Source organism: Papaver somniferum, unplaced genomic scaffold, assembly GCF_003573695.1.
Source record: "Papaver somniferum cultivar HN1 unplaced genomic scaffold, ASM357369v1 unplaced-scaffold_150, whole genome shotgun sequence".
Taxonomy (NCBI): Eukaryota; Viridiplantae; Streptophyta; class Magnoliopsida; order Ranunculales; family Papaveraceae; genus Papaver; species Papaver somniferum.
This window is the reverse complement of record NW_020624377.1, coordinates 1507031-1579119: the sequence shown is the minus strand read 5'-3', so window position 1 is coordinate 1579119 and position 72089 is coordinate 1507031. Positions and strand designations below refer to the sequence as shown.

Below are 72089 nucleotides of genomic sequence, written 5' to 3'. Positions count from 1 at the left end.
ATCATCTACATAGACTTCCAATGTTGTATGTATCCACTCCGCAAACACTTTTTCTACCATTCTCTGCTACGTTGCACCAGCATTTTTCAATCCAAATGGCATTTTCGTATAACAGTATAATCCCCTTGGTGCGAAAAAGGAAGTATGTTCTTGGTCTTCTTCAGCCAAAGGAATTTGATTATAACCTTTATATCCATCCAACAACGAGAGTCTTTTATTTCCTGATGCTGACTCTACCATCTTCGGGATGTATGGCAAAGGAAAACTGTCTTTCGAGCATGCTTTATTTAAGTCACTGAAGTCTATACAAATCCAGATCCCCTTATTTTTCTTTGGCACCACGACCATGTTTGCTATCCATTCTGGATATTTTGCTGGTCTTATAATCCCTGCCTCTAACATTTTTTGTAACTCTGCTTCTATTTGAGGATGATATGTTGTTGCGACCTCCTTATTCTTTGCTTAAATGGCTTTGCATTTTTTTTAATATTCAATTTATGGCTTTCAACAGACGATCTATTCCTGACATCTCCTCCATACTCCATGCGAAGATGTCACTATACTCTCGCAAGATATTTATTGTTCTTTCTTCTTCTTCTTTATCCATTTTGGTTCCTATTTTTAGTATTTTTGGTTCTTCTTCTGTGCCAACATTTATTTCTTTTGTTGGTTCTGTTGTAGTGAAATTCACTCTTTGTTCTCCCATTGGTGTTGACTCCTTAATCTATTGAATTGGTTCACCTTCCTTCTCTGGTACCTCGCTTGGTATTCCTTTTCCTTCCTTCGCTCTAACCATGTATATCTGAAATTCTTCTTTCTTCTTTAATTCCTTCGCTTTTCTCCAGCGATCCTTTCGCTTCTTTGCATGTCCTTCATAATTTCTTACATCTACTTGGTTGCAGATCTTCGCACTCGTAACATCTCCTTTAATTTCGCCTATTCCACTTGGAATTAGGAATCTAATGCATTGATGTAGTGTTGATGCTACAGCCCTTATCGCGTTCACCCATGGTCTCCCCAATAACATGTTGTATGGTGATTCTATATCAACCACAGATAGTGTTATCTTCGTTTCTATTTCTCCCAACAGTATTCACATCGTTACCTCTCCTTTTGGTTTTTTACTGTTTTATTAAATCCATGTATATTGTAAGTTGGACATGTTATATCGGCATCTTTGTATCCCATGGCTTTGAACGCACGATAAAATAAGATATCAACAACACTTCATGTATCCACCAACGTTCTATTAATCGCCCATTCATCTGATTTCTTCGCCCTTTCACCATTTTTGCTTCGCTCAGCTGTTATTGTAATTACCAACGATTTGTCCGTTTTAAGTTTTCTTCCGGAATTTCATCTGCTGCAAATGTTATCTCCGTTTTCTCCCATTCTTTTAATGGAGATTCTTTTTCCACCGTCTCCACTTTCTTTCCTTTGTAATCTCGTTTGTGTATTCTTCCTGTTATTCCTGCTTGAAAATCCGCATCGGAGATTGATGCTTTAGTTATAGAATTACATTGTATATCTCTACCTCTCCCTCGTATCGTCAGGATTTTTACCTTTTCTATAGATTCTTCGCTTTTCATCTTTTTCTTCTCCCAAATTTCCAGATCTAATTTTCCAAGATTCTATAAACTCACCAACAGGATTTATCACCCCAAGCTGTTTCTAGCGCCAAAATGTAGTAGCAGGAAATCCTACAACCACATTCATTCAAGAATCTAAACAATATTCTAAGAACTCATGGTGAAAATCATTCTTTTTATTCATTAAGATCTCAAGTCGGATACAAGATAATACAAAGACTTAACTTGCTCTCCAAATAAACTTTCTCTCTCCTAGTTTCTTGTCTAACACTCTTTTAAAGATCTCTCCCATTACATGGTTACTCTCTTCTTTATGTAGGTGTTTACATAGTGGATGACAGCTAATAGATCCCTTATTTTCGGAATCATTGTGCGTTACAGTCGCTCGTGTATATTCGCTCAACTTCGCACACTTTACACTTCGCATAGATCTTCACACTTTACCCGTGACTGGGCTGACATCATTAAGTACGTCATCTCAATTTAGCCATGAGGGATTGTCTTCGCTTATATTAGATGACCCTTACTTCGCATACATAATGAATGTGCGATATTTCACTCCTACACGTCTCAAATCAAAAAAACCTGGTCTTATTTGCAAAGTTGATCTCAGAAAAGCTTTCGATAGGGTGAGCTGGTTTTTTTTAGAAGTTGTTCTTTGCGAAATGGGTTTTCAACCAAAGTGGATGAGTTGGCTAAGATTTTGCTATCGCTCCCCCACCTTTTCAATCCTCATCAATAGCTCACCATTTGGAAATTTCACCACTACTCGGGGATTCCGACAAGGGGATCCACTGTCGCCCTTTTGTTTGTGCTAGCCATGGAAGGACTATCCAAGATAATAAATAATGCTGAACACAATGACTTATTTGAAGGATTCTCGACTCAACAGGGTGAAACAATTGTTTCCCGCTTACACTACGCTGATGACTCAGTATTTTTTCTTAATAGGAAACTTGGAAATATGCCCCAAAATTCGGTGCCATCTAGGAAATATGCCTCGAGATTCCAGTTGTCGGTAATATGCCCCCGTCCAACTTTTCCATCCACGAGAGTTAAAAGTCAAGTTATCAAACGTGTGGGATCGTACATGTGAAGAGAAACACAAACAGGCCCTTCCACCACCGCTGCATCATTTAACCCCACAACCAACTCATCTTGAACTTAAAGTTAACATTTAGATCCACACCAATATTACCAAGTTTTGTTGCCTGAAAAGTGAAAACTGATGGCTATTTTCGCGTGGTTAGGAGAGATTTTCTAAGAGAAGAAGGAAAAGGAAACAGAAACAGTTCTACGGGTTGATGCCTTTGGGTTTGGTTTGATTGCGAAAAAATGGGGAAGAAATTTGGTTGTTGCGATTGATCCATAAGCAATGAAAATTGAAGATTAAGAGATGATTTAGAGTTTGAGATGGTTTAGAAAAGTTGGGTTGTTTCCTAATTCGATTTTATAGGAACTAATGCTACGAATATAGAGATTTTGAAATCAAATCAGCCAAGATGTGAATATGTTTTCGTTGATTTTAACTGGTCGATGGAGGAAATGGAAAGTGTTTAAGGGTCTGATAATGACCAGAAATCGAAGTTAAGAAGGTATAGGAAAATGGGTGCACATAAGTTAAGATTTTGGGTGAGATTTGGTCAAGTAAAATCAATGGAATTGCTTCTGCTGATTAGCCATGGATGGATGTAGAAGAAGAGGGCGAAATTGTCATTTTGCGGATTTTCATAACACATGTCATATGCTAAAATCAGTTTGACTGGTCAATTGTGGTATTTTGACTTTTTAACTCCGATGGATGGAAAAGTTGGTTATCGGGCATATTACCAAAAACTGGAATCTTGGAACATATTCCCAAGATGACACATTGGTTTTGGGGCATGTTCCCAAGTTTTCCTTTCTTAATCCTCTTGGGAGGAGCTTTGCAATCTTATGAGACTACTAAAGTGTATTGAGGCAGTTTCAGGGCTTCGAGTAAATCAACCTAAGACAAAGTTTATCAAGGTGGGGATGTTTCAGAGATCAACCAATGGGCCACGAATCTAGGATGCCTCACCGAAGATCTCCCTTTCTCATATCTAGGAATGCCCCTTGGGGCAAAAGCCAACTCAATATCTCTATGGGATCCTGTTGTAGAAGCGTTTGAACGCAAACTAAGTGCTTGGTAGAAGAGTCTACTCACCGGGACGGTCGACTGGTACTAGTTAAAGTAGTCCTCTCTGGTATCGTAATCTATTACTTTTCCATATATCAAGCGCCGGTAGCAGTCATTAAGGTACGCAAACTAAGTGCTTGGTAGAAGAATCTACTCACCAGGGCCAGTCGACTGGTACTAGTTAAAGTAGTCCTCTCTGGTATCGTAATCTATTATTTTTCCATATATCAAGCGCCGGTAGAAGTCGTTAAGGTACTTGAAAGGTTGATGCGTAGATTTATTTGGGATGGTGGTGGGAAGAAAATTCACCTAGTCAAAGGGAACCGTTGTTCTTACCTATTAAAGAAGGGGGTTTGGATATAAAAAATCTCAGGCTCATGAATCAAGCTTTACTCGCGAAGTGGGGTTGGAGATTTGGGACAGAATCTGAGTCGTTATGGCATTCGATCATCACTTAAAATTATGGAACTGACCGGTCATTATGGGCACCTAATATTCCGTCCTCCTTATGGATGTTCTGTTTGGAAGCACATAGCTATGCAATCCCAGTTGGTAATATATCTTTATACCCTTCACATTGGCAACGGAGAAACTATCTGTTTCTGGTTAAACGCATGGATAGGGGAGTCGAGCTTCCAATTAAGATTTCCTACTTTATTTCGGGTCGCAAATTTCAAACAAGGTTCCCTGAAGAATCATTTCTTATTTTTGGTAATGTTTTAAATTCACTAATTTAAATAGGGGAATTATTATTGCTAGTTGTCACGTGAGGTAGAAATAGAAACAAATATTATTACTTTCAATCTTTGAATTAATGTCTCTTTATTACTACTGGTTGTCGCTTGATTAGTTTGTAAATTTAAAGAAAGACAAATTATTTTCCTTAGTTATCGCATTTAGTAATTAATGGAATTTTGCATGAGAAAAAACGTATTTGGAGGCAGAAAAGTTAGTAAAGGAAACTTCATAAATATTTCGCATAGAAAAATATGTGTTTGGAGGAAGAAAATTCATCAAAGGAAACTTAATAAATATTTTGATAAATCATGCATGAAACATGTTAGACTATATCTATTGTTTATATTAAATGAATTTATGATAGAATAAAATCTTCTTTAAATACTTTGGTATCTGCATACATAAGGATAATAAGAAAAATGTTGACACTTGGCTAGTGGAGAAAGACTAGAAAATGATCGAAATGGTACAAAAAATGTTTAGTTTTAGTTTCATTAGGTATATATATATATATTAAATTCTTCGCAGGCTTTAAGCCTACTCTTTATCCAGCATGGAGATTACAAACTGGAAATGAAAGAACCACTTTTTAGGGACCATGATTTTTTTCGGGAACTATGATCTTATTAGCCAACCTCTCTATACTTATAAGGGGTATCCTAAAATTAGGTAAATACACATTTATCCTTTACTCTAATTTTAAATTAAAACTAACTTAATAACTATATAAATTTAATCATATACATCTAATCTAAATGAATTTATAACCAAAATCAAAATCAAAATCAAAATCAAAAATGGGAGGGGAAATCGAAATCTTTTAGTTTTGAAAAAAATAATATATATTCTCTTCTTCTTCTCTCTTTCCTTGACGTTCCTCGTTCGATTGAAAAACCCAACAATCTTTTTAATTGGTTCTTTGATTGGAAAAATTGAGTAGAAATCATCAAAATATGGTTTAAATGGAAGTTAAAGTGGCATGTTCGGTTAGGAATAGTTTTAAAAAAACTAGTTTTGTAACCGAACATTCTGAAACCAAGAACACGAAGAACACTTCGGTTATCACAAATTTAATTTTTCGTAACCGAACTCTGAGTTCGGTTAGTTCGCAAAAAATAGTTTTAACCGAACTCCTCATTGAATATCAATATATCGTGTTCGGTTGGTCCCTTCTAAAACTAATTAGTAACCGAACTCTACCTACAATACAAAAAAAAAATTGTAACCGACCTGTTTTATTTTTCCCACTATGTTGAGTTATGATTTCACCGAACTTTTCCTACTCTGTTCGGTTGGTTCGCAAAAAATTCTAAAACTATCTAGTAACCGAACTGTGCTATTTTTCCTACTATGTTGAGTTTCAATTTAACCGAACTTGTCCCACTATGTTCGGTTTGTTCGCAAAAAATCTTAACAAACTGAACTCTTCACTAATTGCATACATTTGAGTTCGGTTAGATATGTTGTTGGGTTAAAGTTTGCGAACCAACCGAACATTACTCTGTAAATCCTATAAACAAATTTCGGTAACATGTCTGTTAACCGAACGACTAAAAACCTCCATCAAAGAGAGAGTTCGGTAACCTGCGTGTTTGGAAAAAGTAATCGAACTACACTTTCAGATGAGTTCGGTAACCTGTTCTTCACATAAGGTAACCGAACAAGCCCAAATCTACTCTAAAAATTTAAAGTTTTTTGAAAATTTGGAGCAATTCAACCAACATTATCTAAGTTTAAAGCATACCTGGGTACCCAAATACTCTTCCTCCGGTTGTGGTTGGTAAAATCGATCGTTTTTCATGTTTCCTTCTTCATCTTCTCTAACTTTACTCTCTCAATAATTCTACTTCTTTTAAAAAAAATCATCTGATTTTTTTAATCTCACTAATTATCTTTAACTTAATCATTTTACTAATCATGACAGTAACTATTATTAACACTATCTAATCATTACCCAAAATTAATCAGGAGGGTAATTTAGGTATTAATATAATGTTTAGGGGTGACCTAGATTTACTTCTAATGTTTTCCCAAAATAAAATCATGGTCCCCCACAAAAAATACATGGTCCCCAGAAAACGTTTCAAATGAAAATATGTTGTAGGGCCTACGGGCCATAGATGTGCGACCCAACTAGAAACCTAGAGTTCCCCTTTATATGTATATAAAGGATATTATAGATATCTAAAGGAATGATTTTTCAGGGACCATGGTTTTTTTGGGGGCCCATGGTCTTATTAGGCCACCTTCCTTATAATTATAAGGGGTGTCATAGAACATTGAAATGACTAACCTACCCTTAACCTAATTTAATTTAAAACCAACACAATAACCACCTTTCTCTCTCTATATATATATATATAACCACCACCTCCTCTCACCACCACCTCCCACCACCGCCGATTACCACCACCACCACCAACCACCGATTACCACCCACCACCGCCGATTACCACCACCACCACCTCCAATTATCACCACCAACAACCACCGATACCACCACCACCTCTGATTACCACCACCACCACCACTATATATATAGCTTAATTTAAAACATTAACAAAGATATTCTCACAAACCCATTACTTGTCATTCGTTTTTGGTTGAATAAATGAGAACTAATCATCAAAATGAGTTGAAAATGGAAGTTGCAGAGAGGTTTAATGGAGTTTTTTTTCAGTAAAAAGTTCGGTTATCACAAATTATTTTTTTTTAACCGAACTCAAAGTTCGGTTGATTCGCAAAAAAATACTTTTAACCGAACTCCTTGTATTAGAACAATACAACTCCATAAGTTCGGTTCGTTCGCAGAATTATTAAGTTTTCTTTGTAACCCAACTCTATCTATAAGCCCGGTTCGGTTGATTCGTAAAATATGTTGAAGTTTGCGAACCAACCGAACTTCTAACACTAGGTTACTTTTAACCTGAAGTTCGGTTGGGAACTTGGTTGCGTTGAAGTTTGTGAACTAACCGAACACACAAGATGTACTCAAATAAATTGTCAAGTTCAAAGTTCGGTTACCTACCATTTTATCCTAGGTAACCGAAAATTGCATTGTACGACCAAAACCTCCATTAACGAGCGAGTTTGGTAACCTGCGTGTTTGGAAAACGTACCCGAACTACACTTTCAGGTGTTCGGTTACATGTTCTTGACATATGGTAACCGAACTACACTTTCAAATGTGTTCGGTTACATGTTGTTGAGATATGGTTAACCGAACTGGCCCAAATTTACATAAAAAATTTCATTTTTTTTTGAAAGTTTGGAGCAATTCAACCAACATTATCTAAGTTTGAAGCATACCTGGGTACCCAAATACCCTTCCTCCGGTTGTGGTTGGTAAAATCCATCGTTTTTCATGTTTTCCTTCTTCATCTTCTCTAACTTTACTCTCTCAATAATTCTACTTCTTTAAAAAAAACTCATCTGATTTTTTAATCTCACTAATTATCTTTAACTTAATCATCTAACTATTTATTACACTAACTATTATTAACACTAACTAATCATCATACAAAATTAATCAGGAGGGTAATTTAGGTATTAATATAAATCTCTAGATAAGGGGTGACCTAGATTTATTTCTAATGTCTTTACCCAAAATAAAATCATGGTCCCCCAAAAAAACCATGATCCCCAAAAAATCGTTTATTTGAAGAGACTAATGAATCAATAAGATCATCTGCTCTCCCTCTTATCTCTTTGTCTTCTTTTTTATAATTATACTACAAAACGTTACCAGGCACGAGTTCTACCATGAAGCTAAATTGGAAAACGATGGTTTTTTTTTCTCTTTCCTTTGCGATCAAAAGCGTGTATTCACGGTTGCCCCAAAAGTTTTGTTAAACCGGGAATCTTCGCATCTGTTCGTTATGTACCTCAATCATATAGGATTATCACAAACGACTATGAAGTTTCAGAAATCTTTGTGATCGTCTCACTGGATCTATATTTATATGATCTGTCTATAAAATTGATGCACATACTATGACGACTCAGTACCATGAAATGTGATTTTACCATGAATTTTCATTTTTCTTTTTGTAGCCACAAGAATTTTCATGATTCTGATTAAAAATGAGTATTTGCTTTCTTTCAATATTTTATAACATGTGTGTCTGTTTTTTGTATTCTTTTTTCCTGCTAAATGTGATTGTGACGTTTGATCTGATGTGATCGTAATTGTTTGGTCTCTATCATACTATAGAATGATGATGTCTTTTGTGGACAATAATTTCCCTATATTTTTTATCCTTTCAGTTCCTTTTGATCATGACATATCCAATATAATTGTGATTGCATATATATATATATATGCATATATATATATATATTAGCTATTAAATCTACGAATGATAATTAATTTGATTTAAAATGTGTGTTTGTACTAATTTGTCCTGTATGTATGCATATGTTATCCCATACCCTATCGAGTGAAAAAGTTATATATTTTATGAAATATCCGTATTATAAAATCTGATTATAATTTTCTCCGTGCGTGGGTGATTTTCTCTTTGCGTCGATTGATGATTGTCGTCGGTGTAATTCTCAGAGAAACAAGGAGAAGAAGGAAAGCCAAACCGGCCATGTCCAATCCGGTCCATCTAATTCGGTTTGGTTTAACCCGGTCCATCCAACTCGGTTCAGTTCAACCCGATCCATCCAACTCGGTTCGGCATGTTCAACCTGTCATATTTCTGCCCTGGTCTAGTTAGGTTTGGTTTGGCTTTGGGCTCTAGATCGTGCGCGACTAAGTCCACTCCGGTCCTGTCTATATGCAGCAGGAACCAAAATGGGAGGTATGTAACTAATCCGGGTCTTTACACTGAATATCCGTTGGGCTTATTTATTTATTTTTTAGAACATGCCTAGTTATGTCTTTTTTTTTCCTTAAGATGAGTCCATAAACAGTCAATTTAAATTATGAGCGCTGATCTCGATCATTAAGAATTTTGGTCTTAATGTTATTTTGTTTTCTTGAATATGATATATGTAGTTGAATGGTGTCTTTTGTTCAATTGGTTGTACCAACTCGATTCAAATATATTTATTTGGGGTTTAGAAGTATTTGAACACCATTATTGCGTACTTGATATTTTCTTCCCAAATTTTGAATGTTCCGTGGAATGTAATCCACTTGCTCGACTATTAATGTGTTAGTAGTTTCAAAAGTTATTTTCAAATAAAATCACATGTATTCCAATTTTTTGGAAGAACTCACAAAAGATAATATGAGTCAGAAAATTCAATTTCTCTACTTCATCCATGATACTAATGAACCAGTATATGTTGAAGTATGACAACAAGAGAACTATCTTTAGTAATGTATTCAACCTAAAGTAAGTGGTTGACATGTATAGTGAGATTCTCTTGCCCTGTTGAGATAAAGAAATTTCTCAAATTAAGCTAAATGTGGAAAAAATTGAAAATAGATAGAACCCTGAAATAATGAGGGTTAGACGTACTGACTCATATAAAGCATGTGAAAAAGGACATATATATCATGAGACAAAGATGGGATCAGCTAAAATGTTCTAGCTCCCATCATAAACGAAAGAGTTGGAAATGCACCTGGTCAAAGGTGTTGGTATATACAATGTAATGTGTGTATCATATTAGCAACCAATTTCCACATAAACTTTAATGGCAACAAGAATTTTGCCTGGCCAATTGACTATCTTATTCAGTTCAACTAAATCCAATGTCTACACTTATGAAATGAAAACACGAGACATAAATTCTCTAAAGCACTTGAGATATATTGGGTGAAACGTAATATATATTCACTCTAAAGTAGTTGAGTTGAATCCCACTTTTGTTACATAATAAGGCCGCAACACTTATTAAAACTCTCAAGACCCAAATGTCTAACTGATAGTTGTTTTTATTCCACTAATTTAAGGAATATAAACTAGTTGTTGAACTATTTCTTTATAATGTGACTACGAGGATTGGATCATCGAGCGAAGCACTACTTAAAATTTGTTTTCAAGATAGAATACAGACGTCACAAAATCTCTACATGTACCCAGAGATAATCACACCTTGTTAAATTCTATAGAAACCCATGCAAGTGAATATCATTTGGAAACTCACAGTGATGAGAATGTAATGGAGAAGCATCTTTTATAGTCTCTAATATATTTGGACGGAATTATATTTTAGAAAAACTAATGAGTCAATCTAGTGCAATGTAATTCACTATAATATTTGGATTATTGAATCCTATTGACTCCGACAATGAAATGTTGGGAACTGACTCTGATAGTTTTTCAAATAGTGATTGTAGTTGTAGTGGTAAAAGGGGTTCTTTTCGAACTTGTGAAGAAAACAATTTTTCTAGATTTAAATTAAACACGCAAATAAATAAAATAGTTCAAACCTTTAGAGAAAAACACCAAGACTTGGATTCCACCATTGATCCATTATTTGATAAATTCTAATAATTAATATTCATGCAATTTTTCTTTTAGAGTGATTCTAATATTATGCCTTTTGTAGATTTTTGAAGTAATAAATGTAAACATCAAGCATGAAACATCAAGAGTCTTAAACTAAGCATGCTCCATCAAAATGAATCACAATTATTCAATAAAAATCAATTTTCCAATAAAAATTCCATGCAAATAATCATGTAATAATATTGCAAATAAATAATAAAGTTAGAATTATACCATAAATAAGGACCAATGGCTTCCTCCGTCGCCTTGGCTAAGGGGTTTAGCTCCTCATCTCAAAAACACACTCACAAGATGTATTCATGGCTAAATAAGTGTTTTTATTGATGAAAATAATTGATAATTGAAGTTTGTAACGCTGTTATACTGTTGCAGCGTCACTGTTACAAAGGGGTAGTGATGAAAATAATCGATAGAACACAAGTGTTGTATAACAACGACACAGGGAGCTCGCTGTTTGCACTGTTGAAGAACTACGACCCGCAATGGACAGTCGATGTCACTGTTGATAAACGACGGCCTTGGAGAGTCTGTTCTTCACGTTCTTCCTCCTCGCAGCAGCAGCAGCAACAATCAATGGTATCTTCCTTGTTTCGGCTCTGAACTCTCTCTTATTTCTCTCTAAACTTTTATTTGATGTAAACCAACACTTATATAGCCTTCAGAATCCCTATAAACTCGATCAAATTCGAGAATAAATCTCTTATTCTTCACGTGCAGTTTGAACAATAATTCCATCTGTCGATCTTTGTATGCGTCTGTGAGCTATTATATTGCTCCCAAAATATTCTCTGACTTGAACTCAACTGTTTTGAAGTATATCCCACGCAAGAATCTCTCCCAAATCTTTCAAACCAATTCAAAACCCTAAACAGGGACCGTGTGCACTGTCTTGACTTTGTGTGGATTTTCTGACTTATCCAGCCCAATTAGATGGGTCTAATCGCTTCTAACAGGTCCCTTATGTCTTGTAGAGTCCGTGGGTACCAAATTTGCCCATTGAATCGCCTGATAGGTCGCTCAAATCCTTGATCCAAAACTGTTGACGCTGCTGCCTTTTTTCCCGCCAAAATTTTCTTTTGAATTTGAGAAGTTGACCTCCCCTTATCTGTGGCTGGTCTCCCTTTAGCAGATGCCTGCAAATGGGTCACCTCTTAGTAATTAGGTTACCCCTTATCCAAAATCAAGGGTCCGTATAGCAAGTGTCCTCTGGGGCATTTTCCGCATTTTTTTTCGGGGTTCCTCCGGGGTATTTCTGGGATACTTCCGGTACACTTCTGAGGCGCTTCCGGTACGTTATCAACGGAGGTCCAAATGCCACATTTTTAGCCAAATTCGCCGCAAGAGATTATTTTCCAAAAACACCTACAAATACATAAAATAACCAAATAAGTACAATATCGAGTACTAACAATATATACAAATGAGCTATATTAGACACATAAATGCGTCTATCAAATACCCCCAAACTTATTATTTGCTAGTCCCGAGCAAATCAAAACTACAAAATAAATCCTAACTCACTGTCGCAGGCATCGTCGATTGCATTTAGCGTATGCAATAAGCCTTTAAACCCCTAGGTGGCCCTAGTGGCCGAGTTATAGTCTCGGGAGGGCTTACCAGAGATATACCCACAAAACCTGTACTCCAGACCTTAGCTATCTACGCAGAACCTTGGAAGGCACTAAAGAATCTCCTTGGTTGGCATACTTATTGACTACAGGAAGAAGTACCCATATGCGAAATTCCAATTGTTGTACACGAGTTTGCACTCAAGCATACTAAAATTCATATAAAGTGACAGAACTCTACTCAGATAGTTGCACTATGGATATCATATTCGGAGTCAAACTAATCACATGGAAAGATTAAGAGATGGATATAGAAAAACATAGATGGTTTTGATGTTTACTAAGTGAACGGCGTTTCCCATATCTGTCTGAAGGCCTCCGCCAAAATGAACCTATCCTAATGGATTGAGATACTAGTCTGACTAATATCAACACACTGACATATACAAGGGTACCAGTGGTCGATAACCTAACTCTAGGTCAACACAACTGGCATATACAAGGGTACCAGTGGTCGACTTTATTGAATTTATTCCTTTTGGTCAAATGGTCTGGTCTCAATTTCTTTCTTTTTTTTTTCAACTTTTTTTTTTTCAACTTTTTTTCAACTTTTTTTTTTTTTTTTCTCTTTTTCTTTTTCAACTTTTTTTTTTTTTTTTGGTATCTCAATCACTCTAATTCACCCTAGCATTGGTAACAACTTGAATCGTGGGCCCCACGTATCACTTAGAGAAACATAGTTTAAAAACAAAAAATAAAAAAAAGAAGTGAAAAGGACTCAACGAGATATGGTGAAACTATCATGTTATTTCTAACACCTGAGCTCTGTGCTTTTATGAATAGACTCTTTAGATGTTTCCATCTAATCAGATTGGTTCCTCAAACTCCTACAATCAAAATGCTTCCATCCACTTAGATTAGTTAGTGCAATCCTCAGTAGGCATAAATTTCTAGGCTATGGAGTTTTTTATTGCAAAAAGGTGACAAAAAGTGTCTTCCCCATTTTCCGCATTTTTTTTCGGGGTTCCTCCGGGGTATTTCTGGGATACTTCCGGTACACTTCTGAGGCGCTTCCGGTACGTTATCAACGGAGGTCCAAATGCCACATTTTTAGCCAAATTCGCCGCAAGAGATTATTTTCCAAAAACACCTACAAATACATAAAATAACCAAATAAGTACAATATCGAGTACTAACAATATATACAAATGAGCTATATTAGACACATAAATGCGTCTATCAAATACTCCCAAACTTATTATTTGCTAGTCCCGAGCAAATCAAAACTACAAAATAAATCCTAACTCACTGTCGCAGGCATCGTCGATTGCATTTAGCGTATGCAATAAGCCTTTAAACCCCTAGGTGGCCCTAGTGGCCGAGTTATAGTCTCGGGAGGGCTTACCAGAGATATACCCACAAAACCTGTACTCCAGACCTTAGCTATCTACGCAGAACCTTGGAAGGCACTAAAGAATCTCCTTGGTTGGCATACTTATTGACTACAGGAAGAAGTACCCATATGCGAAATTCCAATTGTTGTACACGAGTTTGCACTCAAGCATACTAAAATTCATATAAAGTGACAGAACTCTACTCAGATAGTTGCACTATGGATATCATATTCGGAGTCAAACTAATCACATGGAAAGATTAAGAGATGGATATAGAAAAACATAGATGGTTTTGATGTTTACTAAGTGAACGACGTTTCCCATATCTGTCTGAAGGCCTCCGCCAAAATGAACCTATCCTAATGGATTGAGATACTAGTCTGACTAATATCAACACACTGACATATACAAGCGTACCAGTGGTCGATAACCTAACTCTAGGTCAACACAACTGGCATATACAAGGGTACCAGTGGTCGACTTTATTGAATTTATTCCTTTTGGTCAAATGGTCTGGTCTCAATTTCTCTTTTTTTTTTTCAACTTTTTTTCAACTTTTTTTTTTTTTTTTCTCTTTTCTTTTCAACTTTTTTTTTTTTTTTGGTATCTCAATCACTCTAATTCACCCTAGCATTGGTAACAACTTGAATCGTGGGCCCCACGTATCACTTAGAGAAACATAGTTTAAAAACAAAATAAAATAAAAATAGAAGTGAAAAGGACTCAACGAGATATGGTGAAACTATCATGTTATTTCTAACACCTGAGCTCTGTGCTTTTATGAATAGACTCTTTAGATGTTTCCATCTAATCAGATTGGTTCCTCAAACTCCTACAATCAAAATGCTTCCATCCACTTAGATTAGTTAGTGCAATCCTCAGTAGGCATAAATTTCTAGGCTATGGAGTTTTTTATTGCAAAAAGGTGACAAAAAGTGTTTCTTCCCCATTTTCCGCATTTTTTTTCGGGGTTCCTCCGGGGTATTTCTGGGATACTTCCGGTACACTTCTGAGGCGCTTCCGGTACGTTATCAACGGAGGTCCAAATGCCACATTTTTAGCCAAATTCGCCGCAAGAGATTATTTTCCAAAAACACCTACAAATACATAAAATAACCAAATAAGTACAATATCGAGTACTAACAATATATACAAATGAGCTATATTAGACACATAAATGCGTCTATCAAATACTCCCAAACTTATTATTTGCTAGTCCCGAGCAAATCAAAACTACAAAATAAATCCTAACTCACTGTCGCAGGCATCGTCGATTGCATTTAGCGTATGCAATAAGCCTTTAAACCCCTAGGTGGCCCTAGTGGCCGAGTTATAGTCTCGGGAGGGCTTACCAGAGATATACCCACAAAACCTGTACTCCAGACCTTAGCTATCTACGCAGAACCTTGGAAGGCACTAAAGAATCTCCTTGGTTGGCATACTTATTGACTACAGGAAGAAGTACCCATATGCGAAATTCCAATTGTTGTACACGAGTTTGCACTCAAGCATACTAAAATTCATATAAAGTGACAGAACTCTACTCAGATAGTTGCACTATGGATATCATATTCGGAGTCAAACTAATCACATGGAAAGATTAAGAGATGGATATAGAAAAACATAGATGGTTTTGATGTTTACTAAGTGAACGACGTTTCCCATATCTGTCTGAAGGCCTCCGCCAAAATGAACCTATCCTAATGGATTGAGATACTAGTCTGACTAATATCAACACACTGACATATACAAGCGTACCAGTGGTCGATAACCTAACTCTAGGTCAACACAACTGGCATATACAAGGGTACCAGTGGTCGACTTTATTGAATTTATTCCTTTTGGTCAAATGGTCTGGTCTCAATTTCTTTCTTTTTTTTTTCAACTTTTTTTCAACTTTTTTTTTTTTTTTTGGTATCTCAATCACTCTAATTCACCCTAGCATTGGTAACAACTTGAATCGTGGGCCCCACGTATCACTTAGAGAAACATAGTTTAAAAACAAAATAAAATAAAAATAGAAGTGAAAAGGACTCAACGAGATATGGTGAAACTATCATGTTATTTCTAACACCTGAGCTCTGTGCTTTTATGAATAGACTCTTTAGATGTTTCCATCTAATCAGATTGGTTCCTCAAACTCCTACAATCAAAATGCTTCCATCCACTTAGATTAGTTAGTGCAATCCTCAGTAGGCATAAATTTCTAGGCTATGGAGTTTATTTATTGCAAAAAGGTGACAAAAAGTGTTTCTTCCCCATTTTCCGCATTTTTTTTCGGGGTTCCTCCGGGGTATTTCTGGGATACTTCCGGTACACTTCTGAGGCGCTTCCGGTACGTTATCAACGGAGGTCCAAATGCCACATTTTTAGCCAAATTCGCCGCAAGAGATTATTTTCCAAAAACACCTACAAATACATAAAATAACCAAATAAGTACAATATCGAGTACTAACAATATATACAAATGAGCTATATTAGACACATAAATGCGTCTATCAGACTCATACAGGCTTTGGGCATAACCATAAAGCAACTTTGGTTGTGACATGATGATTGTCTTGAAAGAACTCATACAAATATCATTTTATTTGAGTGAACGAAAATGGGAAAAAGATTGACATAATGCAAAGTAGCGTCATATCTCTCAATAAGTGTTTTCTAAAATACTAGGTGCACAACTCCCCCTTCCCATTATGCTTTTAAGTACGAGAGTATATCACTCATTTCACAAAGTCTTCAGTAAAACAGGATCGGGACCATCCTAATATTCAAATGGTAAAAAATAAATAAATAAATTACATATTAGAAAGAAAATGAGGTGAAATTTAGAAAAATATTCATGCAGAATGCGGACCAATAAAGTGACTTATGGCTCTGGTGAATGTTTTGACTTTTTGACCTAGTTATAGTTCCCAAGAAGTTTTGCGTTTGGAAAACTACTAGCACATATTATACATATAATGGCTCAACACCCCTTGAAAATGCTAGTTAGTGCACATCAAAAGGACTTAATGGGTATTGGATGTTTAATAGGATCAATGTAGAGCATCCTATAACCCATGGTCTCGCAAAGGCTATCATCAAAGGTTACAGCTGGTTCCTAAGGCATACTTATGCGTACAAACCTACCTTTAACTGCTTAGGGAATGTGCAATATTACACGCATCTTCACTTATTCATTTTAGACCCATAATTGGTCAACCATTTTTTGCGTAACAGTTGGTAACTGGATATAAGCCTGACATTTTTTGTTCTTACGCAATTTTGGTTGCACTATATATGTGCCCTTACGACTCCACATCGTACTATGATGGGTCATCAAAATGATTAAGTGACTATGTTGGACAATAATTTCCAACAATTATCCGTATTTTAAACCTTTTGGAAGGAGATCTCTTACCGCTAGATTTGCGGTTTATCACTTTAATGAGACAGTCTTCCCGTCGTTAGGGGGAGATAAAAAAAAGTATTTTCTAAGGGAACGACAGAAATTATCATGGTGTGTTCCCACTATGTCTCATATTAATTCTTGTACTCCACAAATGTAAATGTGAAGTGACAAAGAAAAATCGATTTTCAGAATGTACACTGATGTCGCTAAAGTGATGACATCACAGATACCAGCTGCAAACCTACCTGCAAAGTTACAAATCCTCAATAAGGGATATACACCATAGACTAAGGTGTTGCAACTACACTTAACGGAAGTGTGGTTGATGCTGTGGATCCATAAAGGAAGTTGGAGAGATCACTTGGTTCGATCAATCGTCACCTAGAAAGCAAGTAGGTGAATAAGGCACAACTTATTTATATCATTAGAAATCATCTCATAAGATTGTCTCTGAATATGTCCATGAATCAAACTGGAGGACACTTTGAAGTTTAATGATTCCAGAGAACAATGACTTCCCGAGTGTATTATGAGAATGCGCACGAGTCAATGGAAAGATCATGCGAGCATATTGATGATTAATTTCATATACACTTGCTTAAGGAAATAGAGCAAGATGAAATCGAACCATGCCCCTTGTTTCTTAATGTCAACGAATAGCATATTTGGCCTATACAATCCATGTAAAAATTGTTTCTTTGACAAATATACAGGTATTTGGTGTGGTAGTGCTAACCAACTAAGTGTAAATCCTATTGTACATACACGATTAATTTGTCACAAATCAAAATGAGAAGAAAGCAGTCTTAAAGTATAAAGACTCGCCTTGTGGCGCGAGGTTTCTCAAAAAACTCTGGAATTGTTCTCTTGTAATAAACATTATAGTGTTCTTCTACTTAGTTAGCTTGGTAATTTCAAAAGGACTTGAAATGCAGCATATGTATGTGGTTGTTACGTATCTCTAAAAGAATCAAGAGATAGCAGATATTTACAAAAATACTTGATAGCCTTTTGTTTCCCAAATCAAGTGACTCTGAACCACGGAGTGCGTTTACAATTATATAGAATGCTCACTTATAGATTGAAGCAATCAGGCGGATGTGGTATACCCGTCTAAGTGATTATTTGATTTGGAGGGAATAGACAAGTAAGTTATTTTTCCTTGCGTATTCAAAAGAAAGTTCTTGATTTGGAATTGTAGCTATCTATGTCGATGGTATAGACATGATGGGTACTCTTAATGTAATAAGAGGCCTTAAAAGCTATTTGAATCCGAATTTGAGATGGAAAATCTGGGAAAAGCTCGACCGAATACTGAGCTTGTGGTATATTATTCCACCAGTTTGCATATGTCTAAAGTTGTCAGGTAATTTAATAAAGACATGCATCCTGATAGCACTCTCATGATTAGGCGAGGTTCAAATGTAAGTAACTGACCATTTCGTCTAAAGGAAGATGACGAAGATGTGTTGGGAGATGAAATTCCCATATCTAAGTACAATAGACACATTGTTGTACTTAGTATAATAATGTACTCTATTAAGTTTTACATCCTCAGGGAACTTGTTAGCTATATATAGCTCAGCGCCAACGCAACGTCATTGGAATGTTATAGTGAATGTAATCATGTACTTAAAAGTAACCATTGACATAAATTTTTTTTTTACCTGCAAAGACATTAAAAGGAATGCTAATGAAAGTGCAATCCAAAAGTTGTTGATTATGAAGGAACAATGATATCTTCTCCAATGAAAGTAATCAGGGGGGGATATGGTAGACTATTTTCTAATTCATTACCTATATTCAGTTTCGAAAACTACATGATTAAAGGAACTGTCTGGAACAACTCTGAAAGTAATCAGTGGGAGATGCCGACATCAAGGGGAGGATCCAAGGATATGATGTCGACATATTTTACTTCGAAATTGAAGTTGTGTTGTACTCTTTTGCCCTTCGATCGAGAATAGTTTTTTTCCCAAAGGGTTTTGTTACTCGACAAGGTTTTTAGCGAGACAACACTAAGAACATCAGGTATGTTGAACGTTGAAGAAATAAAGATCGCGTTGATATTACTGAAAATATCATAATCAAAGAAATGAAACGCGATAGTCTGTTAAGCAACGTAACTTCCAGAATCAACAACATGGTCTTATAAGCATTCAGGTCACCAAGGTAAAGTGTGATAAACTCCTTTTGACCGGATTAGACTAATGAAACTTTCCTGACAACAGGGGGAGCATTTAACGGTGTGTTGAACTATTTTCCTTCACCGAAGTTGCTTTTTCCCACAGGGTTTTGTTACTCGGCAAGGTTTTTAATAAGACAACAACAAACACCTGGAATGTAATTTCCCATCTAAGGTTATTGTCTTTCCACGAGGATTTTCTGCCTTAGGAGTTGTGAAGCAACTAGTTAACTTCAATGGAGCAAAGTGATCATCTGCAACAGATCACCTTTACTTACATCTGTCACGTTGTACTCTTTTCCCTTTGTCGAGGTTTTATCCCACTGGGTTTTCCTTGTCAAGGTTTTAATGAGGCAACATATTCGAGTCTTTTTCTTTAGTTCAGTTTTTTTTCCCTCTGGGTTTTCCTGACGGAGTTTTAACGAGGCAACTAACTTAGACTCGTCGATCTTTGAAGATCGTATTGCATGTGATGAACTACATGTAAAGTACGAGACAACATGTGAAGTACTACATGTGAAGAGTTGTACCAAGGTTTTATCCCACTTGGTTTTTCCTTGTCAAAGTTTTAATGAGGCAATTTCTTTCGTCACAAGTCATCAAGGAGAACGACATTTGAAGAACTAAATTCGAAGCCTCTATGTAAAGCACTGGATACGAAGTTCTATTGGACCGCACAAGGGGGAGTGTTGTAGGGCCTACGGCCCATAGATGTGCAACCCAACTAGAACCTAGGGTTCCCCTTTACATGTATATAAAGGATATTATAGATATTTAAAGAGACTAATGAATCAATAAGATCTCTTGCTCTCCCTCTTATCTCTTTGTCTTCTTCTATACAATTATACCACAAAAAAAAATAGTTATTGACTAATTGATTCGCGAAAATATAAGTGACCTGTTGGAGCTTTAGTTCTTGGCATCGATGTTTTATATTATATGTTTGGATAGCGATTCGAGGTAGGCACAACAGAAACTAAAATATTATTTATTTTATTTCTTTTTTTTTTGGTGTTCTTTAATTAAATCTATGTTTGTATTATTTTTACCATTTTGTTGATATATGGTAGTTTTGATTGAGGTTTATGGTTAACAATGATATTGATCCTATTGTATGAGCATGATTATGATTTGGGCTACGGTCCATGGGCAGCGACCCCTAAAAGTCTTTGGGCTCCCTTGGCGCGAGCAGATTTGGGATACGGTCCATGATCGGCGACCCCTAAAAGTCTTTGGGCTTCCTTGGCGCGTGTAGATTTGGGAAACGGTCCATGGGCAACGACCCCTAAAAGTATTTGGGCTCCCTTGGTGCGAGCATATTTGGGCTACGGTCCATGGGCAGCGACCCCTAAAAATATTTTTGACGGGTACGAGTTATCCATGGGAGCTGATGGTTGCCTCCCGAAAACTACATGGGGCTCATTAGGAGTTGATGGTTGCCTCCTATTTGATTGCTAAACACATGGGGCTCCCTTAGCGTGAGAGGATTTTTGTGTTTATTATAAACAGGCTCCCGAAGTGTGAGCAGGCTTTCAGAGGGCAAGCAGTGTTTTAATGAATTGTACAAACTAATAAGGTAAGGATTGGTTTAATGTGTTTTACTATGTTTCAGTCAGTGAATTGTTTGATGAACTACGGTCGTGCTTGATCATTTTGGGTACGTAAGCAGCCGCTTGGCGGTTCAGCACATGGGGTGCTAATATAGAATATGGTTTTGCTATCTTAATTTAAATTGCTCATAAATTGATTATAATTATGTTTTCTTAATAATTTTGATGGGCTCTTTGACGAGATTGGTTAATTTCAAGTTAGGTTAAATGTAGTGAAATTAAAGAACGAATGTAGATGCCTAAAGTTGTCGTTTGTGCTTGGAATTCCTTTTATAAGAGGTAATTAATCATAGCTTTAAAGCTGTAAAATTTTATATTATGATGAATTGACTATTTGTCGTTTTTAATATCTAATAGGTTTTGGTATAGTTTTTTTTTGTAGTAAACTTAAACCATCTAAGGAAAAGTTTTATGAAAATTATTCTACTTTAAAAATAATTCTTTACACTAGCTTTAAATCCATAAATTGTCTGTTAGTTCTAAATATACCTCGGATATCTTATTTTTAAAACTACGATCCCTTGACTTTTAGAAGTTAAAGGTTTCTGTGAAAAATGGGCAAAAGAACAAAGGATAACTAAAATGATCTTTGAACTTGACGCGAAGCTAATAGTAGATGTAGTCAATAAGGATCAAGGAGCTATCGACTGGAGGCTGAAAAACTTGATCAGAGATATCAAACAGTATTTTAAATTTTTTAGTTCTTGGAAACTCTGTTATGTTCCAAAAAAACGGAACAAGGTTGCTGATATTATTTCAAAATTAGCTAGGGTTGATGGTATTACCAAAACTTGGGGTTTAGAATCACCGGCAGTTATCTTGTCTCAGTTAGCTGATGATGCAAAAAATGTAACCCTTCTATCTGAGTTTCAATAATAAACATCTCTTCTTGTTTCAAAAAAAAAAAAGTTTTCTGTGAAAAATGTATATTTATCTTTTTATATTTCTAAATGATAAGCCTCATTCAATTTGGGGGGATTTTGTGTTTCCCCCTCAAAAAAAATATCTATTTTGCATTACCCCCTTTTCAAATTTCTAATTGGCAAAACCCCCTTTCTGGTGTAACTGCCGTGAGTGGTCAGTTATGTCAGCACATGTGAGATGCGCTTGTGTAGTTTACAATGATCAGATCTATAGTACACTTGCACACGTGCGTTTCAAAACAAAAAGAAAGAAAAGTAAAACCATCGACTGGTCCTCCCTCCTCCTTATCTCTTATTCTCCATCTCTATCTAATACAACACTGCCATTAGAGAGTTACATTATGGGTACAAAATTTGAAGTTTATTGCTTTCAAAATATTTTCAAATGGGTATGAAGAATAAAGATCGATGGATGCAAAACTGAACTTAGATTCAAAATCGGATTAAAATCTCTTGATGGAAGCTAATATTTGTCCAAGAACTGATCTGGGTTTTGTTTTTTCTTCAGAAAAAACCTTGGTTTTAATCAAATTGGGTATAAACAAAACTAACAACCTAAGAAAGGTTTTCTCTTAAAAACATACTCTCGGTGATTGTCTATGTTGTGGATGTGCTTATAAAATATTTGTAAAACAGAAGGTCACAAATTTGATTTTCTATAGTGCTGGTCAACTAAGTGTTTGACTGTGATCTTAAGCAACTCAATTTCATTTTAAAATCCTAGAAAAAATTATATATAAGGTTATTATAATATTGATTTTATCCATATAATGATCATAAAATTTTGGAACTCGTACGAAGCCAGTAAAATTCTAGGAGTTCAACTTGGTTCGTCTTCAGTTTTTACAATTTGGTGTTAAAATCGTTAATTATTAATTAAATCCTAAACATTGAATGGTGTTAATATTTTTATTTGAAGCAAAAATGTGTTTTGTTTCTGGTGGTTTTAAAATTAGGTTAAATCATCGGCTAGATTTTTCCTAAATGGTTTTCTAAGTTTCTGTTGCGATAGAAATGTCAACATAAACATAAATTAAGCTAGCCCAAATATATTGTATAATGAGCTTGAGCTTAGTAGCCGGTCTTCGGCTACGATACTGACGTAACATCTCCGGTTTTGGGCATTGGATTCGGGTTAGAATCCGGTTTCGAAAATGGGGTGTTACACATCCAACGAGAGACAAAAGAATATCAATAATAACGATAGGATGGTCTATCCCACACATCAATTGGATTAAGATTAATACAGATGGAGCAGCCAGAGGTCACCCGAGATTTGCAGGGGCAAGATTCATGTGCAGAGATTCTGACGCATGAAGTTTAATGGCTCTAGCTCAACCACTAGGAATCACAACTGCATTAACTGCATAAACCTGGGCTCTGCTATTAGCATTAAGAACAGCAATAGAAAGACAATGGTCAAGAATTCTCTTTGAAACCGATTCAGAGAACCTTCTGCAATTCGTCACTTCCTCTACCCCACCACCTTGGCACATATCGGGAATGATATAGGAAATAAAAACAAAATTTCGACAAATCCCGCAGGCGGCTATTCAGCATAACTACAGGGAAGGAAATCACGCGGCACACGGGTTAGCCAATCATGCAGCAAATGGAAGTCAAACGGGGAATTTATTGACCAAAATATGGGACCAGGCAATCCCATATTTTATTAGTCAAATTTTAATTTTTGATTCCGTGGGCATCACATTCCCACGAAAAATTGTAACCTAACTCCTTTTAATCAATAGCATGCTTCAAAAAAAAAAAAAAAAAAACTCTTATCCCCTAAACGGAGCTATAATGTCCCTGGGGACTAAAAATATGTTCGCGACAATCTTACTCCCCGTGCTTCTGCCTAACCGGACATTCCTGTTAACCATAGATCACGGAAGGATAACTCGGTTGGTGGATGTGCAATTGATTATATAGATTTCTTATTATCATATATTAGACTTCCTTAGAGTATCTCCAATGGAGTTTGAGTTTGTAGAAGAACTGATTCCACATAGAATTTTAGGGACTTCAATACTAAACCTCTCCCCAAGGGAATGTTTCTTTGACGTGGAGGGCTAGGCTTATGCAAAAAAAAAAAAAAAAAAACTAACAAGGTGAGGGAGAAGCTCGGAGTTCGTAAAGTCTGGTGCAGTCATCAAAAAGCTAACAGGGTGAAGAGAGAGAGAGTCCGGACGACGTTTCAGACGACCGAAAGTTTGAGAATCGTTTCCGGCCAAATCTCTGGAATTCCTCAACAGTTTTCCATCTAACCACCTTCTTTTAATTCCCCTTGTTACGCTCATTCGAATGGTGCCATTTATACCTGTGATTCTTCGCCACCTTAAGGTAGTTATAGCAGTTCCAGGTAGTTATCATCATTCCAAGAACTCGTTCATGTTCTTCTTCTTCACCACCCCGTCCTGCTGCATCACCCAATTTGACAGCATCTCCTTCAGAGTCTCCTCACATCCTGATACGGAAACCATCTAATCAGGGTGACCGTGTTCAGTTCCCTTTTCGCAACTTTGATGACTGCAACAACGGGGTTAATGAAAGAGGATATATCCGCAGTTATTTTCAGAAACACCTTACTGACAGGCATTTTCATAATGATGAAGCTAAACAACAATGCAGAGATAGGTTGAGTTCAGATAGGGATTTATACATCGCATGGGAGGAGGTTTTAAAACAACTACACTGCTGGTTGTGCAGTCATTGTATGATTCTACATGCTTGGAAGAAATCATGCAAACATGATAATGTGGTCGTTCCAGGGCCATATAATGGCAGGTATGTAGACTATCTAATTTCTGATATAGCAAAACCTAGTGCTCCGACCAGTGAACTCACAACCACATCTGCAGATATTAATTCTAGGTCTCTTTCTCAAGAGACGCTTAATGAGGTCTTCCAAAGGCAATTCAACACCATTGCAAGTATCCCACCCCCTTGCAGGTTGAATTTTTCTAGGACCCTAAAATCATGCTTCGATATGGTTATACTCAACCCTAAGGAGATTTCATCATGGATTAAATTATTACTCCTTCCTATCTGCCCTCTTAACCAATAAAGCCCAAAGAATTCTTATGAAGAACGATCTAGTGCCAGAAAAAAGCTTTTAATCGCATCCATCAACCAAGTATGCTTGCTTGACTGGCGAGAACACAATGGTTGCGTTACTCTAATCAACAAATTTTTTGAACAACCCAAACGCAGGCAACCCAACAAACCAAAAAGCAAGAAAAAGCAAGACATAGCTAACCTGGAAGCCTGTAGAAAGAAATTATCCTTTGGGCACTACAATGCTGCTGTTAGAGTGCTCTTATCTAGTGGCATTGCGCCCTGCAATGAGGACACACTCACTGAACTTATGCAAAAACATCCAGGAGCCTCTCCACCAACCATTCCTGTCGAAGCCATTCCTTGTGACACAATCACAGTGGATGCAGGGCTGGTTCTTAAAGCTATTAAAAGCTTTCCAAAGGGCACGTCTTGCGGAACGGTTTGAGAGCTCAGCATCTCCTTGACGCGATGGGTGGTGCGGCTAATGCGGTTGCAGATGAGTTATTAGTCTCAATCACTAAGGTTGTCAATCTTTGGCTTGCTGGTTCCTGCCCAAATGCTCTTGGTGAGTACATCGCCAGCGCTCCTCTCACTCCTTTGCAAAAACCAGGTGGGGGTATTTGACCCATTGATGTGGGTACCATTTATAGGAGACTAGTTTCAAAGCTTGTTGCCACCAAAGTAGGTAAAGTAATGTCTGCATACCTAGGCGATTATCAATTCAGTGTAAGAGTGCCTTACGAGGGTGAAAGTATATCCTCCAGATTAATGGAAGTGAATGGTAATAAGAGTAACACCTCTATGCTGATCATCGACTTCACCAATTCATTCAATATGGTGGACAGATCTACACTAATTAGTGAGGTTCGACTTCAGTGCCCTTCATCTGGCGTTAAATTGTTGGGAGGTCCTGTGAGTTCAGACTTACAATTTTGTAAGGATATGGTTATGAATATAGTGTACAAAACTCTTCGGCTCATGAATACTGTCAAGTAGCTCAAAGACCCCCAGTGCGAGCTGCTGCTATTACGCAACTGCTCTGGCGTCTCCAGACTGTACTTCACCATGCGGACAACTTGTCCTGTAGCCTTGGAGCAGGCTAAAGTTTACTTTGATGCGCAACTGTATCAATATTTGTGACAGTTGATCACAACAGATGGGGCTGGTTTTGGACCCTTACAATTTCGCTTGGAAACTCTCCCTATCAAAGACGGTGGATTGGGGATTTACACAATGACTGATACAGTCAATTACTGCTACCTAGCATCTCAATTCCATACGCAATCTGTACAACATACTATCTTGAAGAATGTCACTCTTGGTGGTCCAAGCCCTAACTGTCAGCAAGCCCTCCAGACATACGCCCAGGTATGTGGTATTGCACCTTCTCTCTCAGCTTTGAAATTAATTACCCCCCCCCCCCCCCCCCCCCCCCCCCCCCCCCCCTGCACTCGATGGATTCACTGGCAATAACGTATTTTGAAGCTACGAAGAAGCAAATACCCACTGTTTTCCAGATGTCTGCACGTGACAAGGTACTATGGCAGTGTAACCAAGTGAAGAACTCATAGAGGATTATTTACTCGCTACCCCCATCAGTGGACTATATCAAACTCTTGCACCTAGACAATTCCGAAGTGTGCTTTTTTATCGTCTCGGAATCCCTCTTTTTGCTGAAGATAGTCGTTGTGCTAGCTGTAACAGGAAAATGGACATATACGGGGACCATGCTCTTCATTGCGCCAGCGAAGTTGGGCTTAAATTCAGGCACGATTTACTATGTGATGTATTTGTGGGTATCTGTTTTCGGGCTGGTGTGGCAGCCAGGAAGGAAGCTTCACTGGGTCTTACGTCAGATGAAAACACATTATTGCCGGCTGACTTGTTAGTTTACAATTGAGAGAATGGAAAGGATACCTGCCTAGATGTCACGGGTGTCTCTCCTTTCACATGTGATCTTCGATATTTTGTACCAGGCCAAGCTATTGCCAAGGCTGTTCACCGCAAGCGCAACAAATATATGATTACATGTGAGACCCATGGATACAGTTTCGGCGTTTTGGACTTCACTACCTTAGGAGAACTAGGCGAAGACATTGTCGCTTTCTTGAAGAGGCTCAAAAACTGCCTTACCAACTATGACGCCGGATGTGTCTCAGGTAGCTGTTTATTTCATAGAGTACATGTGGCAATTCAAAAGGGAGTCGGCGTCCATCTTGTAGCTAGGACACCAACAACCTCTGTGTAAAACGATTTTTTATTTATTTTTGTAGTTGCAGGAAATCCTACAACACACCCCTTGTATTATCATGACTATGATTTCTAGATCTAAACTTATTTGATATGAAAATAAAGATAAAGATAATGAAAATAGAAAATAAGACACAAGATTTACGTGGTTCGATCAATGTGATCTACATCCATGGGGTTAGGGATCTTCACTATGATTGTTTGTAATTACATATGGATTACAATTGAGACTCCATTAATGAGTATTTGGAGCTCTTGGTTGAAGAAGGAAGAAGAAGATAAAAATAATACAAATTATGTTTTCTCTCTCCATAATTGTGTCTCCCTCTCTCATCCTAAAATGTGTATCCCTTTCTGATTATTCCTCTCCTTTCTCTCTCTTGCCTTTCTCTTTATATAGGTGTTTACATAGTGGATGACAGCTAATGTACAGCTAACATTACCCCTAATTTCGGATCTGGCTTGCGATATTTTCGCAAGCTTACGAATGCTAATTTCGCAAACATCCTAAATTTCTCACGATCGTCATACTTTCCTCATGTTTAAGCTGATGTCATCTGTTATGTCATTTCTGAAATCATTCTGCGATGTCTTCGTGATGTATTGCTAGTAATTTCGCAAGCGTGTCGTTGTTGCGAGATTCTGATCCTACAATTTTATATAAATAAAGGCCCTCGGAGGTCTCCTTTTCAACAACAACAAAAATGGTCTCTGAGATGTTGAAAGTTTTGTTCAAAAAAAATTCTAGAATTGTACCTTTTTCTTAATGTGCAAATGCGTATAGGTGTGCTTAGCAGGGGAAACAGTTGTTCAACTGATTCCCAATTCTGAGAACTTATTTTATGAAGAGCATTTTGGCATAACGGTAGCATATTGAATAAAGTTTCAAGTGAATAATAATGATCTGGTACGTGATGTTATCGCTGGCATTTGTTACAAAGTTGGTGTGCCTGCGCGAAAAGGAGCATCCCTTGGGTTTTTGTTTGATGATAATAGAGACTTGCGGCATGCTGACATTCTTGTTCTTAATTGGGAGAATGTCCAAGATGTTTGTATGGATGTTACTGGAGTTTCGCCCTTCACGGGTGAAGGTATTCGTGCTTTTGTCCCGGGCCAAGCTATTACCAATGTTGTTTTACGCAAACACAACAAATACTTGGATCAATGTGTTTTGCATGGCTACGGTTTGGGTGACCTAGCCTTTACCATGTTGTGGGAACTTGGTGATGATACTGTGTGTTTTTTTAAGAGACTGAAGAATTGTCCAGCTAGTAATGATGTTAGTAGTGGTGTAGGTAAATTTCTTTTCTGTAGATTAGGTGTTGCTATTCAGAAGGGTGTTTGTGCTCAGTTTTTTACTAGGCTACCAACTAAAGTTATTATTGAAATGAAGTTTAAAATAGATTAACCAATTGTCGAGGAGGCATTAAAGATACAAAGTAAGAAGATGAGAAACTATCGGAGCCAGTTCGCAAAAAACAAGATCCAGTACACCAAAACAATAATAATGATGTTCTTGGTGCCCAACTGAGAAATTTTTTAATGGGGGCATGGGGAACAAATGATATGTTGACACGTGTCTTTGATATAAATTGATTCCCATGAATTCTGTTTCCAAAAATATAAAGGTAATGTATTTTTGGAGACGAAATTGAATAGCTTAATTGGTGTTTGTATTTTTGGAGAGGAAATTGGATACCTTAATTGGTGGAAAGGTTTCCAAAAAAGATAAGTGTTGGTATGTACACAGGCTTCAATCAAAACAAAGGTTTGATTCTTTTGAAATTGCAACTTAAGTTTGGAATATCCTTAAAAACTTTATAAAGTTCTAATATATGCGATAATAAATGGGGAGGGAAATCACACGGGAAAATTAGTTGCAGGCCCAAAAAATTAATATTTTCGTTTTCAAGCCCAAGATTGTTTTTAGTTTCCGTGGCACCCATAATTATATGAAATTTTGAATAATAAGTGCATAACGGTTATGCATCCTAATTTTTCAGGGATATAATTGGTAAACTTGGATATAACATATCCAGAAAAATCGCGCCTTGGAATTTTACAAATTTTATATCGTTGGAGATCTTTTAAAGAGAGCTACACAACGAGGACAAACAACAATATCAAATTTTTGTTTTTCACGAAAAAAATCGGAGGTGATCATCATTTTAGGGAAAATTTTCGAAAACTGATGCATAACATAATATGCATACACCAAAGATGCATAACACGTTATGCATCAATTATTTTGGTTATGCAGCCACTAAAACGTTGTATATACCTGAATCCAACAGAAAAAGCATACGCATAACGAATTACGCAACAATTTTCTCGACTGCATAACAAGTTATGCATTTATAACAGGTTATGTAGCCATTGTATTGGTTGATTTTAGAGCGCACAGATAAAATTGATGCATAATGCATTATGCATCAATATTTTCGGATGCATAACCGGTTATGCATCCATTTTCACGACTGCTGCGTAACATGTTATGCAGATATTATTATAGGTGCATGACAAGTTATGCAGTCTTTGTTTTTGTTGGTTTTGATACTAACAAAAAAATTGTTGCATAACGTGTTATGCAACCATTTTTGGACTGCATAACAATTTATGCAACAACTTTTGTAGATGCATAATAGGTTATGCAACCATTTTCATAGCTGCATAACAAACCATTATACCAACACCATTATGATATTATTGATTCAGTTCCAACTTATATATCTTCATCTCATTTCAATTGAGTTCAATTCATATGATGCAAAGAAATGAGTGGACATGATTACGACTAATCAAATCACAAATTCAATTCGAAACTAGACCAAAAGAGCGGATGAAAGCTCATATATCCCGCTACCAACTCCTCTTAACTGCCCCATTACCACCAGTTCAACTTTTTGTCGATCTCCAACTGTTACAGCATCTCAATTGTGACGCCCCAAGTACTTAACCTGCTTAGCTAATAGGATTACAAACTAATTGAAACATAAAATCTAGACTAACGATCTTAAGAATCTAGACTACATAAGCTAAGCCCAAAAACAAACCCATACACTCTAATACAGTACAAATGAAGATCTCTCATGTAATACGAATATAACCATGTGTTGTTTACAGAGAAAGTATACATGTATAAAATATAAATAAACATCTTCAATTCGCTGAAACGTTACGCTACGGAAACGAATATCTTCACGTGCGCCTTTTCTTCTGAATACTGAAACTGAAGTGGGAACGAATGAGCACATCATCCCAAAAACGGGTCTCAACGAAAACATGCAACTCTCAAGTAATCACTAACATGCTTCACATTTATAAAAGAATATGAATCGAAATAAACAAGAAGAAGTGAATCATTCAGCTATTTATGCATCATGAAGCAAGTGTCACTCTAACCTCGCCAAACTCATTGGAGAAGACAACGCGAGAGCAACCCTAATCAATAATAATAACATCGTCCACACAGAATGCCCAGACAAACCATGATTCAGAATATTACTATCAAGATCAAAAAGTTAGACAAACAAGTATAATATGCATACGCGTGATTTTCCCAAATTAAAATAGTATATATAATAACGAAACGGGGAAGAAGCCGCCCTACTAGGTACTATTATAACTGGGAAGAAGCCGCCCTACTATATATTATGTATATACTATCGAAACGGGGAAGAAGAAACCCTACTAATATATTGAAACGGGGAGGAAGCGCCCTACTAAATACTATTAAAACGGGGAAGAAGCCGCCATACTTAACTTAGCAAAGAGCCGTGGGGCATCACAGACTCTCCTTGCAGGGAAATCATACAACACTTATTACACGCACATCAAGACTCATACAAGCATTTACATAGATAGCAAAACATACAAACATGCCAATAGTAATAAATACTCGTCATGCTCGCAATAGAAACAAAGCTCAATGATTACAAGAAGGTTATAGAGTTCCCACCTGATTTGATGACGAGCCATGCCTGCCTCGAGAGCCTCAATCCACTGGTTCATCATTTGAATCGATCGTTGTTAATAAAGATTAATTGTTAATCATACGAGCACTCTTAGGAATTAGCCAAAAGGCTCACACAAGACTCATAACATAATCTCATACATTTCTCTAGTTATGGGCTAAGTGAACTATCTAATGATTCTAAGTCCATTTACGGATCTATACCTTTTCATTCTCTATCTTTAACATATTTAAGGTTTACTAACTCAATTGGGTTGATTTTATAGTCCACTAGATAAGTCTTATGAATATCTACAACTTGTAGAAGGAACCAAAGGCTAATTCAGACCATAAAGGTCCAATATATCAAAGTACGAAAACTATGCCTAAGCCCAAGTCCACTAAACATGCCCATTAATCATTAATCTAAGGCCTGGTCAAACTGGTCAACTGAGTCACTAACGGTCCAAGAGTAAACTAACAGTTCACATCAAGTCAGATTCCAGGTCAAGTCAATGGTCAACTGGTCAACGAGTCAATGAGTTAAGTCACTGAGTCAAACCGGGTCAAATCTGGTTAATGAGTCAACTCAGGGTTAGACTGATTCATCTCAGTCAGATGGTCTGAGTCAGATAAGTCAGCTAGACTGACTAGGATGACTAATAGTCCAAATGTCTAAACCAAACTTCTAATGTACAATTATGATGCAACACAAAATATTCCAAGCCAAAAGATGCATTTCTAACTGCAATAAGCCTTTCAATTCTATCACTAGATCATTCCATAAAACTCAGGCCTCCTCCCTGTATCTTTACAACATTTCAATTATAGTTCCAAACACCATAATCATCATTCCTAATTAATTCCAATACATCACCAACTTAACTACAAATATACTCAAGACAACAATCCAGCCTTCATATGTTTACAAAACATTCTTCTAAGTCTTCTGCCAGTTCAATAACACTACCACAACCTCTTTCATACCACCTGCAACTTCAGTTGAGAACATACTCAGTCCATAAATCACAATTACAACTCTAGCAACCCTGTACCTGAGAACATCCGTACTAACAGTTTATTTATCTTCACTCATATTCTTCTCATCTGCAATTCAGCCTTAACAACTCAAACACTACCCCAACTGCAGTTACTTGAGTTAACTCTTCCCTGAAATCCACCTTTCATAATCACACAATCATCCCCCATTTGTTCAATGCATCCACCAACAATTTCTCTTGTTCACTTTGTTCTCCTTTGCATAACCATTCTATGACTCACTATCCTCTACACCGCTGCCATTGTTACTTCATAACTTCAACTGCATCTCCATCTTCTTTCACTTGCTCTAGCCAACACAATCCATCTCATCTCAGTTCAATTTCATTCTTATCTGCAAAGCCTTAACTTAACTAACAACCCACCTGTACATCTCATTTCCAACAGCTGCAACTAACTAATGAACTGTTTCAGCACAACCTGCAACAACTACTTCATCCATTCTGTCACAAAACCTAACTCTAAATCATCAATTCATCTTCCTTCCAGTACCAATTAGATGATTCTTAATTATAATCTCAAACCTTGATTTCTAGTTTAATTTAGGGAAGAATATGAACCCTAATTTCTCTATGAAATCAAATTAAACTTCATACATCCATTTAGACTTCAATCAAACACAAACGCATATACTAATTCAATCAAATAACAATAATTTTAAGAAGAAAATTGAATTACTTGAAACCCTAAATTACCTGGTTTGGATTCAACACCAGAAAAGCTTCACCTCCTCAATTCCTTAACAACCCCTCGGTTCTACATCTACTAGAAACTCAATCTTCAGTTGATTTCCTCCATCTCAAGAACTAAATTCTAACCCCAACTTCGATTTGCATCCGCTCAATCATCTCCTTCATCTCGTGCTTAATAAAACACAACATCATCACCATATTCTACTTAATAAGCTCTCCCTATTTAATTAAATCTCTCGAACCGAACTCACAACTCACAAATCGAACAGAACTGGAGAAGAACAGGGGAAGAGAAAGAAGAAAGAAGAAGAATGATGAAAGAAGAATGACTTCTCTTCGGTCGGGTTTTGGTGATAAGGACAAAGATAAAATGATAGAGGCACCCATCCAAATGATATGGGCAGAAAGGTCGGTCTAAAGGAAAGAAAAAACGATTTACCCATTCACTAACCAAAGATATTTTTTTCGTCCGGTATCCGAATGACACGTTCGAGTATTCCATTCCACCTAACTTTTCGAGATCTATCTAATGATACTAGTTTCAAATCTAGATCGTGGTTAGATTAATCTTCATTCATTAAAATCTATATTAACTAATCGATTCATTAGTGGTTAAACTATCTCTTGATAATCTCTAGACTGGTCAAATAGCGTTGACGAGCTTGAGAGTCCTTACATCAACTTCCTTCCCAACATATTCCAGCATCATCGATCTTCAATGGGTCGATGGTAAGACATTCTTATTTATCTCCTCCATCACCATTCTCATTGTTGTCTCATTCCATCACATGTTGTCAATGGCAACAACGAAAACAGCTCCTTTCCCTGACTTCATCAAAACCATTAATGGAAACACTAGATACCACCATTCTCTTTCCATCAAAGCTAAAATCATCATCAACACCATCAATTACTAGCATCATTCAACATGGCAGCAGAAAACAGCTCCGTTGATCCCAATCATTGTCATTCGAGTTCTTTATTCTCCAACCTCTTAGCAAATTTCGGTACAGGCAGCATATTGTTAACCTCGATGGCAGCATCACAGAACTCCATACGTTTTTTCTCGGTCATCTATCACGATCACGACAAACTCCATCAACAGCTCCATCATTATCGTTGCCCTTAATAACATTACAATCTCACTGCTTGTACAGAACCAGCACAGATAACTTCATCATTCAATCATTCAGCAAGTTTGTGTCTAAGCTTTCGACTTCAAGGGTGATAGTCTTATTAGTAAGTCTTTTCACAAAGATCTACATCTGTTGATCAAATAAACAACAACAGGATCAGACTAACTGATCAACAGAATCATAAAATTCGAAAAATGTATAATATTATAAATTGTAAGATTACTGGAGATGGATTACAATATTACTAGAGTTAGACCTGAGTTTCTCATTCGGATGAACTGGAGACGAAATATATCAGAATTGAGCATCTCAGGTTCAAAGATTACTAAACTTAGACGTGAGTTTCTCATTCGGATGAACTGGAGACGAAATATATCAAATTTGAACATCCGGGGTTCAAAGATTACTAGAGTTAGACCTGAGTTTCTCATTCAGATGAACTGGAGACGAAATATATCAGATTTGAACATCCCAGGTTCAAAGATTATTAGAGTTAGACCTGAGTTTCTCATTCGGATGAACTGGAGACGAAATATATCAGAATTGAACATCCCAGGTTCAAAGATTACTAAAGTTAGACGTGAGTTTCTCATTCGGATGAACTGGAGACGAAAAATATCAGATTTGAACATCCCAGGTTCAAAGATTACTAGAGTTAGACCTGAGTTTCTCATTCAGATGAACTAGAGATGAAATATATCAGATTTGAACATCCCAGGTTCAAAGATTATTAGAGTTAGACCTGAGTTTCTCATTCAGATGAACAGGAGATGAAATATATCAGATTTGAACATCCCGGGTTCAAAGATTACTAGAGTTAGACCTGAGTTTCTCATTCGGATGAACTGGAGAAGAAATATATCAGATTTGAACATCCCGGGTTCGAAGGTTACTAGAGTTAGGCGTGAGTTTCTCATTCGGATGAACTGGAGAGACGAAATATATCAGATTTGAACATCCAAAGTTCAAAGATTACTAGAGTTAGACCTGAGTTTCTCATTCTGATGAACTGGAGACGAAATATATCAGATTTGAACATCCCAAGTTCAAAGATTACTAGAGTTAGACCTGATTTTCTCATTGTGATGAACTGGAGACGAAATATATCATATTTGGGCATCCAAGGTTCAAAGATTACTGGAGTTAGACCTGAGTTTCTCATTTGGATGAACTGGAAACGAAATATATCAGATTTGAACGTATCGGGTTCGAAGATTACTAGAGTTAGACCTGAGTTTCTCATTCGGATGAACCGGAGACGATATATTTTAGATTTGAACATCCCGGGTTCGAAGATTACTAGAGTTAGACCTGAGTCTCTCATTCGGATGAATTGAAGACGAAATATATCAGATTTGAACATCCCGGGTTCAAAGATTACTAGAGACTGACCTAAGTTTCTCATTCGGATGAACTGGAGACGAAATATATCAGATTTCAACATTCCGGCTTCAAAGATTACTAGAGTTAGACCTGAGTTTCTCATTCGGATGAACTGAAGATGAAATTTATCAAATTTTAACATCCCAGGTTTGAAGATTACTAGAGTTAGACCTGAGTTACTCATTCGGATGACTGAAGATGAAATATATCGGAATTTAACATCTCAGGTTCAATGATTTCTAGAGTTAGACCTGAGTTTCTCATTCGGATGAACTCGGGTCATCATATTCCCATAAACAAACCCCATGTTCTTATTTTGATGAACTGAGGATGTAAATAATCATATTATGGGAACTCGGGTCATCAGATTCCCATAATGACCATATTACCCTTAATGGATATAAGTACAATAAATATTATGGAGACTGTTCAGATAACCAGACTACCCTTATTGGAAATATGTAAAGTAAATATTAAAGACTATGAAAATGACCATATTACCTTACTGGAAATTAGTGCAATAAATATTATAGATATTGTGAAATTGACCAGACTACCCTTATCAAAAATAAGTAAAGTAAATATTACAAACTGTGAAAATTACCATATTTCCCTTAATAGAAATTAGTGCAATAAATATTATGGGGACTGTGAAAATGACCAGACTACCCTTATCGGATGTAAGTAAAGTAAATATTACAGACTCAAAAAATGATTATTTTACCCTTACTGGAAATAAGTGCAATAAATATTACGGAGATTATGAAAATGACCAGACTACCCTTATCAAAAATAAGTAAAGTAAATTTTAGAGACTGTGAAAATGACCATATTACCCTTACTAAAAATTAGTGTAATAAATATCATGGAGACTATGCAAATGACCAAGCCACCCTTATAAAAAATAAGTAAAGTAAATATTACAGAATGTGAAAATTACCATATTACTCTTATTAGAAATTAGTGCAACAATTATGATGGGGACTGTGAAAATGACCAGATTACCCTTATCAGATGTAAGTAAATTAAATATTACAGACTCTGAAAATGACAATATTCCAGTAAGGGTAATATGGTCATTTTCACAGTCTGTAATATTTACTTTACTTATTTTCAATAAGGGTAGTCTGGTCATTTTCACAGTCTCCATAATCTTTATTGCACTTATTTCCAATAAGGGTAAAATGGTCATTTTCACAGTTTGTAATATTTACTTTACTTATTTCAATAAGGGTAGTCTGGTCATTTTCACAGTCTTTATGATATTTATTGCACTAATTGCCATTAAGGGTAATATGGTCATTTTAATTTTTGTAGTATTTACTTTACTTATTTCCGATAAGGGTAGTCTGGTCATTTTCACAGTGTGCATAATATTTTGTGGCACTTTTTTCCAGTAAGGGTAATATGATTATTTTAACAGTCTGTAGTATTTACTTTACTTATTTCCGATAAGGGTAGTCTGATCATTTTCACAGTCTCCAGAAGTTTTATTTCACTTATTTACAGTAATGGTAATATGGTAATTTTCACAGTTTATAATATTTACTTTACTTATTTTTGATAAGGGTAGTTTGGACATTTTCATAGTCTCCATAATCTTCATTGCACTTATTTCCTGTAAGGTTAATATGGTTATTTTCACAGTTTGTAATATTTACTTTACTTATTTTCGATAAGGGTAATCTGGTCAATTTCACAGTCTCCATAATATTTATTGCCCTTATTTCTAGTATGGGTAATACGATCATTTTCACAATCTGTAATATTTACTTTAATTTTTCCGATAAGGGTAGTCTGGTCATTTTCACAATCTCCGGAATATTCGTTGCACTTATTTCCGGTAAGGGTATAATCTGTCATTTTCACAATCTTCAGAATTTTTATTGCTCTTATTCCGATAAGGGTAGTCTGGTAATCTTCACAGTCTTCGGAAGAAGCAGATATTTCTGTTGTGGTTTTGTCGACAATATCGAGAGAAAAGGTTGGTATTTGTCAAAGTCAAATTTCCTACAAAGTCATGACTTGTTGACTTGGTCTTTATCCTATTTACTTGGTCTTGATCTATAAATGTATTTTTATTTATGGAAATGAAATATAGATGTTAGTTTGTACAAATATGGGAAATGTAGTGACAAGTAAAATTCAAAGAGTTGTAATTTTGGGTTGTTTTAGATGTGGTGAAATATTTGGGTGGAATCATCATTTTAAATTATAATTGTGATTGTCCGTAAAATTGTCAAGAAATATTATTGTTATTAAGAAAAAAATATAATATTCTTAGTTATTATCACCATGATTTTTAAAGGCGTATGTTTTGCGCTTCGGAGCGTACGCTTCGCTTCAAATTTCAGCATTTCACTCGGAAGCGGTCATGTGAAGCGCATCTTTCATGAAGTGTACGTTTCACGCTTCGGAGTGTACGCTTCGCTTCACATTTCAGCAATTCGCTCCGAAGCGGTTATGTGAAGTGCGCTTTTTGACTTAGTCAACTCCTTTTCCGCCTAATTTTTAAAGCTTTTAAAAGAAAAATATGAATGTTTTAAGGGGGAATCAAACACCCACCTCCCACTCGCCTGGAGAAGGTTGAGCTGGTGTGCACACGCTTTGTTTTTGATAATAATTAGACTTATATAAACTTTATATAGATATTATTTTCCTAATAAATTTACTAGTTACGACTAATTTATTCATAAGAAAACATCCGCTTCAAACATCAACCATGAAGCGACGCTTCACGCTTCGATATACGCATCGCTTCCTAAAAATAAAAAACGCTTCACGCTCCGCTTCGCGCTTTCAATACCTTGATTATCACGAATACGAAATTTATTAACGGTTATAATTGTTGCAGGATTTATTACAGGTGTATCAGTGACTGAAAAATAAACTATGACAAGTTACACTGTGATAAAATCCTGATTTTGATGTAGTGTATCACTCTATTTCCGAATTCAAGCTATCACCCAAGTCTCTAGACAATGTCAACAACCAACTAGACCTTATCCTGCTCGAGTTCGATAACTTCTTAATAATCCACCATTGATCACCAAATCAACAGCAAAGTCATCTCCACTTTCTCCTTTGCATCTAAACAAGCTGAGACACTCATCATATCTTCCCTCATCTTAATCACCCGAGTTCAATGGCAGCAACCAACTCGAACTCAATCTGTATCATATCTTCCCTCATCTTCCGTAATGCGTCTCTGCTGTCGAAATCTAATTTCATTTTCCTTCCATATCACAATCACAAATAAGTTGATCAACAAAATATGATTGCCACTGATTGAGTTCTTCTTCTTTCAAATATCTCTCTCACTCGGTTTCAGTTTCAGAGATTCTCGAATGAACTAAATTTTAAATAATTCAAACAGAAAAAAACGATAAAAATTTGATTTCAATTTAGATTTATGATGTTTTTGGAGAGAAACAGATGAAGAATATGTTTCTGAAAAGTATCGAAGTTCTTCTCGCCTCTCTTTTGTCTGGGATTAAAAAAAATATATTCAACAATTATGGGTCTCTAAGAAATTTTTGCTGAAAAAATGGGGACGCGTCTTAAATTTTACGTCCGTGGGTTTCATAGTAGAAAAAAACAAAAAAATGGGTATGGTAGTAGTTTTCACACCAAACAACCTTCATTCAGTTAACAACATCAAGAATTGGGCTTGGTACTGGGCTAAGACTATAAAATGTACCTAATGTACTTTGGGTGTGCATATTTTTAGAACGATTTTTTGGGGACCATGGTTTTATTTTGGGTAAAGACGTTAGAAGTAAATCTAGGTCGCCCCTTATCTGGATATTTATATTAATACCTAAATTACCCTCCTGATTAATTTTGGGTGATGATTAGTTAGTGTTAATAATAGTTAGTGTAATGATTAGTGAGATGATTAAGTTAAAGATAATTAGTGAGATTAAAAAATCATATGATTTTTTTTAAAGAAGTAGAATTATTGAGAGAGTAAAGTTAGAGAAGATGAAGAAGGAAAACATGAAAAACGATGGATTTTACCAACCACAACCGGAGGAAGGGTATTTGGGTACCCAGGTGTGCTTCAAACTTAGATAATGTTGGTTGAATTGCTCCAAACTTTCAAGAAAAATGAAAAAATTTATGTAGATTTGGGTCAGTTCGGTTACCATATGTCAAGAACATGTAACCGAACACACCTGAAAGTGTAGTTCGGTTACGTTTTCCAAACACGCAGGTTACCGAACTCGCTCGTTAATGGAGGTTTTGATCGTACAGTGTAATGTTCGGTTACCTAGGATAAAATGGTAGGTTACCGAACTTTGAACTTAACAATTTATTTGGGTACATCTTGTGTGTTCGGTTAGTTCGCAAACTTCAACGCAACCAAATTTCCAACCGAACTGCAGGTTAAAAGTAACCTAGTGTTAGAAGTTCGGTTGGTTCGCAAACTTCAACATATTTTGCGAATCAACCGAACTGGGCTTATATATGCATATATGCAATTAGGCAAACGTTCGGTTACTACGAAAGTTCGGTGATATCCTTATTTTGCGAAGGAATCGAACTTATGGACTTCTGTTGTTCTAATACAAGGAGTTCGGTTAAAAGTATTTTTTGCGAATCAACCGAACTCTATTGGCTAAGTTCGGTTACTTTGTAGTTTTAAAATTTTTTGCGAAAAAACCGAACTCTATTGGCTAAGTTCGGTTATTTTGGAACTCAAGATAGTGGCCACAACAACACAGTTCGGTTAGACTGGATTTGTTTTTTTTCGGTTCTAAGGGTGGAGTTCGGTTACTTTGTAGTTTTAATTTTTTTTGCGAAACAACCGAACAGAGAGTTCGGTGACTTAGTTTTAAATCCAATAGCACCGAACTGTTCTTTGTGTTCTTCATTTTCAAGAAGTTCGGTTAGTAAAACCCTATTTTTGGAAAATCGGCCTAACCGAACATGTCTCTGTAACTCCTACTAAAACCCTATTTTGATGATTTCTATTCGATTGAAGCAATCAAAATCAAATTAAAGTGAAGGGTTTGTTGGAAAATAACTCTGGAGTGGTCCCATGATAGAATCAGGTTGCGGCTGACGTCTTTTATACTCGATAAAATTGTCATGTAACAGAACTTAATTGTGATTGCATTGATGTTGTTACATTTCTTAAATAGGCGGTGGTGGTGGTGGTGGGAGGAGGTGGTGGTGGTAATCGATGGTTGGTGGTGGTGATAATCGGAGGTGGTGGTGGTGGTAATCGGCGGTGGTGGGCGGTGGTGGTGGTAATCGATGGTTGGTGGTGGTGATAATCGGAGGTGGTGGTGGTGATAATCGTCGGTGGTGGACGGTGATGGTGGGAGGAGGTGGTGGTTATATATATATAGGTGGTTATTAGGTTGGTTTTAAAATAAATTAGGTTAAGGATAGGTTAGTCATTTCAATGTTTTAGGACACCCCTTATCGCTATAGGGAAGGTGGCCAAAAAAAAATCATGGTCCCAAAAAAAATCGTTCTATTTTTATGATTTCACGAAATGCATGCTTTATTGCTTTGGTACTTTTGAGTTCATGGGAACCAAATTTTTTGTTGTTGATGCAATAGTCTTTTTCTGCTTGTTTGTTTTGTTTTTTTTTGAGGAGAAAGGTTTGATGCAATAGTCCATGCAATAAATCAATTAAATAAGTTAGGTTGTTGGAGCTAGTAACCCGGATCAAGCAAGGTTTACCAGCTTTGTAGCAAGGTTTTGATGATCTTATGTGTTTTGTTTGTAACTCATTTTCAGCAATTTACACGACTCAACTCCTCCCATTGAACATTCATTTCACTAGTTTGTACATTCGTCACTCATAAAATGCCCATGGACTACTCAGATACCAACACATAGATTCTTGAAACTTATAAACTATCCTAAATCATGTAGGCGAATGAGTGAAGTGGAACAAACTATCCTAGAAACAACCCTTCCACTGATCCACATCAAGGTAACCGAGGAACAAACTGTATATTTTATCTAGTGCACAGAAATTATCTTTTTCTTTTCTTTTTTTTGTCTTTCTTTTTTTCTGAAATCAAAAAGTTCCTCAGTTTTTTACTCCAAAAACTTATACACACCTATTAGTCGGCAACCTAGCAACAATCTGGGCACCAACCCCCTTCTGAATAGCAATGCCTAATCTATGAAAAATAAAACCACCAAAACCGCTGCTAGCGTCATTATTAACAAGACAGTTCTTCAGACACTTAAGAAAACATAAAGTATCTTCACCAAGTTCCCCCAAAGTAGTGAAAACTAAGATCCCAAGACCATAACCAAGAGAAGTACACTAGTGTAAATATTTAGCCCGCTTTCTTGAAACGGTCTTAGAAATAACTCTCCCTGAGACAAAAGAACGTACACCATCACCAGTAAAGGGCGAGACACCAGTAACATCCATGCAAACATCTTGCCCGTTTTTCCAGTTGAGAACAAGAATATCGGTAGGCCTCAAGTATTTATCCTCATCAGAAAGAATACCAAGAGAGACTTCCTTGCGGGCAGTTACACTAGCCTTGTAACAAATATCAACAACAATCTCACAGACAAAATCATGTTGAAACTTACTTCCAACATCTTTAGCACAATGAAGCGCATGGTCTCCAAAGATGTCCATAGATTTGTTGCAACTAGATATATAAACAAACCAAATGGACATACAACATAATTCTGAGTTTAGGAGTTAAGACTCCTTCTTCTATCTTCCAGTCTTCTTGACATGGCTTGCCAAGATAAGTTGGCCTGGCCATGTAATAGCAACTGCAAGATGAAACTTAGCTTATATAAAGACAACTCTCTTTATTGATGTTTAGAAAATCTCTCAAAACTAAACTCGTGGAAATGCTGCACGGACCCATATATGTGATCAACCACAACTTTGGTGATCATATATATATAGAACTATGAATTCCTTTTCCTAGTCCTATTACCTTATTACATGTCTTTCCTTTTCTTAGAACTATATGACTTCTAATTCCCTTAGGATTACATCAATTTCCTAATCTTGTCCTAACCAGCTTGTTAGTGACTTCTATGTTGAAGTTTAACCAACATTCTCCCGTTAAGATTCAACCTTACCCGTGACATATCTTGTATTCCAATCAATTGTCTCATTTATTCAAACTTGATCCGAGCTAATTCCTTTGTCAATATATCTGCTTTCTGCTCAGTTCCAGGTATGTGTTCTACGTTAATGACCTCCTTCTCGATGCATTCTAGTATGAAATGATACCTTTTGTGAATGTGTTTCGTCTTCCCATGAAACACTGGATTTTTAGTGAGTGCAATTGCATATTTATTATCAATCTTGATGAGAACTTTTTCAGGTTCTCTTCCTTTGATTTCACCCAACAGTTCTTGAAGCCATATTGATTGTTTAGCTGCTTCTGTTGCAGCCATAAATTCAGCTTCACAGGATGAGAGGGATACAGTGTCTTGCTTCTGTGAACACCATGTGATAGGTGCTTCTCCTAGATAAAATATATGACCAGTTGTACCTTTACCATCATCTTGGTCAATATTATGACTGATGTCACTATACCCAACAATTCCTTTTGATCCTCCTCGACCATACTTCAATCCATAGATGATTGTTCCTCTTAGATATCTCAATATCTGCTTTATTACATCACCATGAGACTTGCGTGGACTCTGCATATAATGGATTGCTACTCCCACAGAGAAATCCAAGTCTGGTCTTGTGTGTAACAAGTATCTAAGGCATCCAGCATTTCTTATGTAACTTGTTGGATCAATCTCTGCTTCTTCTTGTGCCTTTGAAACTTTAAGTACAAACTCCATTGGTATCTTCGTTGGATTACAAGTTTCAAGTCCTGCTTCTTTCAGAATTTTCCTTGCATAAGATTCTTGTTTAATCTGAATCCCATCTACTCCTTGATGGACTTCTATGCCAAGGTAATAAGTGAGTTTTCCGAGGTCTGACATCTCAAACTTTGATGACATTTCTCTCTTGAACTCATTGATCACCTTAAGGGAGTTGCCAGTCAAAAATAGATCATCTACATAGACTGCAATCACAAGAAGCGTTCTCTTTTCTTCTCTTATGTATACTGATGTTTCTTTAGAGCAATTAACAAATCTGATTTCTCTTAAGATTTGATCTAACTTTGTATTTCAGGCTCGAGGAGCTTGTCTTAGACCATATAGAGCTTTTGATAACTTATAAACCTTATGCTCTTGTCCTTTTACTTCAAAACCTTCTGGTTGTTCAACATACACATCTTCTCGCAATTCACCATGTAAGAATGTTGTCTTAACGTCTAAGTGGTGAATTTCCCATGAGTTTGATGCTGCTTCTGATATTAAGAGACGAATTGTCTCTAGTCTAGCAAATGGTCCGAAAACTTCATCAAAGTCTATGCCTGATTCTTGAACGTATCCCTTAGCTACAAGTCTTGCCTTATATTTGTTGACAGTACCATCAACATTCCGTTTTATTTTGAAGATCCACTTAAGACCAATCACTTTTACCCCACCTGGCTTATCAACTAGAAACCAAGTCTTGTTTCTGTTGATTGAAATAATTTCTTCTCTACATGCTTGTGTCCATTTAGTCGAGACCTTTGCTTCCTGAAAATTCCTTGGTTCATCATTAACAGAAAGTAGCATAATCTCACATTCTTCTAGCTTGAAGAACATAATCCTCCAGATACTGTGGCTTTTGTATCTGTCTTGTTGATTTTCGCAGTGGAATGGGTTGAGTTATTTCATCGATCTCTCTTCTTCTTCTTCTTCTTCTTCTACTTCTTCGTTATTCTCAGTGTTTTCATTATTCTCTTCTTCTTCTTGATTAACATCATTGTTTCCATTGGTATTGATGATTATGGGTCCTTCGCCTTCATCAATTACTTGACCCCATCTCATGTGAAACATTCCTGGATCCCTACTTGGTCCATCATTAGTTTCTTTCCAGTTCCAGTTTGCTTTTCATCGACTACCACATCTCGACTCACTATACTCTTTTCGTTGTTGGATTGAATAATCTGTAAGCTTTGGATCCAGGCTCAATTCCTAGATGCACAAGAGTCTGAGATCGATCATCCAGTTTCTTAAGAGTTGCAGAATCAACTTTTGCGTATGCTTTGCAACCAAACACTCTTAAATGATCTATGTTTGGTTTTCTCTTTCGCAAACTTTCATATGGAGTCATGTCTTTCAGAGCTTTCGTAGGTATCCTGTTTATTAGGTATGTGGAGTGTCGTACAGCTTCTCCCCATAGATAATTAGGTACCTGCATAGCCTTTAAAGAACTTCTTGTCATCTCCATTAGAGTCATGTTTCTCCTCTCCACCACTCCGTTTTGTTGTGGTGTATATGGTGTTGTGAGTTGCCTTTTGATTCCATTTGACTCACAGAACTTGTTGAACTCTAAGGAAGTGAACTCTCCTCCTCTATCAGTTCTAAGCATTTTGACCTCCTCTTTTAACTTTTTCTATCAGATTTCTGAAAGCTTTGAATCTGTCAAATGCTTCACTCTTTTCTTTCATAAGAATAGACCACATATATCTTGAGAAGTCATCTATAATAACAAATATGTATTTGTTATTTGCAAGGGTTTGTGGTGTAATAGGACCACATAAATCAGCATGAAGAAGCTCTAAGGCTTTGAGGCTCTGAATGTTGTTGCTTTTGGAAAACCTTGACGCGTTTGTTTCCCAACTAAACATGATTCACAGATCCTTGATTCATCGTTTATCTGTGGTAGCCCTCGAACCATCTTGTTCTGAGACATTGCCTTTAAAGTTCTAAAGCTTATGTGTCCTAATCTTGTGCCACTTCCATGTCTGATCTTCCAGTCTCATATTCAGACACAATGGCCTTCCAATCATGAGACTTATCTTGTAGAGTCTATTCTGTGAGCGTGAGACTCTAACAAGTCTTCCACTTGGGTCATGAACTGTTAGATAATCTTGTCGCATTCTAACATCACATCCAACTTCTGTAGCTTGTCCTAAACTTAGAATGTTGCTTTGTAAGTTTGGGATGAAGTAGATGTTTGTGACAAGCTTCTGTTCTCCGGTCTTGCTCTGAAATAGAATTGATCCTTTCCCTTCAATTTCTACAGAAGATCCATCCCCAAACTTCACTTGTCCTTTGATTTTCTCATTGAGTTCAGAAAAGTAGTGTCTCTTACCAGTCATGTGATTGCTGGCTCCATTATCTAAATACCAGATTCCTTCTTCTCCATCCTTTGATTCGTAGTTCTTTGGTATTAGTTTCCCTTCGTTTAAGAATACAACTTCGTGCATGAAAAGAGCTGTATCTGCTTCCCTTGTTTCATTCTTGTTTGCTTCTTCCATCTTTTGTATTCTTTCAGGGCATACAGAGGAGAAGTGTCCTGGTTTATCACATCTGTAACAAATAATGTTTGATCTATCCTTCTTTTCTTTCCCTTGGTTTTGATCATTCTGACTTGTTGTTCTATCTTGTGAGTTAAACCTTCCTCCCCTTCCTCGGCCTCTGTTTCCTCTACCACCTCTTCCACGACCTCTTCCTCTTGTCGCAGAGTTTTGTTGGTAAGAGTTTGTGTACAAGAGTTTTCCTTGAGTTTCTCCATTGTTTTCTTCATCAAGGATTCTCTCTTCATATGCTTTCAATCTTCCAATTATATCTTCATAGCTAGTCTTCTTTAAATCTAAGACTTGTTCGAGAGAAGCTATGATATGAATATACTTGGATCTTGGTAAACTATTGAGAAACTTCTTTACCAGTTTATCTTCATCAATGGATTGTCCAAGTGACGCAGCTTTTGAGGCTATCTCTGATAGCTTTCCTGCAAAGCTATCAATAGTATCAGTGTCTTTCATCTTCACTCTTTCAAATTCAGACATTAAGGTTTGCAGACGGGCTTCTTTAACTCGATCAGCTCCGAGATTACGTGCCTTTATTGCATCCCAAATTTTCTTTGAAGTTTCCTGTTCACCAACTTGTAGAACAAGACATTCTGGTATTGCTTGAAAGAGTAACCTGTACATGTTGTTTTTTGTCATGTCCTGGTTCAATTGTTCCCAACTTGTAGATTTTCATCAGTACCTTCATTCTCATGGCCCATACTGTGTAGTTTGTGGCGTTGAGGATTGGAACTTGTATTGATGGTGGCGTGAACTGTTTTGCACCCACAATGGTGGTTTCGCTTTCCATGGCTCAGAAACAAGCTCTGATACCAATTAATAGCAACTGCAAGATGAAACTTAGCTTATATAAAGACAACTCTCTTTATTGATGTTTAGAAAATCTCTCAAAACTAAACACAAGCTCTAATCTTGCTCATATGATCAACCACAACTTTGGTGATCATATATATATATAGAATTATGAATTCCTTTTCCTTGTCCTATTACCTTATTACATGTCTTTCCTTTTCTTAGAACTAGATGACTTCTAATTCCCTTAGGATTACATCAATTTCCTAATTTTGTCCTAACCAGCTTGTTAGTGACTTCTATGTTGAAGTTTAACCAACACCATGGCCTTGTTCCCAGTGAGCCTGTTGATGAGTTTGCTGCAGCTTGCTTCAATCATGAACTTGTAGCTCAATCTGATAAACCATAAATGCGTATATAATTGTGCCCCATTGAAATCTTTAAAGCAGAGGATGGTACACTTATCTTTTCGCCATCTTCTCTGATCAGTGGGTCTGAATAGCAAGCTACAAGATGTGTACCGTCACTTGCAGATTAATGCGGGGCAGATAGCCTAACTCATCAACACAACGAAAGAAACCAAACACCATTGCATGAACAAAGCGTAAGCTGAAGTTGATAAAACTCTACAAGGACAAGACTTGTCTATCCACCCTCATTACGTTATGAATCATAGTAGGTGTCTCAACCTACCACTATTCTTCAACTGTCTTAGCTTCTTGAATATTACAAATTTAAAGCATGACCTACAAGCTAGGCAACAATACATATAAACTGCCAGAGATCTATTATCATTAGAAAAAAAAACATATTATAGTATTACAGACATGCATATGAATTTCAATAAAATAGGCAATATTTGAGAAGATGAATCCAAACGAAACTATAGTAGTGATACTCTTTCTTTAACTCTAACCTTTAAACCATATTTAGTATGAAGAATCAAAGATGGTTTCGGTTGTACAACATGGCCTTCCAGCAACTTAATTTCAAAGTTGCAAAGCACTGATGCAACAACAGACTTCATCTGTGTAAATGCCATTTCTTGCCCAATACAATTTCTTGGCCCTCCGTTAAAAGAAAAGAATTTAGTTAATGGTTCAGGACTTAACTTTCCGTTCTCATCGATCCATCTTTCCGGTTTGAACTCATGACAATCTTCACCCCAAACCCATTTCATCCTTGCCATTGCATAATATGACATTAAGATTCTTGTTCCTTGTTTCACGAAAGTTCCATTTGGAAGCACATCATCATTTACAGCTATTCTTCTATTAATAGGGAGCGGTGGATATAGCCTCATGGATTCACATAAAGCTGCATGCAAGTAAACCAAATCTTTCAATTCTTCTGAATTAAACACCTTTGGCGATGACTTTTCCTCGTCAATGCCCATATCACCATTTGTAACTTCCTTCAGCTCTTCCAAGATCTTCTCTTCGACGCGAGGGTTTTTGGATGCCAACCAAAAAAACCAAGTGAGAGAAGTACCTGTTGTATCTCTTCCTGCAAAAAGAAATGTCAAAGCAGTATCTCTAAGAAATTTATCGTCGAATGACGGTAAAGACTTGGAGATGCTAAGATTCTTGTTAGATGTCATAATATATGATGCTAACAAATCATTTGCTTCAACACCTTGATTCAATTCATCTCTCTTGGAAGAAATATATTGATATAGATATTTGTCGATTGTTTTCCCAGCTTCAATTAATTTTTTCTCCTTACCAAGTTTTATCCACCTTAATAATTTCCACCACTGGCTTGGCATAATATTGCGAAAGAATATTGCTTCTGTTCCATCATCGATAGCTTTCCCCAATTCATTCTCTGGAAATTCTATCGAAAGAGTATTACTGTTTCCTCCAAAGACCACTCTAAAGATACTGTCGTAAGAAAATCTTAACATAACGTCTTCTAAATCCACAACCTGCTCATGCTTTGCAACATGTGACAATAATGGCAGCAGTGCATCTTGCACTATCATCTGGGTCACGCTGGCTACGGTGCTTCGAAATATTTTTGATGTAAACCTTGTGTGCGCCATTTTTCTTTGTGCTCTCCATTGATCGAACTCAACATTGAAAATACCATTTCCAATAAGATCGAAGGTTTCAAAGAAGTCTGAACCTTTTTGGTAATTATAAAACTTAGTTTTCGCCATGTGCTCAATGTTCCGAGGATCGCAGGTGTAAAGAAGTTTTGAACTTCCGAATATTGCTCCTCGAACAACAACGGTACCACTCACAAGTTTGGAGAACTTGACAGTCCATTCGTGGACTTCGTGAATGTTGTATAGAAGTGACGGTAGTATATCGAGTAAGGGCCAACGAATCCTAATTAGCTTCTTTTGTTTTTTGATGATGAACTGACATCCTAGATATAGAAAGCTCAGAAATAGCAGTGCAAAACAAAGCTGAGTCCATCTACGATCAATACTATGATCATAGACAAAAACTGGAATGAAATGCCCCATGTTTGCGGTACTATTTTCTTTTTTGATGTTAGCTTCTGTGTGTATATAGAGCCTTTTGAGGGCCAGATATATAGTTAAGGCCTGCATGCAAATATCTTTAATGTGTTAGGTTGTCTGGTTGAGTCACCTTATCTTGTTTTTGAAGAATTTAATTGGTCTTTGGACCAGTCCTTAAAGGGTAGCGTCTGACTATGGGGTAAAATTAAAAGAAAAATAGTGCTGTTATAAAATCCAAAATCACTACATAAATAGAACGCGTCAAGAAAACTCTACCGCAAACGTGTCACAAAAATACCGGTCTAATAACACTGCCAAGTAGAAATGGAATAGCAAAAGGAGCCGGACGCTCATCTTAATGTAGAACGAAAATGTTTCACTGACAGAAGAATGTGCATCGAAGGTGCACCGTGTGAGTGGATGGTGGGGTCCACTTCTACTCTACCCTAATCCCAATGCAGAGAAGTAACATTTCTGACCGTGCGATCCGTCCTTTGTGCAATTCACGTGCACAATCACGGTCTGTCTATCATTACTGAATGTAGAAAAACCGAATTTCTTATTCTCTTCATAGTTCGCCACTTTGGATATGCCAAAATCTTGTTCATAAAATTTTGAGTATTGCCCCAGCGGGTTCTACATCCCTATTGTGGCTTCAGTTATTGAACAAGTTAGGAAACTTAGGTCCATACCAGCACCCGAGGTGACGGAGCTAAGAGTTTTGATTCGATGGAGCCATAGAGTACTTACGGTCAGATCATATTCGATAATGTTTATAATCGTTAGGTTGTCAGCTTGAACATTTCTAAATCTCTGAAGCGCTAGTCATCTGTGCCAGAAATAGATGTACGAAAAACGATTTAGTAACGCATAACTGCTACAAACAAAGTTAACAAACTTTTGTCAACTAAAAAGATATTGGATCTCGGTTTTAGGACTTTACCCATTTCATACATGACTCTGCCTCTCCGTGCAAGTGGCGTGGCTCAGTGGTAGAGTCACTGGTATCCTCACCCAGTGACTCTACCACTGTACTACAGTGACACCGGCAGTGAATTCCAGACAGAGACAATAACATATGATTTTACCACCCCAACCAAATATGCTATCAAAAAAAAAAAATCATGAACACTGAACTGCTTATAGATTGCATACTACATTTCTGACATGAAAAAAGTCCAACAAAAAACCGCATCACCACGAATACATAAAGACAATCAACTTATATTGTTGCGGTCATCATAAAATTTTGATTTGCAGTTCACTCTCCCAACTATATTAATCATAAATGCGAGTATGGTTGTGCTCTTTGAAATCTTTAAAGTGGAATTGTTGTTACACTGGCCATTTCATTAACATTTTCTCAGAGATGTTGTTGAGAGTACCAGAGGTGTTGTTGAAAGTTGACAATGGGGCTAGAAAGTTATGGTTTACATAGGTGTTGTTGGTGATGATAATGTCGTTGATGATGATTAACTATAAATGTTGTTTGTATCCAAAATGGCTTTGATATTTATACCATTGTGGGTGGGTTGTTGTTGCTACTTATCTTATTACGATCAATCACCATCATCAATTTAAGATGTATTTGTTTGATCGTCTTCTCACAAATATGGGAAAGGTCTCACGAAAACAATCCCGAAATTTAAAAATAAAATAAAATTGCAATGTTCATTTGTTCGGTCTGTTTGGATTTTTTGTTGAAACGGCGGGGCCGGCCCATAGGGTAATCAGGGAAAGGCCCAGTTTGGAGCAGCAAAAGCCTGATTTTACATTAAGGGGTATTCTTAGAAATGGGAGAAACTTAGGGACTAACTGATGAACTACAAAAGTATTCGGGGGCAGGAGTTTATTTGATATTAATGTTTGGGAACTCATATGGATTATTCTTCTTTAAACTAGTTAAATATTTTTTAGTTTTTGGCATACGTTCTTTTGTTTTTGCTTTTTTCTTTTGGAGCCTAAAATTAAAGAAGAATAGTGTTCTACATAGCTATTTAAATTTCTTATATTGTCTTAAATCATTGATCACTGGTGATCAAAAAATGTAACTTAATAACTCCTCTTCATTTCGCTCTTTTTCTAATTCTAATACACATTTAAATAGAGAATAATTAGGGTTTATATTTTGGTCAGAAGATGTTGGTTATTTTTGATCGATCTATGTTATCATAATTAATTCAGATTATTTTTTAATTCTAAAGTTCATAATTTTTTTTAGGACTCATTGGCGGTGTTTACTTAGTTGCTTTTGGTGTTTTTATGAAACTGTTAAGTGATAAATCTTTGAAAGTTTGGGACTTAGGGTTCTAAGGTAAAGAATGATTATCTTTTATTATCAGAGTTGTGTACAAAAAGAATTTTTGGGGGCATCAAAAAAAATTCTGCTTCGGGGCACAAATTTCTCAGGAACGGCCCTGTGAAACCTAAATGGTTAATTTCTCAAAGAGTAGCGTCTGACAATGGTAACAGTACAGAGTCGAAGACAAATTAGCCTATGACGGATGCAATAGCCTATCTCGAACTCGCAAGCGTTGCTATTTCAATCTTGTTGTCAAGTTTAGTTTCCGAGACTATAAGTCTTGATTTTTAGTCTACTTATAGCTAAGTCTCGGATTAGGATAGAAAGTGTAGTTGAGCATTAGATTTCACGGCATTCATCGATTAAAGACGAAGAACTACTAAGTGGATCTTGTGGAACTTAATCAACAAAATGTGAACTCATCTATCACTCAAAAGTCTATCTACTATATCTCCTATTTGAGACAAAAGTCTTATAGCTATATATACTTCAATTATACACATTTGATATTTTGACTTGAGTTTAACTCGCTTACATATTTCTCAAAATATGTGTTGGTAAGCTTTCGCTTTAACCAAGTTCATCTTATATTCTTGACGAAAGTCAAAAGATGATCATGTGAAAATTTCCTTGTAACATCTTACAGGATTTGTGTGAGACAGTAATTTGATGTAGACTCAGAATGTTTCGTATTGATTATTCGATCACTTGAAAATTTCTTTGAAGCTAATAGTTTGTGTGAGACAGCTATTGTCGTCTTCTAAGAGTGTTTCAATAATTGAAATGGGAGTTTAGAACACTTAACTATAATTGGATTATGAGCAGAATGAAAAAGCGGGGGTCTAACAACCTCACCCAATATTTCGATCAGCAATATGTATGGACTAACTCCAATATACTTTCTATCAACTAGACAGTCAAACTCAATCTATAGAAAAGTATATCGAGGAGTTAATATCTTTCTCTTGATTTTATTTTACTCAATCAAATAGAAATCTGCGAGTCTTTATCAAATACAAGGATAATAAACTTGGATGGCACCAAAGACCAATATCCAAGGATCAATCAATTTCCAATCAACAACCAAAGGTTGGATTTCACAATTGATCGATACGAATGCACAACCTGTGATATTTCAATTATATAACAAAATATAATGCGGAATAGAAATAACACAGATACCAGAAGTTTTGTTAACGAGGAAACCGCAAATGCAGAAAAACCTCGGGACCTAGTCTAGACTGAACACCACACTGTATTAAGCCGCTACAGACACTAGCCTACTAAACTAACTTCGGTCTGGACTGTAGTTGAACCCTAATCAATCTCACACTGATTCAAGTTACAGTTGAGCTCCTTACGTCTCTGATCCCAGCAGGATACTACGCACTTGATTCCCTTAGCTGATCTCACCCACAACCAAGAGTTGCTACGACACAAAGTCGAAGATTTTAATAAGCAATCTGTATCATACAGAAAATTCTACAAAGATAGATAAATATGTCTCCCACAGATAAACCTAAAATTTTTGTTCTGTCTTTTGATAAAAATTAATGTGAACAAGAACCAATTGATAAACCAGACTTATATTCCTGAAGAACAGCCTAGTATTATCAATCACCTCACAATAATCTAAATCATATGGTAGGAAACTAGATATTGCGGAATCACAAACGATGAGACGAAGATGTTTGTGATTTCTTTTTATCTTGTCCTATCGGAGATATAATCTCAAGTCAATTATTCCAATTGAACTCGTACGATAGAAAATGGCAAAATCAGATCGCTCAGCTACAAGAGAAGTAGTTTCGCCTGGCTTCACAATCCCAATGAAGTCTTCAAGTCGTTAATCGACAGGGTCTCGAGAAAAAACCTACGATTAAAGGAGAATCGACTCTAGCAAACCAACTAGTATCACACAGGAGGTGTGTGGATTAGTTTTGCACAGTTGCTATACGTCTCCTTATATAGTTTTCAAATCAGGGTTTGCAATCTAGGGTACCTTGGTAACAAAGCATTCAATAATCACCATTAGATGAAAAACCTGATTTATCCAAGCTAATATCTTTCAACCGTTAGATCGAAACTTATCTTGTCACACACAAATGAAATGTATTCATTTAGGTTTGAGTAACCGTACCTAAATGTGTACATTGGTTGATTCACAAATGGTTGACCAATGCTTAGCCATATGAGTGCTTTCATATCAACTTTATTCATCTTTCTCATAACTAGTTCAAATGACTCATAAGAACTAGTTCAATAGTTGTTCAATTGCTTAGGTCTTTATACATAGACACAATTGAAACAAAATCGGTTTGATTCATTTGAATCAATTCATGAACAATATACCCACGGTTTGCAAAGATTGCATTCCTTATAATTTTTTTTGTTCTAAGTCCATGAACTATCGATTTGAGAAATAACCAGCTTGGTAAGCGTACGGGCATGCGAACCTACCAGATTTTGAGTTGGTTTTAGTTTCCAAACTCAGCATCCTGGTGAAAAAGTTCCGCCAGTACGCGTACGGGTACACGTACCTAAGGTGACTGGTTTTTGAGTTCGTAAACTTCAAACCCAGCAGAATTTCACGGACGTGAACTTCCGCCAGTATGCGTACGGGTACGCATACTCAACCTGTCTCCTTAACCAATACTGCATGCACACATATGCACGCACTTGGTTTCCGACACATGGATTTATACACAAATGTGCGAACATACTAAATGCTTACATCCATAGGTGGTTACACATTCTCAACTCTACATTTCAATCATTGAAACATTCTTCTATAATGTTATAACAGTTGTTAGACATAAAGAATCGACGATCGTCATCAAAGCTATTTTCAAGATTGAAACGTCATCATGACTTTCGTCACGGGTAAAGATGAAGATGTTTAAGCTTACCAACACGTATTTCGATAAAAAGATAGGCGAGTAAACTCGACTCGAAATAGCAAATGTGTATGTATGAAAACTATTATACGACTGTTGTCTCAAGAGAAGGAGATAGAGTAGATAGACTTTTGAGTGACAAGATGAGTTCAAGTATCCACATACCTTTTAGTCGGATGAATTTCCACCGGTTCCTTGAGTAGTTCTTCGTATTTGCAAGATAATCGCCATGGAGTCTGGAGATCAACTATTCCTAACTATCCTAGACCGAGACTTAGTCATAAGTATACTAGAAATCAAGACATATAGTTTTGATCACTAATATTGACAAACATGCTTGATATAGCAACGCATGCGAGTTCGACCGAGCAATGCTCTAACACATAGTATGCGTACTTGCATATGTGTTGATCCAAGACCAGAATATAGTATGCATACCCATCTGCGTACTGGCGAGGTCAGGTAAAGTCCTGGAACTAGAGTATGAGTACATGTACGGCAAACATGACAACTACTAGGCTGGGTTACTTGCTTTAGACTGTTTTTCATCTATATATATATATATATATATTCGGAATTTTGAGAGAAAGTATTTTCTTCTTCTAATCTCTGATATCCCAATCTTTTCTGTCACTGTTCATCTTCTTCAGTTTTCTCTTCTCTATTGTTCTCTTAATTCCGTGCTTCTTTTATTCTCAAATCGGAATCATAATAACTCCCAAAAGGGTTCCGCCTCCATCACCGCCTCGGAGCTTGGAAGATTTCCAGAAGGAACTGAAGTTAAAATGCTTTTCCATTTCTCCTTCCAAGGGTTCTCTAAAGAACATGGATCTACACCATGGATGGACTCCCTCTTAATCTTGGTCTTCTTCTAGGGTTATTGTTACATTAGTTCAGCTGAGAGCGGGTTTACCCATTCCCCTGTATATTCCTGCTAACCCTTTTTTTATGACGTGCTCACGAGGTTGGAAGTCAAGCGGGGTGTGTTTCAGCTAGATGGTGATGACATTCGTCTCCTGAATGATTTTGTTCTTCGCTCCATGGGAACTGGTCTTTCTCAAGTTCCTAACTTTGCTGAGGAATATGTGACTTCGGAGGACAATGCAGGCTCGTTTCTGAGAATTATCATCCTCAAGTTTCTTCAAAGAGTAGCCTTCAAGGGTGAGATATCAGTTTCGTGCGAGCTACTAACAATACTTCTCGCCCTCTCCTACTTGATGTTAATCCCATCGGTTATTTTAAGATCTACCGTCTTCGTATTTTTGATGATGAGGATTGGAAGATGTACCCTCTTGTTCTTGAAGGTCCTTGGGTTTTGGGAGTTAACTAGAAAGGGGTTGCTCGTTCTTTCCCTGCTGCTCCTCATTGCCATTTCTATCGCTACGAACTTTGGATGTTTGTTTGGCATGATGAGAAGATAAAAAAACATGTTACAGTTTGTCGAGACAAGAGTCGATCCGAACTTCGACATGATGAGAAGCGGATCGCTTCTCATTCCGAAGTATGTTCTCAACTCGAAGCTGGAAACGTTGAAATTGCGATATTAGATAGTTTAGATGAAGATATTCAGCAAACCTTGAATTCCACCCTCCTTCAAAAGGAAGGTAGTGATTACAACAGCTAGCTTTTTTATCTCATTCTTTAATTTTCTATCTTGTTTCCTTATCGTCTTTTCAAAAGGTGAAAACATCTTTCAAAAAGTTAATTATTATTAGATAAGTCATTTCCTACTATGTAGGTGGCAAAGAAAGACAATAAGGAAACAAGATAGAAAATTAAAGAACGAGATAGAAACGCTAGTTATTGTAATGACTACCTTCCTTTTGAAGGAGGGTGGAATTCAAGGTTTGCTGAAAATCTTCATTTAAATTATCCAATCTCGCAATTTCAAGTTTTGCAGCTTCGATTTGAGAACATACTTCGGAATGAGAAGAAACTCGTTTCTCATCATGTCGAAGTTCGGATCGACTCTCGTCTCGACAAACTGTAACGGGTTTTTTCATCTTCTCATCGTGTCAAACAAACATCTAAGGTTCGTAGCGATAGAAATAACAATGAGGAGCAGCAGGGAAAGAACGAGCAACCCCTTTCTCATCAACTCTAAAAACCCAAGGACCTTCAAGAACAAGAGGGTACATCTTCCAATCCTCATCATCAAAAATACGAAGACGGTCGCTCTTCAAATAACCGATGGGATTAACATCAAAAAGGAGAGGGCGAGAAGGATTGTTAGTAGCTCGCACGAAATTGATAGCCCACCCTTGAAGGCTACTCTTTGAAGAACCTTGAGGATGATAGTTCTTCAGAAACGAGCCAGTATTGTACTCCGAAGTCTCATATTCCTCAGCAAGGTTAGGAACTTGAGAAATACCAGTTCCCGTGGAGCGAAGAACAAAATCGTTTAGGATACGAAAGTCATCGCCATCTAGCTGAAACACACCCCGTTTGACTTCCAACATCGTGAGCACGTCATAAAAAAGAGAGTTAGCAGGATTATACAGTGGAATGGGTAAACCCGCTCTCAGATGACCTAATGTAACAATAACCCTAGACGAATACCAAGATTCAGAGGGAATCCATCCATGGTGTAGCTCCATGTTCTTTAGAGAACCGTTGGCAGGAGAAAGGGAAAAGACTTTTAACTTCAGTTCCTTCTGAAAATCTTCCAAACTCCTAGGCGGTGATGGAGGCGGAACCCTTTTAGGAGCCATTATGATTCCTTGAGAATAAAAGAAGCACGAAATTAAGAGAACAATAGAGAAGAAAAAACTCAAGAAGATGAACAATGACAGAAAAGATTGGTATATCATAGATAGAAGAAGAAAAGACTTTCTCTCACAATTCCACATATATATATAGACGAAAAACCGGCTAAATCAAGTAACCCAGCCTAGTAGTTGTCATGAAACTTAACACCATTAGTAAGTTTCTTTTTAAGAAGTGTTTACATAACTTGCAGTCTTCTAATAGGGGTATGAATTTAAAACAGGTTTCGTCCGATGTTTCTCTTCCACGAACCTGTTTCTTCTGTGGGAAAAAGAATCACTATGTTCAACATTGTTTTGCTATAAAGAAACAGATTTTTGATCTTCAAAATCTACTTGTTTTTACAGTTGACAGAGTAAATTGTCTGACGACGTCTACAATGGATTTCATTCCTGCAGAAAGCCAGAACTCTCATAAGAGGGACTTCAATTGTCACTCATCTTTAAATCCCTACAGGGATCGTGTTTCTCCTCATGGTGCAAAATATTACACCACAAAAACACACATTCCCGGTATTTATGAGAACAAGTCTTGTAGATCTAAGTCTAGAGGGTGGAGACCTTTCTCTTCTAATCCTCTTGAACCGATTTCAAGAGGTCCTAGACTTAATCCTCATAAAAATCCATCTGATGGTTTTCCTAAAAGGTTATGTCGAATTCTTCTGAAATAATAAATAGTCGAAGGAAGGTAAGAAATACTAGGTTTAGACTCTCAGATGGTAGTCTCAACACATCTTTCAATACTCATGCTGGGGTTACATCTCACTGTGCTACCTAGCGTTAGGTAACTTCATCCTTGTATCTGACTTGAGAGTTGGAAGGATGACATTTGCGAGATGCTCTACTGTTGGTTACCTTTTGTGTTGCGTTTGAATTAGTTGTTTTCTCCTTATGTGAAGGTTGCGTCATTTATTGACTCCTTGTAACTAATATTTCTCTTTCTTATGCTCTGATTAAGTCTTTTAGTTATTGAGCCATGATGGTAAGAGATATTTGAAAAAAAAAAGTATTTCTTGTTGGATCTTTTCTGATCAATTAGTCTTTCTCTTCTAGTCAACGGTCGTCCGTGTCTTTCTTGGGAGTTTTAGGGTATCCACAAAAATGGTGTCCTTCTCTTGTTTGTAAAAATATATATATTATATTATTTTGCCTTTCCTAATAAAAAAAAGGAATGCAGAACTCCTCAAGACCTCAATAAGTGGTGAATCTTGAGATGGAAGAAAACTTTAAAGGATGCGATTCTGTTCAAGAACTTTTCTTGAAAAAGATGATTGAAAGGAAAGAGTACAACTCCTGGATTGGAGAATCTTTCAAGGATTTAATTCTTTTTCAGAATGACTCTAGGGTCGAATTTGCAAATCTTCAACTGCAAGTAAATCAGCTTATTTATGGTCATGCCAAAATCTTTGAGAATCAAAAGATCTTGATCAGGAAACAGAATAAACTCATCATGGATTGTATCAAAGCTAGGCATCTTGCCTGTATTGTTGATCGGAAAGTTAGTGCTCTAACTCATGAACATGGTGTCTCTACGGTCAGAAGAATCAGGATATCAGTGATACCTTTTATGATGGACCCTTTCAAAGGTATGATGTTATTAAAGAAACTTGATTTTTATTTTATCTAGGAAACTTCTTATGAGCATTTATTCTTCTGCTTTAAGAAGGATAACTAGGGTTTGGGAATAGCAATTATTGTGAGTACACATAGCTATTGCCAACGATTTTCATCTTGCAATGTTTTTAGATTTATTTATCTAAATTCTAAAGTTTATTTGGAAGATGATTTTGCAGTATTAAGTTTTATGGTTTTATATATTGCAACTTGTTATGGGATATGTGTGTTTGCATCCGTGAACTATGATTGTCCCATATATGTCAAAAGTTAAGCTTATGTCATTATGCAAATATTGATGAAGATAGGATGAACTTTTGATTGCAAAGATTAAGTCTATTATATATATTTATGAAAAATTGATGAAAAATATAATGAATCTTTGAATATTCCGCGGTATTGTTCTTTCCCTGATCCACTATGTAAAAGTACTGTGTGGCTCCATAAGTTCTCTTATGTTGAGCATTTCCGATTAAATTAATCATGGGTTCTCTTGTGGTTAATTTAATTGAGTATTTTGGATACAAAATCATGTTTCATGTGATTTGTTAATGTCCAAAGAAATTCTTCTTTTCTTATGAAAGTAAGGTCGCTCTTGTTGTTCTTTCGGGAATGACACTTTATGGAGGAGAGTTCTTAATTGAACTTGTGCTTAATTTCCAAACCTTTGTGGGGAGTGTGGTTGTGGAATATTGTAGGAGTTTTCTTGTATCTTTATAAACTCCTTGGTGAAGGTCAAATTGTATCTCGTCATAGTGAGAAAATAATTGATTTATATTCCGAAGTATGTTCTCAACTTGAGGCTGCGAATCTTGAAATTGCAAGACTAGATAGTCTAAACGAGGATATCCAATAGACTTTTAAATCCACCCTCCTTCAAAAGGAAGGTAGTTATTATAATAGCTAGTATTTAGGTTTCATTTTATGATTCTCGCTATCTTATTTCCTTATTATCGTTTTTTGCCTTTGTAGAAACTAAGACCAGCTTGAGGAGCCAAATCATCAAACTTTCTCGTAAGAAGGATGATTATGCTAAGAGGATCACCGCTCTTGAGGAAGGGTTGAAAATGTGAAAGAGGATCTGAACAAAATGGAGAAAGATGCCATGAAGATCTCCAAGAAAGCTCAGCAAAATGCCAACATCTCTAAACAAAAGTTTGCTGACGAGTTCTGCGACAAGCATGGTTTTCCCCGCAAAGTTGTTGAGTTTGACGAGCTATCTGAGGATGAACAGTCTCAGGAGGAAGTTGTTGATTCTGAAGCTGAAGCCGGTGATGGTGATGATAACGAGGAGACTTAGGATGATATTCTTGAGGATGACATTACAAAGCCCTCTGGAAAAGGAAAAGCTTCAATTGATGTGAAACCACCTGAGCAACCTCAAGGTACCAACGAAGCTTCTGTTTCTCGCAATGTGGACAAAGATGCCCTTCCTTTGAATCGACTAGTTAAGCAGGCTTGATCTTTCTTTGTTCGCATTTCGTGACATTTTTTCGCTACCTATCTTGTAACACTTTACATTTGAAATGGGCGCTCCCAAGCTTGGGGGCATACTTTTTGCGAATCTTTCTGTTTATTAATCTTTATTTTTTTACGTCTTCTTCGTTGCTTATTATTTGTTTGTTATATGAGAAGAATTCTACTACATATGTAGCATGATTAGAGCATATTTGAAATAACATGGTTAGAACATATTTGACATAACATGATTAGTGTAATATTTGTTTTTATGATATTGAACCCTATCGTTAAGGCCTAGTAATAGCAAGACTATGTTCATCCTCGGAAGTAAATAACATTAAATCTAGCTACCTCTGTTTTTTACTTTCGAGTGATGATAAATTATGCGAAAGAAATGCACAAAAGAATACTAAATTTAAATATATACTCGCCTCTATTCAGATCCATGTTTCTAGCGCCAAAATGTAATTGCAGGAAATCCTACAGCACACCCAAGTGATATGAAATATATGATTCAAGACATAATAATGAAAATGAGTGTGTTATGATTAAGAAGAGATGATAATTTAAGTTTGAAGCTACAATCAAACCCTAAATTAAACTCACCGAATATCACTCCCAACATATCTCTCCTAATAAATAATTACTCAACCTGTTTTACTATGCCCTAAGGTTCCCTTTATACACATTCAGTGAAGTGGAGTACAGCTCATCTTTTACTTCGCTGATATTCATACAATTCGTGTGACCATCCTTTTATTTCGCTTCTCCTATATTAGATATTAAATTCTGTTTTACTTCAGGGATAATTCCGGAGACTTATCTGTACAGCTGCCTGTATTTCCTGCTCAAAAATTTATCTACGCTTGAGATCGTTTCTCTTCGCTTCGATGTTCTTTGCTCGCTAAACTTGACAAGTTACATTCTTCGTTTGGCCTTTTATTTATCTCGTTACTATCATTTTTTAACTTTTTTCACTTCGTAACTTTTATTTTTACAAAAGTTTCGTTGTGTCTTCTGACAGTTGATTTGACCTCCCGGGTATCTTAATAAATGCTTTGTCTAGAAATTTGATAATGATATCTTCTGACGAGGTTAAATCGCTGATTTCGTTTCTTCGTAACCCTACACATAGCGAGGTTATTTTCTGCACCTACAATTGGGCTAATTTCTGATTTCTCTCGCCGACAAATCTTAAATGTGTATATAATTTTACCCTATGAAATCTTTAAAGCGGAGGGCACAGTACACTTGCCATTATCTCTGGTCTGACGATGTAACCACCAAAAACCATATCTTTCACATGAAAAAGAAAAATCTCAAAATCCACACCTTATGAGTTATACACCCCATTTCATGACCAATCTCGGAGTTTCTACACCAAAGTCGTACACAATGATGGTCCTGTGATTAGTTCCACACATCCTAAAATTATACTCCGTTGCAAAAAAAAAATAAAAAAAAAAGTTTGTTTCATGTGTAATTTGCGTATGAAACAAACCTATCTTTTTGAAACGGTGGTAGTAATAAATAACCAACTAACCTGTTATTTAACTGTCCCGTGAGCCAATCAAGTAGTGACATGGAAATCTTGATGTAATAACTTGTACATTATTTGGGGGGATTAGGAAGCGTTTCAATTGAAAGGCAGCCAAACACCAGTGGGTCTGAGATCTGCATATTATAGTTGTTGCAAGTATCAAAGATGGTTGATGCAACTTGACGGTGGTTTTCGAAATTATGGTTTACACAGTTGCGGTTGTTGTTTGTAGGTGTAGGTTAGGGATGATAATGTTGTGATGCTTTTGACTTTTGACTGTCAGTATATGAGCCTACAAATAGTAGCATTGATGGGTTGTTGCAACAGGTCTCATTATGATCACCATCGCATTTGAGATGTATTTGTTGATCATCTTCTCATAGATTGTACAATTAGCTAGCAATAGGTAGAGAGACGGATGGGTTTTGTTTAAATAGCTTTCAGTGATTATAAAAAAAGACAATACGCTCATCTCAATGTACACTCAAGAGTATTTAGGTAAGCAGAACTAGCATCAAAATGCAGGCTGGGTACACAGTGATTAAGTTGAGACCTTGGTGATTTTATACACCAACTCCGTATCCATCACTCCAGGGACTTCTTCCTGACTTTGCCAATACATACATTGATATAAAGATTCTTGCTAACAGTCCCATTTGGGTGGATACACATCTTCATTTACAAAATAGGAAGTGGTGGATACAGCCTCAGGCTTTCATGTAAAGCTGCATGCAAATAAACCAAAACTTTCAGTTTTTCTGGATCAAACACCTAGCACAGCAATGGCTATAAAAAGATGATAAGCAGAACTAGCATCAAACTTACCATGATACAGGCTTGGTACACGGTGATTAAGTTGGGAACTTAACAATTTTCTTAAAAACGATCTTTATACACCAGCTTCGTATCCATCACTCTAGGGACTTCTTCCTGACTAACCAGTTTCCCAGGCACCATAGGCTGAGTAGACCCCTGAAATTTAAAATTTTTGTTTGCACAATATCTAGTTTAGCTTGTGTAATGTGACAAACTATTAAAACAATTGAGGCATCAGGTAGTGCTAAAAAACTTACTATGCTACGGAACTCCGTGAATTTGGCACCTTCAGCAGGATCTTTAGGTCTGTGGAAAAGTAAATGTGCTATCGAACGATCTATCGGGTTCGTATCTGTTTCAATATCCATAAATATGAAGCTCCTGTGAAACACAAAGAGTCAATGGTGTGAATGATCATCTCAAACAACAAGACAATAAGATATCTGCCTCGAATGAACAAGAAATTAAATCTCTTGCAAACTCTATGACAATGATCTTTCAAAAAATAAATAAGGAGATGAATCCCAGGAACTCCACTGAACTCAGAAGCTGTTCACATAAATCAACTATATAAGACGGCGAAAAATAGAATGAAGTTTTGTCATACTTATTTGTGTCTCCAGTCATCTGTGCATCATTTCTATCACCACCATCCACGAAACAATTGTTTGAGTTTTCAAAATTGTTTCTCTGCTCTGCACTTCTTGCCAAGCGGTATAAACTGTCTCTGATGCATAGCTTTGTTCTGAGATCCAACTGAAATTAAAAAGAAGTCAACTCAGTTAGGCTGCATAGATTGACGACGGTTTCCAGCATCATAAACGTACAGCTCCTAATAGTAAAAACTGTGGAACTCAAAAGATGAAGGTGATGATCAGAATAACAATGGAAAACACAATACCTGTTCCATGACATAATTTAGCTGCCGGAAACTAGTGGCTTCTAGAGAGCTTTCATCTGTTGACATGGAGTTATTGCTAGAGCCTTCAAGTACACATGAAGAATCTGGATCACTACAGTTCCCAACTCTATCTTGAATGTTCTGCAGCTGCTTCGTGACTGCAAGATGAGCATCAGAAGTGGGTAGTGTTTGCTGATGTGAGTGACTCTTTTCTTCCAGCATCATAGACGAAGCATTTAGAGAAGGATTGGATGGCCTTTCTACCTGCTGCAAAAGATTCCATGTGTCGCAAGCTTTTAAGGACAATAGTGCAAAACCAGCCTCCTCAGTTATAAACTGTTGCTTAAATAAAAATTGGAAACTAAAGCTGCGAACAATTGCTGGAGGAAAATAAAAAAGTGTAATTGGATAGAGCATAAAGGAGGAAATGTTACATTTGAAAATTGTTCTGTTGTGCGAGAACTTTGAAAAGAACCACTACTTAAATGCTCCGAAGAACTGTCCACTCTTTTCCCTTCAATTTGGTTGTGGTTCTGTAACTGTTTTTCTTGAAAATTGACCTGTTATGAAAGAAATTCACAAGTATGACAACTGAAGGATTTTGGACCAGATATAACAGAGCCACAATCAAATGTTGATATAAAAAGAAAATGTAAGAAGTAAGAAAATGACCTGTTCCATTGGCACAGAGGATTCAACATTCGTATCCACCATGTTACAGTATGAGAAACCCAGATTAGCATAATCACTACCATCCATGGGCTGTAAACCCACAGCATAATCATTGGGAGCGGTGATTTGATCAGTTTCATTGGCCACTTGAGTAGCGGTAACAGGCATGAATTTGAATTCCGCTTCCTCATGTTTCACTTTGCTCAAATCTGAACAGGGAGATTTGAACCCTGACTTGAGAGCATCTTCAGAGCCATCAATTGCCTTCGAGGATGGTGGAAACCATGAGAAATCATCACCAGCAGTAGTTATGTCTCCTTGACCAAACGTAGAATCACAGGTTCTGCAATAAGAATACTTAAAACATCACTACCAAGAGAACTTATAGAACATCATGAATTTTAAACGAAGACAAATGCATCTGTAAAGGAATCTTAAATGTTTAAATCATGTGAGGCCAGAAACTCAATTACGAAAAGTATAGATCAACTACCTAAACATGTTGTCGACATCCTCAAAATTGCCAATATCAGGCCATCCATAATAAGAAAGAAAAGCATTGTCCTTCTCCTCATGGTCATTACCAAAAAGCTCCATGTCAGTGTTTGCTGCTGAAATATCAAGTGTGAATTGAGACAGACTTCCATTAACTGAAGCAGAAGCACCATTATTTCCCAGCTTAGCACCATTATTGTTACCATTAATACAGTTCCCATCACCTAAACTAGCCATTTCTTTCGTAGAATCAGTCTGACAGGAATCATTAAGCATACAAGACCAGGAATGATTTTCCAGCATCTGACCCCTTGCTTCATTTACAGTTGCACAACTCATCTCCTTGTTTTCAGTATCCCTAGCTCCAATATCACTATCTGAACTATTTCTAACAGATTTTAACCGCTTCTTACAAGAATCGTCACGAGAAGTACCATGATTGATTTGTTCATTACCGGGATGAGGAACTATATGGTCACCACTCTCTTTAAACTCATCCCATACAAACTCATCAAGCTGCAAATTAACATAACAACTTAGCTAAATTACTGAATATTACTAAAATTTACAAATTGAATCTAAACTTGTCCTAAAACTCATCAGATCTAATTGTAAAGCAAGAAAATCAAATGAAAATGAAAATGAAATTCCCAAAAATCTTACCTGATATTCAGACCAATCTGTCATTTGATTACTTCTTTATCCTTGTTCAAATCGATCTATTTGCATCTTCAACCAAAATCAATCTCTTGATTTACACAAAATCAAAACTCTAATTTCTATCCAACACAGCTCAAAAATGAAAAATCTAACAAAAAAATTCACTAAATTCTTCCAAAAACAATCACAAATTCACTAAAATCAGAAGTATAATTAGTCTATCTGATTAAATGAAAAATCGCCGTAATTTGGACAAAGAGAGAGTTGAGTTCTACTCTTTTTTTTTTTTTTTTCCTTTCCAGATTCTTCTTCAGCTACTACTATTTTTTAATTTTTGTTTATTAATTTTTATTTTATTGGGTTTTCTTTACGAGAAAGTTAGGCGTAACAAGACACGTGTCAGTAAGATCAAAAGGAGAGGGGAGGAGGGATCAGAAAACTGGTGGACAATAAACAACAGATCAGTTCCTATCCTCTCATTGGTTTAGTGTTTTTTAGTACCACTACTCATTTAACACCTGTTTATATGGACCCTTTTGTATTTTATTTTTCTGCGGTCGACATTGAGCTAACAGTGCTGCTTTTGTTGAATTTCTTTCTTTTTCATTAGTTTTTAACACCCGAGCTGATTTATTCTCAGCCACTATTATTTTTCTTTTCTCTCGCTCCATGCATGAACTTATGAGTTTCTTTCCTATCATGCTCCTCTACGACGGTATATTTCACGTATTGGTTTCATTACCCTCCATGTTTAGAATCACGACCCTCATTACATAACTTCTATATTTTTCTCGAGTCCAGATTTGTTCATGCTCCTCTACCGACTGTATATTTCACATATTTTTCTCATTGGTTGATTATTTGACTGATGGCTTCATTACCCATTTACCCTCCATGGAGTTTGGATCAGTGAAAAAGATCAACTGGATCAGTTGCTCAAGAATCACTTTGCTGGTATGTATATTTCTCAATATCACGTTATTCATCCTTTCTTTAATGAAGTTATTCCTCAATGCATCACTACTAATGATAACGAATCTTTGTTAGCATTGCCATCTGCTGAGGAAATATACAAAACAGTGGCCAAAATGAATCCTTGGGGGGCACCGGGTCCTAATGGTTTTCCCCCTAGTTTCATTAAGCAACATTGGAACTTGCTTGGTAATGATGTGATTGCTCTTGTGCAGGGTTTTTTCTTAAATAAAAAACTACCTGCTGGCATCAATCATACATACATTTCTCTAATACCAAAAGTTTCAAAACCATCTTGTGCATCAGAGTTTAGACATATTAGCTTAAGTAATGCTACATATAAAATAATATTGAAGATTTTGACTAATAGGTTGAAACCCCTGTTAGGCAAATTAATTAGCCCGAACCAATCTGCTTTCATTGCTAAAAGGCAAATTACTGATAATATAATTGTTGCTCACGAAATTTTGCATTCTATGAAAGCTAATAGGAAAAAACATGGATCTTTTGCTTTGAAGTTAGATCTTTCAAAAGCTTTCGATAGATTAGAATGGGATTTCATTTTGTTTATGCTGAAAAGTTTTGGGTTTGACAATTCTTTTTGTGATTTAATAGTAGAATGCATTTGCACGGTCAGTTTTTTGTCTTACAGATTGGCTCTCAAGGGCCTACCCACTGTCCCCTTATCTATTTATTCTATGTGTTGAAGGTCTGTCTAGATTACTTGCTAAGTTTGAAGATGAAGGTAAGATTGATGGTCTAAAAGCTGCTCACTCTTCCCCATCCATAACTCATTTGTTGTTTGCGGATGATTGCTTTGTTTTTGGAAAAGCTAGCATTGCCCAGGTAAGACAACTACTTGATGTGTTTAACATTTTCTGTTCCTCTAGTGGACAGGCCATTAATTTTCAAAAATATGGTATCTTTTTCTCTCCCAAAGTTCATCATAAACATTGCAAATTAATTGCAAATGTTTTAAAAGTTAAAAGAATATCTAAGGATGACAAGTACTTAGGTACTCCTTTATTTTTTCATAGATCCAGAACTTTAAATTTTGAACTTTATTAGAAAAATTTTATGCTAGGCTAAGAGGTTGGAAAGCAAAATTGCTTTCTCAAGCAGGGAGAACGATTTTGATCAATTCTGTTACCTCTGCTTTTCCTTCTTTTCAAATGAGTTGCATTGAATTTCCTGACCGAACTTTGAAAAAAATGGATAAATTACAGAGAGATTTCTGGTGGAATAAATCTGATAAAAAAATCGTATTTATTCCAAATGTTGGAAATCTATCTGTATACCTAAGTCACAGGGGGGTTTGGGACTTAGAAATCCAAAAAAAAATAATGTGTCAATGCTTACTAAGTTAGCATGGAGAGTCATTTCTAACCTTAATGCTTTGTGGGTTAAAGTGTTAAAGTCAAATTACTTTAAAAATTCAAACCCTCTCATAAAATCTAGAAGCACATCCACTTCTTGGATTTGGTCAAGTATTAGGAAAGGTATGGAAATCTTAAGAGTCAATTACATTTGGGATTTATCTGCCCATTCCAAGTTAGACATTTGGACTGAAAGATGGATTCCAAATACTGAGTTTCCTATTCATCCCACTGTAATTGAAGAAGAAACACCTACAAAAATTGATGATTTAATTAATGACAATAGGCAGTGGAATGTGGATGTTTTAAATGATTATTTTGAGCCTGAAATTGTGCAGAAAATTCTTACTCTCCATGTTCCAGATTTTGCAGTAGATGAACTTAAATGGGTCCATACTAAAGATGGTGTGCCAAGTGTTAAATCTGTTTACAGGGTTTTGACTAGAGATTTGGGTGACTCTAATTCAATATGGAAACAAATATGGAAACACAAATGCCAACATAGAGTACAACTTTTCATTTGGAAACTGTACTCTAATGCTTTTCCTCTTAATAGCAGACTTGCTATGTTCAATCATAAAGCATCTCCAAACTGTTGCTTTTGCAATGGAAATCAGAGTGAAGATTCTTTGCATCTTTTCTTGAAATGCCCTTTTGTTCTTGATGTGTGGTTTTCTCTTGGACTAACACCTTTGTTTGCAGCTAGAAATTTCGTCTCAATTCAGGAATGAGTAGATCACTTATTTAATACCCAAGAGATAAAGTTGATAGAAAAACATTTTATATTTTATGGTCTGTCTGGAAACTTAGGTGCAATGTGATTTTTAAACACCATAAACCTGATCCAGTAAAGTTAGCTAGAGACATTTCTTTTCAGCTTACTTATATGGAAAAAACAAATCTATTAAATAATGTAGGGTTTGCGGTTGGTAATATCTTTGATTTACAGAGCATTCTTAGAAAGAACAAAAATATTTTACTAATAGATGCTTCTTATGATTATTCCACTGGGAGATATGGATCTGCAACAATCCTCATGGATGAATATGGAGAGTGTCAACATGCCAGAGCCTCATCTGGCCTAACTACAGGCCCCGAAGAAGCTGAATGCATTGCGCTCAGAGATACAATCCGTTGAGTTTTAAAGCTAAGACTTACATCTGATTTGATCTTTGTTGGAGATTGCATTTCTGCAATAGAGTCACTTAAAGAGTTTAATAGCAATTTAGGATGGAGAGCAAAGAAAATAATGAGAGATTGTCAAGCCTTGTATGGCTGTTTTAAAATTGTGTTTCATGTTTTCTTAGAAGAGACTTCATAGGAATAGTTGATACTCTTGCAAAGGGTAGTAGGGGTTATAGAGTTCTAGATTTTTCCACTTTAAACATGTCACAGGTGGAAAAAACTGCTTTCTTTGAAACTCTTTGTAAAGGGCAGTGCCCTTCTTTGATTTAGTTTTATAAAAGTTTTCTTATTATCAAAAAAAAAAAAAAAAATTACATAACTCCCTAAATTAAATCAAAGGTAGAGATTGAAATGTGAAATATACACTCGTTAAGGAGTGTGCACGAATTTGCACTCCTTTCCTATCTTATTATAGCGGGATAATTGGCGCTAGGATAATCATGAGATAAGTGTGGCAGGATTTGTAGAAGGGTGAAAAAGAAGATGATGAGTTAATGATGTAGCAGGCAATATAGAGTTGAGACTTGAGAGTGTTTTGCCAAACAACACAGTAAGTCAGAGAGACAAGTAAAAAAAGCAGTATTTTACAGTTAGAAAACGAGATTGTAAAAAAGCTATCTCTGTCTTTTCGACGATAGCTAATTTCAAGGTATTTAGAAACTAGATTCCTCTTTTATCATATGTAAGTGCGATGTGTCAATGACTGGGAAACTCAACGGTAAATCTAGTCGATCTGAATAGTGGAGAGGGATATGGATTAGACTTAAATCATCGATTCCAAAGACAATTAGGTTTTTTTAGGTCCACTTAACTGGGCTAACTTTCCATCATCGTTTTTGGTCAAAACTAGCCTAGTTTTGTAAGAAGAAAAAAACTGGCCTAGTTTTGTAAACCATAAAAAAGGCCTATTTTTGTAAAAAGCCCAAAATTCTTTTTTGGAACTTAAGGGACCTTAGAAGAGCCAGTAAATTGCAGTCTTTAGTAAATCAATTGAGTCATTCTTTAGTTTTTGTAGCTGAATCCAAAGTAGTAAGCACTGCTTCTTTTTGCAATAAGTTGAATTTACCAGGAATGCAAAGCATGGTAATTCATAATCCAATTTCAAGTAAAGTAAAAAAGTAAATATGTGGTTATTTTGGAATAAAAATTTACCAACTCCAACTGTTGTTTCAATGTCAAGTCAAATGATTACTATCGTCATAAGTAGGACTCTTATTTCTGGAGTTCATGCTCATTTTGGTCTTGTTCAAAGAAGATTTTTATGGTCCGAAATGGAATTAATAATTGATTTGAAACAACCATGGTTAGCTATTGGTGATTTTAATGTTATTACCTTTTGAGGAGAAAAAATAGGGGGGAGCTGCTGATAGAAAAGTCATGCTAGAATTTACAACTTGTCTTGATATTTGTGAATTATTGCAAGTTCCAAAAACAAGATTACAACACTCTTGGTCTAACTGTCAGCATGGTAGTAGCAGAATATTATGCAAACTTGACAGACCCGTTTTCAATCAGTTGTGGCTTCAAAAATATAAAGATTAGGGTTTTAAAGTTGGTTTAAGGTTTGCTTATGATCATGCTCCTCTATTAGGTTGTTGTGCTAGAATTCCTGAACCAAAAAATGCTCAAAACTTCAAAAAATGTGGTTATCTCATCCAAATTTTATGGAAGTAGTAAATAATAGTTGTTCTGAAGAAATTGAATGTGATCGTGCTTTTGTTTTTCAGAGCACATTAAGATGTATTGAAGAAAATTCTAAAAGATTGGAACTAGAATGTATTTGGTAATATGAATGTGAAATCAAGGAAGCTGGAGAAAAATTTTAAGAAGCAATCGTTCAGTCTGACAACAACCATTTTGATACTAATGCTTTGGACATATTAGTTGCATCTCAAAATGACCATGATTCAAAAGAAGTTCAGTTAAGCAAAATGCTGAAGCAAAAAGCTAGGATAAAATGGGTTAAGGAGGGAGATGCAAATACAAGCTTCTTTCATATTAATCTGACAACCAGACAAACTATAAATTTCATTAGTGAATTGCAGGATACCAATGAAGACATTGCTATAGATCAAAGTAAAATAGTTGAAGTGCTAGTTCGACATTTTGAGCATAAATTCAAATTTAAAACGATTGAAAAAGTTGATTCTACATTGGATGTGATACTGATGAGCACGAAAGTGCGACACATTTTCACTCATAAATACATTAAATGGGACTTATTTTATCACTAATAAACTTGTTTGTAGGTGTTTTTGTGAAATAAGCTCTTGTGGAAAATGTTGCTCGAAAAGTTGTTAAAAGCACCCCCGGAGGACACATGTTATTGGGACTCTCACTATTGGTTAAGGGGCACCTCAATTACTAAGGGACACCTCATTGATAAGGGGAACCTTCTTTACTATTTACACCCTTGGCTATTCGCACCCCATCTCTGTTAAGGGGCGACCATCTTCTTCCCTATTTGAATCTGGTTTTTGGCGGGAAAATGGAAGCAAATATTAGGGTTCGATTTTTGGTGGCAAAAAGAAGATTCAATCGATGGATTCAGTTATGTTGGACCTGTTAGTATTAAACAGGCTTGGTATAGTCATTGTATTCGAAAGAGTTGGGCTGGATATCCGTGTGAAGCGAAACAGAGTGTGGAAAAGATATCGAGTTTCGGGAAGTGATTACAAGAGATCTTATCGAGATTTTCTTTCTGTTTTCGTTGGAGAATGACTTATTCTTACCAAACAGGAATAGTAAGTGCGCTGTAATTAAGAAAATCAAGGAGTTACACGGATTTTTGATAATGCAGGGAACTGCATTCAAGAGGAAGATTATCACGGAATATTTGATGATACGTATTGCATGGAAGAAGATTTTCTTCTTTACTCAACGAAATTCTACCCTATCAAGCCAAGATAAACAAGGATATTCTGCACGTCATTCACAACTGCATTTGAGAAAGAAAATATTTTTTTTATTACCGAGTAAAGGAAGATTATTGGGAGTTAATGAGCGAGATTTGTTGTTGTTGTGGTATATATATAGGCTGATGGGATGTCAGTGAGGGAGAGAGAGTGATTGGGGGAGGCTACAGAGTCGATAGAATTGCTGCAGAGAAATCTGCAGCAGCAGCAGAAAAACAATGAAGAACAAAGAATATTGACCCACACAAGCATTCGTTTATGCTATATTGAGTACGACAGTTGCAAGACAGTCTTATATGCTACAGTGGTAACGACCCACAG

General features: G+C 36.4%; 2 protein-coding genes and 1 long non-coding RNA gene across 5 annotated transcripts; all 3 read right to left on the bottom strand.

Moving 5' to 3' along the window:
• Positions 1-30082: 30082 nt before the first annotated feature.
• Positions 30083-33349, bottom strand: LOC113335945. The gene is made up of 3 exons (XR_003353542.1): positions 33043-33349; positions 31295-31338; positions 30083-30565 (listed from the first exon to the last, which is right to left on the bottom strand). It is a non-coding gene; the product is annotated as an uncharacterized LOC113335945 (long non-coding RNA).
• Positions 33350-47610: 14261 nt separating this feature from the next.
• On the bottom strand, positions 47611-49205 carry LOC113335892 (alkane hydroxylase MAH1-like). The gene has a single exon (XM_026581911.1). The coding sequence runs from the start codon at positions 49198-49200 to the stop codon at positions 47611-47613; it is 1590 nt and encodes a 529-aa protein (XP_026437696.1). The 5' UTR covers positions 49201-49205.
• A 12932-nt stretch (positions 49206-62137) lies between these two features.
• LOC113336085 (protein LNK1-like) lies at positions 62138-65641 on the bottom strand. 3 transcript variants are annotated; one of them, XM_026582072.1, is made up of 9 exons: positions 65324-65641; positions 64659-65176; positions 64166-64508; positions 63928-64053; positions 63494-63829; positions 63200-63348; positions 62850-62973; positions 62602-62748; positions 62138-62501 (listed from the first exon to the last, which is right to left on the bottom strand). In XM_026582072.1, the coding sequence occupies exons 1-8, from the start codon at positions 65345-65347 to the stop codon at positions 62653-62655; spliced, it is 1716 nt and encodes a 571-aa protein (XP_026437857.1). In that variant the 5' UTR covers positions 65348-65641; the 3' UTR covers positions 62138-62501; positions 62602-62652. The 3 variants fall into 3 exon arrangements, with proteins under 3 accessions (XP_026437857.1, XP_026437858.1, XP_026437860.1); XM_026582073.1 differs by having other exon boundaries at positions 63494-63760; XM_026582075.1 differs by having other exon boundaries at positions 63494-63757.
• Between the last annotated feature and the right edge of the window lie 6448 nt (positions 65642-72089).

What these genes read in the sequence shown, in the direction of transcription:
- LOC113335892 (XM_026581911.1), bottom strand. Translation starts at nt 49,200, where the DNA reads ATGGGGCATTTCATTCCAGTTTTTGTCTATGATCATAGTATTGATCGT.
- LOC113336085 (XM_026582072.1), bottom strand. Translation starts at nt 65,347, where the DNA reads ATGACAGATTGGTCTGAATATCAG. An exon ending in CCTCTGTGCCAATGGAACAG is followed by an intron (nt 64,054 to 64,165) that starts GTCATTTTCTTA and finishes CTTTCATAACAG; the next exon opens with GTCAATTTTCAAGAAAAACA. An exon ending in ATGACTGGAGACACAAATAA is followed by an intron (nt 62,974 to 63,199) that starts GTATGACAAAAC and finishes TGTGTTTCACAG; the next exon opens with GAGCTTCATATTTATGGATA.